Here is a 72,089-nt window from a genome sequence, read left to right on the forward strand (position 1 = left end):
TTAGTAGGCACTTCCTCCCTTTGTGCCGCTTGGGCCTCCTTCACATTGATATATTCAATGGCGCGCCTGAGTAGGTGATCGAAGTTTTTTAGCAGCTTCCGGATGAGTGAATGAAAGAATTCACCTTCGATATGCCCCTGCGAGAAGTTGCTCACCAGTATTTCCAAGGTGGCCGATAGAATATTCATGGCCACTTAGTTGAACCTCTTGATGTAGGCTCTCAATGCCTCCTTGGGCCCTTGCTTCACAACAAACAAGTTAACATTCGTCTTTTGGTAATGAAGGTTGCTGGCAAAATGATGCAGAAATGCCGCTCAGAAGTCCTAAAAGTTGTGGATTGATCTAATCGGCAGGTGTCTAAACTACGTTTGCATTGATCCGAAAAGAGTGGTGAGGAAGACTTGACACTTCACTCCATCAGTGTACGGATGGAGCGTGGTCGTGTTGTCAAACCTAATCAGGTGGTCCTCTAGGTCGGTGGTCCTATTGTATTTTTCGATCGTCAATGGCATGTGGTGTCGGGGTAGTGGGTCATCCAGGATCCCTTGAGAAAACTGCCGGTTGATCTATTTGGGAGAATCATCGATCCTTGGTGCCTTTCCCTTACGCCCATCCCGGATGGGCAGGTCGTCCGAGGAGGATTCTTGCTCCTTATCCGCTCGGCCTTGTTCCTCTGAAGGAGTGTGGAACAACGCCCGATGAAAGAGAATCGACACATTTGGTGCATCTCTGTATGTGCCAGTTGGCTTCTTATTCTACCACCGAACGGATATATTTTCCGCTCGGTCTAGGTTGCCAACCTGCTGTCCCACTACTGACGCCGCTGGGTTCATTTGCTTGGCGCTCAACCATCGCCTGTTGTTGCTGCTCCACCATTTTGGCAACTTGGGCTTGTATCAGCATATCCAACTCCTCCTTCGACAGTGGCACAGTCGTGAGTCATCCAGTATCCTCCATCTCCATGTCTCAGATGCAGGTTAAGTTCCCACAGACGATGCCCATATGATCCTGTCTGAAAACGACAAAGATGGCTGGCTGGGGATGTGGCTCCTCGATTAACCATGTGAAAACTCTGCTCCGCTCCGCAACACAAAGAACGTCAGTGTCGAGCCAAGAAAGGGGTCCCCGACATTGGACCTCCGATGATCAAGTCAGTCACTGGAATAGTAGAAAGACAGCAGAGTGATGTAACAGCAACGAGAACACAATCACAAATAACATATATCACATACCTCTGTCGGTGCATAGACTCCCCTTTATGTAGTGCTCTAGTAGGCGACGTGCATGCTTCCCAAGGTACAAGCACATTTTCCCGATTGTCCTATGAAAACATATATCAAGAAAGTGTCTCTGACACTATACCTTAACAGAGCGTGGAAATCCCTGATACGACAGTAGAAGCTTCCATCATACGATTTGCCTATTGACCATGCCCTGTTGTTGTCGGTGGCACGACCTCCCAGAAGGATATGATGAGATGTGGGAGGGGCCCCACTGTTTAGCTGAGCGGGTGAGCCTCTCGGCCAGGATTCCTCGCCCCGTCGCTCAAGGATGTTCTCCATAGTCCCTTGGCTCAATTGGTTGTTTCTTGCCCGACTGGACAGGTGGTCCGGTCAGTCCGGTCGACCTAGCATTCACTTGGTCAATTATGAGCATTTAATGTTCTCTTTGTAGTGATCCCGGTCGAACGAGCGATCTACTCAAATGAGCCTCCTGGCTGATCGGACCCTTTAGGCCCGATCGAAAGTTTGCGTTCACTCGGGCAACTTTGGTGAGCCCGTTGATTCTCTGGCGTTGACCGCCTTAACTTTGACTTCCACATCAGTCTCATTTTCTACCTATGACTTGTCCTTGGTATGCCCCTTTTACCACCCCATCAAGCTCCATTATCATGGAACACTAATTGATGTTCAAACGGTATGGTGGTAGAGGCATGAAGTGGTCATGGGTAGAAACTCGGCACATCCGGTCCGAGCATATCTTCTCCTATGTCCTGGCCATTGTACTAATTGCTAGTAGTCATTTATGATTTATCTCTTTTTTATTAAGATAAGGATAAATTAATGAGATGAACGAATTACCTATTTTAGGGCACTAATTTGATGTTCAAACAATCATTCAAAATACTGCAACTTGAAATAACAGGGGAAAGAATATATAATCGAACACTAAAATCTACCTCGATTAGTGTTCCATGATAATGGAATACTAAAATATACCTCGACTGTCTCATTTTTGGTGGTCGCTGGGTTCTTCTTCTTCCTAAGCTCGGCGTCATAATGCTGGAGATACCATGCCTCATTTGCCCATGAGTAATTCCAGTATCCATTCTCAATGCCCTCCACTTCACATTGAGATCGAGAGCTTTGTGTTTGCAAGCTGCCTTCCCAGTCTTATTCCTAGGGCTGTTCACTTTTGGAGACCTTAGGTGAAAAGAGAAAAATGACCTCTATAAAAAAAAAATACTAACATGCAATTTGAATGTAATTTAATAGAAAATTTTTAAAATCAATATATTTCATTTAAAATATGATAAACTCCATACAAAATGTGTTTCTCAAGATTCTTCAAAAAGTGTAACAACATATAAAATAGATTTTCTAAGTTTCTTCAAAAAGTGTAATACTTACAAATACAAAAAAAATAAATATAAAATAATCATTGAAAAATATATATCTTCTAACATTTTGAGAAGTAAAATCATCAATAAGGTCTTCAAAATCAAGTTTTTCTAACACCTCATTTTCGATATATAAAATTGTCAAATTATTTATATTCAAATCATTATCATCATTTCTCTCAATTCTTCCTGCTCATTCGTTGCATGATTATATCATTTTCTCTCAATTTTCCCGCTCAATGATTGCATGATCATTTAATTCTTCTTGATTACTTGATTGATGCTCATTTATTGCATGATCATTTAGTTCTTCTTGGCTTTCTTCTTGTAATTCATCAACTGAATCTTCAATTGAAGAGCTAGCTTTAAAAAATTTACAAAGAACATCTTTGTGAGTTTTAATAATCTATTTCACTCTTTTTCTTTTCTAACTCCAAGATTGATATTTTTTTTGAAATATGTTTGTACTACAAATTTCAAGTGTAAAAATAAAACACAAAACCAGCAACAAAGCTAACAATGAAATAAATACAAGCAGTGAAAATAATAGTCAAAGAATAATAAAGTCTGATTTGTACTTGAAGTAATCGATATAATCTATTCTATGATGATTAAAATTGGATGATTTATTTAAACTCAATCATAAAATATTGACTCCAATACAATATTAAAAATCAATATTGAATATTAACAATAAGAAAAAAATAAATAAGAAGGTAACTTAGGTTTTAAGTTTTTATATTAATGAATGATGATGCTGATAAAACTAAAATTAATAAACTTTTATAATTTAATTAGAAGAGATTTAAAGAAGAAAAATGAAAAAAAATAGCATTCAGGATTCATGCTTTATTCTTTATAGTCTTATGACTTTTGTAAATAAATTAATGAAGAAAGAATTGTACAATTTAATGAAATCTTGGACAGAGAAAAAAGGATTGTTTATCTTCTTCTTTTTTTTTTTTTTTTTTTTTTTTTTTAGTTTTTTTCTTAAATTTTAATAGAAAATTTTTTTTTACCTTTATTAAATAATTCAATTTGGGTTTTTATTAAAATAATCCAATCAAATATATTTTTTAGGTTTTTATTAAAATAATGTAATATCTCAATTTCGTAATTCTACAGCCGGCGCTTCCGGCGGAGTACTTCGGCAACTGCATCGTCACCATTTTCTGCGAGGCAAGGGCCGGCGAGTTTGAGGGCGGTGAGGTGCGGTGAGAAGGAAGAAGCAAAAGGAAAAAACAAGAAAGAGGAAATGTTGTATTAAAAAAATAAAATAATATGACGTGACAGTTGATCCGTAATAATTCGTAGGATAGGATAGAGTTCGTAGCATAATAATTCTTTATATAATATATATTATATATACATGTCGAATTTTGGGGGCTCCTAAACAACAAGGGCACTTGACTATCGCCCACATACCTCAGGGCCGGCCCTGCTGGTTGCTCGAGAGCTACGTGTTTGCAAGCTGCCTTCCCAGCTCGTACCTTGCAAAAGTCAAAAACCAAAACCAAAATTGAGATCTAAAGTAAAAAAAAGCTTAGAGTAGCTAAAAGTAGATCTAACAGTAGGATTATGTTACGAGAAGTGATCTTGAAAGACGAACATTGAACATAGCCCATAATCATCGCGAGCAACTCTTCTGCGCTATACACGGTCACCCCTCATCGATTTGGATACTTAGCAGCCCCTCTTGAGTCCTCGATGAGGTCGTACCGGAGGTAGAGTGACTTGGTGAGACCTTTACGTACTCGTAAGGTTTACCGATCATGGCGCGCACCAAGTAGTAGACCTTGTCGAGGTATCGGGCGACGATCCCAGCGACCTCCTCGCCAATGAGGCGGTTGCCTCCACTAAAGGCAACGAGGGCCAGTGACTTTCACTTGGACATTTTGTTGTTGGCGATTGAGATTGGGCTTTGGCCCGACTTGAGGTTGACGACGATCACTTTCATCCATTCGGAGCCGAGATCGATGCTGGAAACGGCCGATTCAGGAGTCGAGAACATTGAAAGAATTCAAGGATAATTTTGGGATTGTTTTTTATTAACATCGAATTCGATCATGTAAAACTACACACTTCTAAGATTATCATATTCTCAATTATCGTATTCTGAATTATATCCCTCAATTACTAAGACATGTTTCATTATCTGATAATCACTTATTACTTGAACTAAACATGATTAAACAACATAACCTTAGATAGATAATTAAATTATCAATAATAACCTTTGTCCTCAGAGTTATAGGAATAGAAACGAATCAAGTAAAATTAGAAGGGTAAACTTGCAAAATGAATCTGTTTATTATAAAGAAATTAGTTGTTCCTCATCTTGCTTCACTGTAATAGTTATTTGAATAAAAAGATTACAATAAACTTTTGATAAAAGTTATAGTAATAATATTTTTCTTCTACATGTCTATTGAGTTTTGAAAAATTCAAACATCTCATAAATAAATATAGAAGTAGAAATTTATCAACAAACCACTTTTTCATATATATCAAGGGTTCATTGATGAAAAAGAGCTAGGGAAAGCTTGAACGTAATTTTCTACCAGGATGATATAAGCACAATTAAGAATTTAGTTGTTCAACTTTATTATTAAAAATGTTATCAATTTACTTATCAAACCCAACTTACTATAAATTAAAATAAATTTTTATCCAATACAAAATTTTAAATTATTCTTTATTTTAAATATATTTAAATTATTATTATTATTTAATATATTTGAATAAATAAATAAATTATTCACACAAAATATTTGTGAAAATCAATTTTTCACATATATCTATTTATATATATTTTTACTATTAGACAAAGATAAATGAATTATATCAAACTGAATGTTAAATTTGTTCACAAACATCTAATTTAACAACTACACACACTCATAGTCATTAACCCATTAAATGCAAATAAAATTTAAAATTCATATTCAAACATTTAACTATGTACTGATTAACAAATTAATTTTACAAAACATATAAATTTATAATGCACCATTTAAAAATGGCAAACTTTAACATTCTCAAGATATAACAAGGCTGGAAATACGATCAAAATATGTAGAGAGCTTTCTCAGCAGAATAAAGAACATCTTTACATAATGAACTAAACTAGCATCATCCATTGATAAGCAAATGGAAAAAAAATGATACATGAAAAGCTCACTTTCAAACAATAAAATTAATGTTTGGATGGAAGAATCATACAACCACAATGTTGTGTGCACTTCTTTACAAAATTGAAGATCAAGATGTAGTAATTCATGTTGCAATTTTAAACATTAGAAAAATGTATCTGAACATCAATATCAAAGGCAAAAGAGCACCCTAGTAAATAAAATTTGTTTGTAAATATGAACAACAGAATCAGAAACAAAATGGAAAAGGACAAAAACAATAGCTTACATAAAACCACCCCTTGATTGGTGAAGGATGACCAATAAATAAATCTGAGTCCAAAGTATAACACAATGACTGACACCTTTCCAAAGACAAGTAGAATTCCCTCAATAATAATCATACACTATACACTCTATACCTGGCTGATGCTATGCTTAGGAAACAATTCCTCAAACAATAGCTGCTACATGAAAGACAGATGACTCGTTTCTCACTGTATCATGAATCCAAGAATGGAAAATAGAGGACAACTCCACGCATCATGAAGTTGCCAATTCTACAACAAAAACTTCAACAAAACTTATCAAAGATAGCAGCACATGTCCTACCATGTATCTATCATCTTGTTTCTGGTATTGCAGGAGAATATAAAAAATTAGGAGCCAAGTACCATGATAATTATCCGAGTTGCACAGCCGATGGTGTTTTGAGCACTTCGCACCAAAAAGAACCAAGGATAACATAACCAGATTCAGTCTTCGTCTACTAAAGGAATGATCACGACCATAGCAACTGGAAAATTACCAATGTGGCAGATATACCAACATATCACTAATTTGAAGTCTTTTCCAGCTTCTCTTTTTCAATCTCCACCTTTCTCTGTTCAGCATGTTGAGCGATACCACTAGCCAGAGCCTGATAGTGGAAGTCCAATGACCTGGTTAGGTTCTGAAACCTAGCAGGATTGGCTGATTGCACAGCTGCAGACATTAATACCATTGATGTCAAATATTTCTGTTAAGAACGGAATGAAAAGCATACATCAAACAAAATGCCAGATGAGAAATAAAGCTTACCTTGGATAGTATCCATGAAGAAAATAAAAGGGTCCACTTCATCAATTGGTGATTGCAACTCCTCATCATCACTGTAATCATCATCAGAGTCATCATCATTGTTTGGCTGGAACCCTCTTGCCTGATTTTGCAGAGACCATTTTAAAAGAGAAGCAAGAAGGGGAAAAAAAGAAAAAATAACAGAGGAAACCTCAGAAAGCTAAAAGAAGAAACAGTACATTGCATAAATACTTAAATTCCATGTTTATGAATGTAGTAATGAAGACCATAAGAGACAGATGAGATTAAAATTAGCTATTGATGAGGTCAAGTTCAGGACAGATCAATACATATTGTATTATTATTATTATTATTATTTTTGCATCTCAGTCAGGCATAGACAGTGAGGCAGGTAGGGTAATACCTAACCGAACAGGTTGTGCATATTACCATTGGGATAACACGGAATTTTCATCCCTAATACGAGCATGCAGTCAAATGTTCAAATGAAAATGCTAACCTATTGGAGGTAAAACAGAAATGTTCAAATGAAAATGCTAACCTATTGGAGGTAAAACAGAAATGGAAACAGAACGAGAAATAGATAAGATCAAGATCAAGAAACCTCTGCTGCTAGTTTTTGGAGCTTTTGACTATTGGCTTCATCCCCGCCATCAGCATCATCTCCCATTTCTTTGTCAGACTCATCCTCATCTTCGTCATCGTCATCAAATCCATCCATGTCGTCATCATCATCATCATCATCGGCATCATCCTGCTTGTTAGCTTCTGCTCAAGCATATTAAGGAAAGTTAACCAAATAATCAACTCAAACAACCTCCCCGTTTATATCATGTCATACCAGATAAAGGTTTTAAGGTTTTAAAGGATGGCAAGTTATAAACGGGTGATTACTTTTTATTGGGCTCTGACCCGTTTAATCCAAATCTGATCACCACCCGTTTAATAAACAGGTCAAAATTTTCAATCTACACACAACATATTTATGGACAAGTTGACACATCAGTTACCCATTCAATTAAACGAGTTAGATAAGTGTGAATACGACCCATTTAATGAACGGGTCATATGGCACAACCCATTTAGAAAAACTTAAACAAATTTTAAATACAAACTATATAGCAATCATTTTTAATTGTAAAAAATATAAAATATAATCTACATGATCTTATGTTATATTATATTATATAATTATATATATATAAACCGGTTGACCCATTGATGACTCAGCATTGACCCATTTATTTGCAAGTCATAAACAGGTGAACCCGTTTATGTCCTGAACACATTTAGGTCAAACCCAAAACCCAGGAAACTGCAAGTTAGGTCAAGTCGTGTCAAAAAATCAAAGAAAATAACATGTGGCATCAATAAATTTTTATTATGCAGACTATCCTACTAATAAATACAAGTGATGGTTAGATAAAGAGAAAAGATAATAAACACATAAGAGCTAAGTTATAGCAGTAATATACGCTAATGGATACATCAAGATAAGAAAAAATGTATAAAAAAGGGCAATCCGGTGCACAAAGTCCCCGCTATACAGGGTCCCGGGTAAGGATCCATTGTACGCAGCCTTACCCTACTTTTTACAAGAGGTTGTTTCTAGGATTCGAACCCATGACCTTTTGGTCACAAAGCAACAACTTTACCGCTGCGCCAAGGCTCCCCTTCACAAAGCAACAACTTTAAGAAAAAATGTATGCTATTAGAAAACTTCTACAACCAAGAAACAATAAGAAAACCAATCATTGTTGAACAAACAAAAAACTGAAACCATATAAGTCTGTCCTGGTAGCTTATGTGCCTTACCAGCAACCTGATCTTTGTAAGAAACAAGAAGATCGAGTGTTGCTTTGAAGACTCGTTCAAATGCTTCTCCTGGCAACTGATCAGCTGGAAGACTCAGAACTGAAGTCAATCCCAAACAGGAAACTTTTTTATCATGTTCTCTGCAATTAGAAATGGCTAATTAGTAACCAGACTGATTGACCATAATAAAATGATTCCAACCTTTTAAAATTGGCACGCAAACCACTCTTCTTCACTTCCTGTAGCATCTGGAACCAGAGATTGAAAACCTCTGCAGCAACCCCAAGCTTATGTAGTAGCCCAAGTGTCAATATGGGATTGTAATAAAAAGCATCTGCAATCTGCAAAAACAACAAATCTCATTGCAACATAATGGAGATTTGACATCGGTATCAAAACTTGAGCAAATTTAGTGAATGAAATCCAAGACAATAAGCCATAAGCTCATTATACTATTGCAATATGAATTTCAAAGATAATATGGCACAATTTTTTGAACAAATATATAACTATAGCGAACATTAAGAAAGTCGCAGACAATATGATTTACAGGAAATACAAGATGAGGATATTAACAAAAAAATAATTCAAGTGTCTCTAAATAAAACACCTTGAATGTTGCAGACGATAGGATTCTCAATTAAGTATCAGAGGACATTTACAAGAAAACAATACAAATGTCTATCTATATAAGGTTAGCAAAAAAAGCTAAACGAAATAATTATTCTTTTGTTATCTGTTCAAATAGATGATGACTTTTCAAATTCAGTGTTGTCTCTCTATATAAGGGTGAGGATTGTAACTCTGGAAATTCTATGTTGTTGTCCGTCTAACAAGAGTTTGGTTCATTGAGAGCAGCGAATTGAGTAACTAAAAATGTAGACAATGAAAAATCAATATTCCAAAACATAATTATCTAGTTTGCATAGCCAGTCGGAGCATGCAACAAAAACAAGCCACATGTAGGATCATTGAATTGGCTATATAAAGTCAGCCTGGCCATTGATCTTTGCAGAACAAAGCATCTTCAGCAATAACCAAGTCCTTTACAGCCTTTTCTCTTTTAGTTCTGTTTTTAAAAAATCTGCAATCTCCATTGAGCACTGCTTCCATCGTTCACCACTGCAGCAAAGGCATCAAGCAATTGCTGCCATTCCTAGTATAAAAGACAATTATATGCTGAAGTTTTAATCCCCAGTCAAATGGTACAACTTCGGTAACATGTTTTACTACTTGGCATGCTTTGACACACATCAAAGCATAACAAGATGAATTTAGATGAGTTTTACTCGTTTAATACACTTTTAATTAATTAATTTACTTATAAAATAAGATTATAGGAATTAGATAATTTAAAAATAATAATCTTATATTATATAGCATACTTAATATGTGGTAAAGCATGCATAGATGAATTCAGATGGGTATGTCATTTTTTCACCTAGAGTTTTAAATTTTAATAACTATTAATTAAATAGTTGAATTAGAAATGATTTCATTCAGATTTACTTCAATGCATATCTAGATGAGTTCATATAATGAATTAAATTAAAAGTTTGGAGTAGAAAGATAAAAAAAGAGAATAAATATTACTTGAATTCATCTTGTGGTGTATCCTAGCATGTTGATGTGTGCCAAAGTATCAGGATGGAATGATAAAACATGGGTTGCACAAGAGAAATTGCTCTTACCAAATAACATTAGATTTCATTAATTTACCAAATTAGTACATTTTATCTGTGTACTACACGGAATTGGACAAAATTGTATCTAGAAAAATTGCCATGGCATGTTTTAATAGCCAACATTATTAATATTGAAAGCGACATTCTATTTAAAGTCTTTTGTATTTTATATAGCTGCATTGGCATTGTATTTCACATGGTATGGTCATATATGCAAAATCATGTATTGTTTTATGTTTAATTAGTGGGTCTAAAGAAAACTAATATATATAAGCTATAACCAAGTTAATACTAGGAATAGATGAGATGTGAACTTGTGAAGCATATAACCCATATCAACAAATTTAATAAAAAGGAAACCATTCCTCAAAAAGAAAAAGAGGTACACGTGTAAGGGAATTATCTTGGTTTATTAAAGATGAGACATTTGTATGGCGGTTGGCGTACCATTAAGCACAGAGCTTCACATTCACTTGCCCTAAATATACAATACTTATGGTCTTATTTGTAATATCTTTATTAATCAATAAAATATAAAAATAACGAGGGTTGCCTAGAATTTTAGAGGAGAAAAGCTAATTTTTCTCTCAACATGCTATTAGAGCCTCATCCTTTGCCTAACCTATCTCCAATGACCGGTTTGATCATCCATGTGCTCATAAGAGTCCCATCCATGAGACATTTTTCAGCTTTGTCCTTCTTGCAAGTGCCAAACAACAGCAAACATCACCACAACCTTCGCATAAATCCTAGATGACACTGAGACTCGCTTTGATTTTTGCACAAGTTCAAGGAGATGTGAAGTATATAGAAGCTATAACCAAGTTAACACTAGGAATAGATGAGATGTGAAGTATATAACCCATATCAACAAAATTAATAAAAAGGAAACCATTCCTCATAAGGAAAAAGAGGCACAAGTGTAAGGGAATTATCTTGGTTTATTAAAGATGAGACATTTGTATGGCGGTTGGCGTACCATTAAGCACGAAGCTTCACATTCACTTGCCCTAAATATACAATACATATGGGCTTATTTGTAATATCTTTATTAATCAATAAAATATATAAAAAAAGAGGGTTGCCTAAGATTTTAGAGAAAAGCTAATTTTTCTCCCGACATGCTATTAGAGCCTCATCCTTTGCATAACCTATGTCCAATCACCGGTCTGATCATCCATGTGCTCACAAGAGTCCCATCCATGAGATATTTTTCAGCATTGTCCTTCGTGCAAGTGCCAACCAACGCCAAACATCACCACAACCTTCACAAAAGTCCTAGATGACACTGAGACTCACTTTGATTTTTGCACAAGTTCAATGAGACAACGTCGAATGAGCCCTAAACGTCATTTCTTTCTTTGACGACTATGCATCTCCGAGGGACAATCTGGCTGCCTCTGCATTGGCAGCACAGAGGCTTCCTCTTGCACAACAGAAACTCAAAGAGCACAACCAATATCCTAATTAGATCTGTTCAGCAGCCGACCCAGAATAAAACCAAGTTTTCAGCCCAATCTGCTAGTTGGTCCAGCAGATTAATTAAAGCCCAATTTCAGAAGCTAATTTTCAGCTCATTTCGGTGTGACTCGTATTGCGCGAGTTCCTTTGGTATGTGTTCTCTTCATGTGCTTCATCATATACACCTCATGTGGGTTTTCTTTTCATCTCTCCACATGTCATTCCAAAGATTCCAAGCCAGCTTGCCTTAGTCTCTCTCTAAGTGCTTCATTCTGCCATCTAAAGCAAAATCTCACTCTGCATGCATACCACAAAGGCCTCAAGACAGATTCGTTCCCTTCTCTCCACATGCTTCATTCTATATATCTTAAACGGGATCAATCCTCCTCTCCCCATGTGCACCATTCCTTGAACATCATGTCAAATCAATCTTCTCTATGAGCGTCATTTTACAGACATCTCAACTAGATATATCCTTATTGTAACGACCCGGCCCTCTTGGCCCATTTGGCGACCCTCGGGTCGTCGACCCTTTGGCCGTGCCGTTACTCACTAGGACTTTCCACCCCTCGCCAGTGGATTTTTGCCTCCCCCAGGATTCGAACTCTAAACCTCCAGGCTTAAGTATTAGAGTTTATGAATCCTAGTAACCAAGTGATATCATCTCACTTGGTTACCAGGATTCATAAACTCTAATACTTAAGCCTGGAGGTTTAGAGTTCGAATCCTGGGGGAGGCAAAAATCAAAATGGGCCGACGACATAAGGGCCGACGGTCGACGACCCGAGGGTCGCCAAATGGGCCGCCAAATGGGCCAAGAGGGTCGGGTCGTTACAATAAAAAGGTGTGTCTCATTCTCTAGACATGAATATATTTGTAATAAACTGGTATCTACAATAGATTCGAACTAACTTGAAGGCAAGCACTAGGAATTTATATGTAAATATATAAGGGGCAAATGGGTATTAACAATATCCTCTGTTCGTCAATTATATATAAAGGTAGAGAGAAATTCGTAGGGTTCGAGAGGAGGAAACATAATTTTCCCCTCAATACATATAGCGGAAAGAGTGAGAAATGAATTAAGCACATTTCAATTATGGTTAAGCTTCCTACGGAAGCTTACCAATTGTACCCACTAATTTTTAAAGATGTTTACACGAAAACAATCTCTTGCAAAGCAAGCAGGGGAAGGATGCATACAATAAACACTTCTTCAGGATCCCACATTGGTGGAAGCTTTTTGCACCGGGCTGCCTTTTTTGCATAGAGATTTAACCTAATTTGAACTTTAATACCCATGTCAAGTTTAAACTATTTTATGGCTTTTTAAAATCCTTATGATAATTTAAATTGTGACAGAAAATTTCGAATCATGTCGTAGTTTCAGTTTATGATCGAAACAATACAATTTCAGTATCGTACTAGTGCCGATACACCTTCGGTACTTTTTAAATTTAAATATATTAATTTAAAAATATTTTTATTAATATTTAATTGTTATAGATGTTTACTATTGAATTATATTTCAGATGTTGAAAGTTGAATTTAAGTTTTTATATTATCTTGTTAAATGTTTGACGTTTATTGAGTAAAAGTCAATTTAGGATTAACTAAACACTACCAAGTAAACATGGCAGTATCTAGTAGGTTTAACTAGATTTAATTTGGATTTATTTTATCAATTTAATATTAAACCAATTTATATATACAATAATTTAGTTCATTAGCAATAAAAAATTTTATAAAGTTAGAAATTATATTATATTTATTTAATATTTTTTTTATCTTTCTTAATAATTTGTCTCCTAAATATATGGAATTTACTCTCCATGTTGACCTCGTGGACATATAACCTCGTGGACATATAAAGAAGGGGGGAAAATAATAACCATTCTTTCTCTAGTTTGTGAAGAGATGAACAAGAGATAAAAATTAACTATCCTTAAAAGTTTTTTCCCTCTCTGTTGACCTTCATGAACAGATAGAGGAGAAAAAATAAATGAATAAAGAAGGGGAAAACCTAACTAGGAAAAAAATTAATGAATGAGAGAGAACAAATTAAAGGCAAAATATTGTAGGGGAAAGGAATTACTTGTTTAGAAAATAATTGTTTTGTCTAAATAAAATTGGAAGAAAAAAATCGCCACCCACAACCTAACGGAGGCGACTGCGGGCCTCGTAAGGCTACCGTCACAGTACCGATACCAGTGTTGGTCAGAGAGGAAAACGATAAATTCTGCATGTGGTCGGCACTTATAACCATGGCTGGAGGTACAATAAATGTTAAATAAATTTTCATTCTCACTACATGTGTCCACATGTGCACAGAAACAACTTCACAACATATCAATGCAAACACATATAAAAAATTTGAAAAATAAACTTTAGGTAGAGATTAACTATCCATTGTTTGTTGTGCTCCAATGGTACCAGAATGTAGATTAGGATTCTCATGGTCACTAGAAAACAAACTCTCCTAGAAACTCAAGAAGTTTCTTAAATTGGAAACATGCATAGAAAACTAAATTGGAAACGTGCATAGAAAAATCTAAAGATCATAAGTACAGAGCTTTACTATGAATGAACCTATACAAATAAACAATAAACCAGAGGGATAAGAATATGCACCAATATTGAATTTCTTACCACTAGCATCAAAAGGCACTTTAAATAAGGCCTCTCTGCTCGACGCAATCGTTCGATGGTGATCCTTAAATAAGGCTCAACCCAGTGATCTACTTGTCCTTTACAATTTTGAAATACAACTTCAATTAGCTTAGGAGCAGGCTCAATATCAGCATCGTCAATGTTTTGGTCCGACATTATCTGCATTGAATCACCATGTGTTTCTTGTCATTAGCATATAAAAAAAATCACAGTCCCCAACCATTTGACAGAGTTGAGTCAGCTGAAAATAATGTAGAATATTAAAATGATATATGCCTTTTCTTTTAAGTTATTAACTTACAGATGAAAGAGTTTTCCACAAGCTTTGCTGGTAGTCAGGGTCTTTGCATGTCAGAAAATGTGATGTACTCCTGGATATGAAATTGTCCAACGGAACAAGAATATCTTCAAGAAAATAGAACCAGTAAAAACCAATACCAAGGAAACATCTTGATGTGCAAATAGGAATGAAACTATTTGCAATGAAAACATACGCAATCATAACAAGGAATAGAATATAATAATATTTTTTCTAAAAATTTAATGCAAAGGAACATAACTAAGATCATAATTAACAACTATATCAGTGTCCTATAATAAATCGTTATAGGAAAGGAAGAGAACCATTATGAAACAATGTAGACAAAAATTGGCATATTAGCATATGTTCCTTAACTAAAAGCATAAAAAAGCCAAACAAAATATCAAGATAATATCCAAGTGCTCAAAGACAGACAGAATAATAACCACAACAATAGAACCCTGATATCCACTCAATAGATGGATACTAAAAATAAGCGGATGTTGAAAGCATGTTAAGGTACTACAGGACACATTCATAATGGATATCTGGAAGACGAATGAAATTTTAGCGATGCATGAAGAATAACTGATAAAGATTACAAAAGATAATGTCATGCGTGACATGCTAGGTTAATCTTGATGCTAAAATGCAAAAGACGAGAGTGAAAGAACATGACACATGAGTGACTTGATATGAAAGCAAAGACTTACTATCAAAGAAATCTATAGCCCAATCTCCAAGTGCATCCACAATTAAAGACCAAAGGCTCCACATCTCCAATGAAATTGTTGGTGAGTAAAATGTCAGATAGGAGACTATTTCCAGAACTTCTTCGAAAACATCTGCAAGAAACAAAGTAGAAGTATTATCTCATTATAATCTGAAAACTAAAGAGAAAACTAAAGAAAGCTTTTTTTTATTTGGATTTCTCTCCTTCCCCTATACTATTTTTGGGCTGTAAAAAAAATTTTAGAAATACACCTATAGTTTAAGAAAATTCAAAATCCTCATTGGCATACAACATGGAGCGTGCAACTTACATTATCCCTTCACTCAAACCTGTCTTCAGAAACTATAGCTATACAAATCCCAAGCTTTTACAAAAATGATTACTCAATTCAAGACAATCTCAAATATATGAACAATGTTTTTAACTCCTACCAACTCAAATGTCAGAGCTAAAGATTATATGACAATACATAGAATATGGAACACAGCCCTTCATGAAAAGCAGAACGAATTAACTATGTGCCTTCGCAGCCCACGCTTTACACAAGCTAAATTATTCATAATCAAAATGGTGAATTTGAAAGAGGGAGTTAACCAGCCATCTTATGTGTCATTCAATTCAGACCTAAGCAACCAACATCCATGTCCTTGGATAAAATTATAGATTAAATAGGATTCTGTCTTGAATTAAAGCTACAATTACAGTGATAAGCTGTACATCACCATTTTATTACCATATATGGATTGATGATAGTTTTGGAGTTAAACTAAAGCAAGCAGAAATACACTTTTGAACAGAGCCCAATAATAACAATTAATATTTATTTGAGTAGCATAACAATTGGTTCTGTCATTCGATGATGAAAACTCAAAAGATAAATAAGTTGCAATTTATATAGTTGTGCCATGGAGTGTGTTTAGTTTGCAATCCACAAAACACAATATTTTTCAAATCTATCATTCTTTGGCTCTCTCACACTATATATATATATATATATATATATATATTTCCAGACCGGAAAGATACAGTTTTAGTATCGTATCGTGCCGATATGATTTTGCTATTTTTTTATTTATATATAGTAATTAGTAGATAAATATGTTTATTGTATATAATTTAAAAATACGTTATATATTGATTTTATATAAGTCCTCCATTATTTAACAACTTGTTATAAAAATCAATTAAATATATTTTTCTTTAAAGAAAATTGATCTATCAATAACTCGAATTAAAATTAATACATTATAATATGTTACCTTACTAATACCAAAAGGAGTGACGTGAATTAGAAGTATTGATTCTCATAACATTCTGCTTAAGTTAACTCTATAGTTCTCCATCATCTAGATTAAATAATCATAATTATATAAATTAATACAAAGATGTTATTTTATATATAATTATATATAAATTAACTATTTATTCATTTAATTAATTATTAATTTAAATAATATATATTTAAAATAGTAAAAAAAATATATCAAAATATCAATTAAACATTAAAACAATTAAAAAAATAATAAATAATAAAAAAATTATCAGAATATAAATTTGATTTATTAGAATCTTTTAGAATTTTTAAATAAAATTTAAAATAGTAAAAATAATTTCAGATTATCAATTAATAAAATTAATATTTTTATAAAAAAATTAAATATATTTTTTATATATTTTATTGAGATAGTTTAATTAGGGTTTATAAAAATCTCTTTGAAATAACACACTTAAGTTGGGAATTGTTTGAATTAAATAAATCACAATTTTAATCTTCCGGCGTCCCAAAAGTGTCCCGCGATGCTTCTGACGGCTCTGGAGGGGCATCCTACGACGTCTCCGAACCACTTCTGTCGTGCGATTCGTTAGCGACGCACGGATGATGCACACAAAATTTGAGAGCATACTATGCAGGTTTCGCTCCCCTACCGGAATGGTCAAAATGGTCTATGCCGCCCAGCACAGTATTTCAATCATTGGTCTTGATATGCTACTTACTTTATGGTGCTCACCTTGTGAACACCACGTGTATTTTTTTTTTGTTTTTTTTATTTCTTTAGCTTTAATACGATAACTCAAACCATAAACCCTAAATTCGAAACCCTAGGCTCTAAAAAAATAAATAAAATTTATATATACTTGATGCTCACAAGAGATAAGTAGGATAACATTCTTGTGTGTGCCTACATATAAAACCAAAAAAAAAAAATTACACGCTCACCTTGTGAGCACTATAAGGTAAATAGGGTATCAAGATTATAAATATAAATTCTAAACCCTAAGCTTTAAAACAATAAAAAATATATATATACTTGGTGCTCACCTTGTGAGCACCATAACCATAAGGTAAGTATGGTAACATTCTTTTATAAATATATATATAAAACCACAAAAAAAGAATTATACATGGTGCTCACCTTGTGAGCACCATAAGGTAAGTAGGGAATTAAGACTATATATATATATAAGGTAAGTAGGGTATTAAGACTATATATATATAAGGTAATTTTTTTAAAAAAAATATTTAACTTTAATACTATAACTCAAACCCGAAACACTAAATTCTAAACCCTAAACTCTACAAAAATAAAGAAAGAGAAATATACTTGGTGCTCACAATGGGAGCACCGTAAGTTAGGTGGGGTATAAGCACCATAAGGTAAGTAGGGTAACATTCTCGTGTGAACCAAAAAAAAATTACACATGGTGCTCACCTTGTGAGCACCGTAAGGTAAGTAGGGTATCAAGACTATATATATATATATATATATATATGAGAGAAAGAGAGAGAGAGAGAGCCAAAGAATGATAGATTTGAAAAATATTATTTTGTGGATTGCAAACATAACACACTCCATGACACAACTATATTTCTCTCTCTTTCTCACTCACACACTCAACAAACATTTACTGTCATCCATGATCACATGTTTAACTAACACTCACTAGCATTTGCAATAAGAAAAATAGTTACCTTGGCCATCTGTAGTTAACATCTTCTGCAGTATAGGCAATAAAGTAGGCTCAATTTGGACAAAGAGATGGGGAAGCCTGTTAACAGATTCAAGAATCGTGCTTATGGCACGTAAGCATCCAACAGCTGCTAATGCACCTGAGTCATCAGCATCATCATCTGATTCAGATGAGTCGAGACACCTCCAGAATGCAGAAGCCTACAAAGAAAATATCAAGAAGGATTTCATAAAGAAACTGAACAAAATAAATTGTTGTTGATATGCAATCAAATTACCAGATTCTGACATAACCCAATAGCATAAGGTGCCATCTCTTCACCAAATCTGTCAACGATGGTCTCAAGAGTTAAAACAAGGTCCTCATTCTCCACTTCGTTCATAAGTTTAAAGAATTCTGCAGAGGCAAAATTGCTTTAAGGGACCTAATTATGAGTATAAGAACTACAAAGCTTAGAGTGTAATATCGCATTGATAAACAATAGAGAGAGAGGTAGAGAAGGAACTACTTAGGTTGAAAGATCCAAAATAATATATATATATATATATATATATATATATATATATATATATATATATATATATACGCGCACACACAGGATTAATAGGGTGAATGATCCAAAATAATTTTCCCTACTTTCTTTTATAACTGCAAATCATATATCATATAGTGTATGTGATAAGATAATGTTGGGATAAAAATAGAAGGAACATACCATCAAGTAACTGAGGGAGAATTGGGCGTATCTCATTTAGATCTGTAAGAGAAACAATACAATCAGAAAATTAGTTGTCCTTAAAACAAACACTTAGGCCCTGTTTACTAGGGAAGACTGGAAACTAGGAAGACAGAAAATGGGGGAGAGACAGAAATGGAGAAGAAAACACCTAATCTTGTTCACTTTGGGAGAATGAAAAGATAGGACAAGTTCGATATATAATTTTTTCAAACCTATCCTTCCCCAACTTCTTTCAGCTTACTCCCTCTCTTCCTACTAATATTCCTTATCCTCCAAACATCACAGTCTCTAGTGGTCTGGCTCCTTGCCACATCCTTCACCCTCCTCAAATCTCTAGTGGTCTTCCAGATTGCACATTCTGGCTCATCGCCACATAACATTGATTGGCATATGCCACTCACAAGAGATCAACACACTAAAAAAGAGCTCACAGAACAACAATAACTGCCTTTGGCACACAGGTGTCCTCTCAATTCCACTCAAGGGAGCTTGCTGGCACAAACAAGCATTCCACAACAACAGCTTGCCCTTGCAAGAGACCCCTTATGACCTCCTCAGCTCAGGGAGGTCATTTCATACGACACTCAATCTCACAGAATGTTAGCAGGAAGAAGATGAACAACCAATGTAATAGACATGCACGAATAGGAAGAGCACGGTAGGATGGCTGGGTTCCCCTTTTCTTCATTTTTCAAAAAATGAATTAGAAAATAAGGAATACAAGTTGATCCCCCCACTTTTTTATCTTACATCAACCTTCTCTCCAAGTAAAAATAAATCTCAATATATCTCATTTGAACCTCTTCTGAACTTAACCTCTTCCAAGATTTTTCTACAAGTAAATAAGGCTTTCATGTCAAGTAAATAAATCATATTTAATAAACTAACCTACGCATGCCTCAACAAAAGCACGCAAAGCAAAGACTGAATCAACACGCACAGGAAGCTCTGGATCTTTAAAGCCAGCAATGACACAATGAAACACTCTGCGGAAATTGTTCTGATCTGAGAAGTTGATATTGGCATATTGCCCTGCAACCCATGCTGCCTGATAGACCAAAAAATAAAAGGATATCAAACTAACCAATTAGCTAAATGGAAGACTTTAATCACAAGAACAGAAGATTGGCAGCATTGACAACAAAAATGTAAACTAAATTAATCAAGGATTAGCAAGAAGTAACTTTGTGAAATCTATAATAACCTGTACTTAATTTACTCAGATAAAACATCAATATATCCAGGAAATAATATGTGAGATATTTGATTGACCAAAGGCAGCAGGAGCATAGTATTCGGTCACATGAACCAGCACATCATCAATCTAGAACAAACATTATGGAAGGGAAGAAAACTAGCAATGAAGTAGACCGAGTTGCAACATAAAGAAGCCCACGGTGTTTCTAGCATAAAATGAATACTGAGGGCAATGAATTGTGAATGCAACTATACAATGATGAAATGAAATAAACTCTACCGTTCCATTGGACTATCATAAAACAAAAGTCAAATGATTTAAAAGTTAACAAAGTTTTAGAAAAGCAACCTTTGCCCGTAGATGACCAACAGGACTCGTGAATTCTGGAAGAACATGTTGAATTAGCATACGCTCAAGTTCTGACTTGTAAGGCTCTGCTTTCTTCAGTTTATGACACAAAGCTCCAATTGCTAAAAGAGCACCATCTTTCTGACGATATGGCTTAAATTCCACAGGTGCTTCATCATATCTGGTTCCCATAAACATGATTAAATGAAATGTTTCCTTGTAATAAAATTTTCATTTAAGTAAAGGGTCCATAAAAAGTGTACCTCCTGAAAACATTCACAATGAATTGAATGAACTTCTCAAAGTTTGCCTTCCCACGCTTTCGCATTAATTCACTCACGAAATCCATGGCTGCAGTTCGCGGACTGTACAAGTCTTCTATTATATCTGTACAAAGGAAAATAGTATTTTGCAATCCCATCTCATGGTATGAAAATTTAGAGAAAGGTAGTTCCAGTACCCAGATTTAATAGGACAGTCTAAAACTCACCATATCCCTTCCTTACATATTCATGTGGATCTTCAGTCCATAAATTCTGATCATTGTCATTGAAACACATGAGTGGAAAAACTATCTCAAAGAGAACAATGTCTAGCTGGGGTTGCAGCAACTGGTACATACTATTCTTCGGAATACTGCATAAAGCATTGGGAAAAATGAAATCAACGCTAAATGTCATCATGAATTAGTGAACTTCTATCAGAAGATGACCATGAGAAGATTTATAAAAACGATTTAAATGCAGAAAATGAATGAATAATTGCTAAAACATAATTAGTAGAAGCAACAAGAGAACAATAACTTACAGCTTAACAAAAGTGGAAATAGCATTCAAGTCATAACTTGAATATATAGAGGGGGAATGATGTTAACAAAACAAATTAGAGTGTTTTAAATGAATAAAACAGGACATAGTCAACAAGAGAACAATAATTTACAGCTTAACAAAAATGGAAATGCATGCATGACATAACTTAAATATTGAGAAAGGAAGTGGTAGTATATAACTGAAAAAAAATTAGATTGTTCCAAATGAATAAAACAGCACATAATACAAGAAATATAAGTAACAAATTCTAGAGATAATACTTGTCAGCCTTTAAATTTTTTTTATCACACACAAAAAAAAATATTAGAACTTTCTATATATTCTTTCCCTAATAGTTTACTTCACATTCACTGTTTAATTGAACTTATTAACATTCTTTGGTGAGGATACATCTCAAACATCAGTTTCACATTCCCATCAAGGAAATGCTTATTGAATTGGAAAGAAGAATAGGCTACATGGCTATATCCTACTTTTTCTTCACGGCCAATTTGTACAAGTTAATGGAAAAACAAATAAAAGATTAAGCATCCAACTAGCAAAAGCTGCAAAATAAAGAAGGAATAGAGGGAAGAGACTAAAATGGATATAGCACAAGAAAACATATAAAGAGTATGCAGTGGCCAAGACTTCCGTTTGCTATTTCATTGTGGTAAGGATCAGGAGATTCTTCCTTGAATTTATTTAGAGGCTTGCAAAACACAACACACTCTGCAACTAAAGATTCATAGAATAAGTGATAAAAGATGAAATAAAAGATAGTGGAAAAGGAGCATAAAAGCTCAACAATACATCTGAAAATGAATATTAAACATACAACTGTTCCAAGATGCTATTGCAGCTCCAAAAATGAATTGCAGTAAAATAATGACACTTATCTCACTGTAACAGCCAAAAATTTAGATATACGACTAAAAGTATATAGCAAACTATTTCAAGGAATTACCTGTTGCCAAGATATTGAAGTAAAAGATTGGTAACTCTATCTGGTAAATATTCTCCTATCCGAACAGCATTAAGCATCTGTAGATAACATCCCAAAATTCTTCCAGCATAGTTCTTTTGAAACATTTGAGCAAATGTTTTGCTTTCCGGTCTCTGAAGTTTCACATCCCCAAACCTGTAAGTCTTAATCACAAGTTAATTGAGAACAAGAAATGGCAAGAAACCTCATTCCCAAATCTGAAATCACTAACCGAGTGTATAAGCGATTTAAGATGTGAATTGTCCACTTTTTGACTTTCCACCATCCCCATGATTTTCTGACTTCTGGATCACTAGGTTGGCAGTCCAAAGGAACAGGCCTTTCCAAAATATTTAAGAATAGAACCATCCACGATCCAAACACATTGGGATCAAACAGTGGCCTTGGGATTTCTAGCTGAGAAACAAAACATCCCAATAGAGAAAATGAAATTGTTTTTAAGCATCAGATAGAAAATAAAATATAAATATTTGTGCTTAAGCATCAGATAGAAAATAAAATATAAATATTTGTGCTTACATATATGGATGACCAGAATATCTTGCATATGAGCTTAATTAGATCAGCCACTTCAATTGTAGGGTTAACAACATGAACAAGTTTATTAAATACATTAAGTAAGAGGGGAAATGTCTCTTCTATTATAAGATAAAGTGGTGTCCTCTCTTCATCTGATTTGAACCTAAAAAAGAAACAAAAAATGATAAAAGTTAATAGGCAAGTGATGGAAGAAGCATATGCACCAACAATTTGTCATAATAGAAGCCGATAACCAGCAAAATTTTTGAAATATAACAATTTGTTTCAGATAAAACAAAAGCAATTTTGGAATGTCAATATGTATTAGATAACTACACAAATAAGTGTTTGAAAATTAATTTTTCTAAATATTAAAACTAGATTTAAGTTATTGACATATATGTTAATTCAAAAGAAAATATAAAAAATAGCATGAAATTAAATGATTATTTATCGCAATACATTGGTTAAATTTTAAGTAAATACCAAAAGATATTGAGAGGCAATATTTTATGTTTAATTATGGGAAATAGTAGATATTCAAGTAAATTTATCAAAAAAAAATTGTAAAGATGAAAGAAATATCAAGCAACATGATAAGAAAAAAGTGTAATAAAATATGATTAATATTTATTGTTGAATACTTCCAAAAATTCTCTTAATTGTAGGAATTATGATTTATTTAGATTAGCTTAATTATAGAGATTGTGATTGATTGTAATTAATAGACATACCATAATTATAGGATCCTCTTTCCCTCTTTATGTATATAAATACCTACATGTAAGTGGATTATTACATTGAGAAATATATGGTCTCTTTCTCTTTGACAAGGTATCAGAGTCAAGTTCTCTTTGACCTAATTTTTCTACCATCCCCTGTTGCTACTTCCACATCATACTGCTGCGATTGATTTCGGCACCAATGCCATGTGTTGCCGAATTCTACGTCGATGTCCTTTTCTGCCTCGGGTTCTTTATGTGACCACGGGTCGTCCTAACACCAATTTTCCTCATCTTCCGATACTTTAGCTATGACTGCTCGCAGTCGACATCATGTGACCACAGGCCATCCTAACACCAGTTTTTCCTCATCGTCCAACACTTTGGCTATGGCTGCTCGCAGTTGTGGGTTCTTTCAGGGTCATCGCAGTGGTCGTGAAATTGATACCACCAAGAATAGTCGTTCGTGTGTTCATTGTGATCGTCCGAACCATGCCTCCGAGAAGTGTTGGACGAAGTTTGGTAAGCCTAACTAGGCTAATAATGCATCTACCAAACTATCGACTCCATCACCAGACACCAGTAGTCATGATGATATGGCCTAAGTTTCTCATACTGATTATGAGAAATTGCTTCGCTCTTCTGCCAACATTCCCTCTGTCACTACTATCTAAGTGTCTCATGATAAGTCATGGATGTTGGATTGGGGTGTGCTACTCATATTACTATTTTCTCTTCCTCTTTTGTTTCCTCATCTTTATCCCATGTCCGTCTAACCAATGGTACCAATTCTCCGATTACGGGAAGAGGTATTGTCAAACCCACTGCAAATATCACTCTTGACAATGTTCTCTTTGCACCTAATTTTCCTATTAGTTTACTGTCCATAAGCCAACTAACAAAAGCTCACAACTATTCAGTATCTTTTTATCCATCCTATTGTATTCTTCAAAATTTACACATGAAGAGGATAATTGGTGGAGGACAGGAGAGTGATGGTCTATACTATCTAGATTCGGTCAACTGTGTCTCCTTATCAGTGGCATTGTCGTCTAGGTCACCCATTTTCTTCCACTCTCAAAAGTTTAATTCCCATTCCGTTTATTGATTCTATGAGTTCGGCAATCACCATCGTACTTCTTTTCCTTCTAGAATTGATAAGCATAACTCTTTTGCTTTTAAACTTGTTCATTGTGATGTTTGGGGACCTAGTAGAGTTGAGTCGAGAGGAGATTTTCAATATTTTATAATTTTTGTTGATGATTATTCTCGCATAACTTGCTTATATTTACTAAAAAATAGGAGTGAAGTTCCTGAGGTGCTAACATCATTTTATAACGAAATCAAAACTCAATATTATGTTGCCTTGTGCATTTTTCGTATCGATAATGCACTTGAGTTCACTCAGAAGACAGAGTCTATATTCTGTAATTCTCATGGCATACTTCATCAAACCTCTTGTTTATACACTTCCCAATAAAATGGATTTGCTAAGCGTAAACACCGTCATATGTTAGACGTAACTCATACTCTTCTTTGTCACATGCATGTTCCTAAGTTTTTTGGGATAATGCTATACTCACAACTGGTTTTCTCATAAATAGGATGTCTTCTACTATGTTACATAGGGATATCCCCTTCTCTTGTCTTCATCCTAATAAATCTCTTTTCTCTGTGCCTCCTCGCATATTTGATTATGTTTGTTTTGTTCATAATTTTACTCCTATATTGAATAAATTATCTCCTCACTCTATTAAATGCATCCTGCTTGGATATTCTCGCACCCAAAAAAGAATATTGATGTCTTTATCCACTCACAAAACGCAGTTACACCTATGTTGATGTTACATTTTTTAGTCCCAACCATACTTTTCCTCAGTGTAGCTCAGTCACATGATACATTAGCATCTCCTCCGTTACCTATCCCACCATCCATGTCTCCTTCAGATACTCCGTCTCCAAAACCATTGCAGGTGTACATGAGGCATGCTCAGCCAGAACCAGATTCATGTCTCTCACCTCCACTTACTGCAGATCCTGATGCTCCTCGCCCCTCCGATATTGATCTGTCTGTTACTCTTCATAAAGGTATTCAGTCTTGCACTACTCATCCTTTGTCTAATCATATTTCATTTGATTACCTTGGTCCTGCATTCCGCGCTTTTGTTGTTTCTCTATCATCTAGAGAAGTTCCAACTTCCTACTCTGAGGCTTATCAACACTCGGCTTGTTGAACTGCAATGGATGAGAAAATGTTTGCCCTTATCTCTAGTGATACTTGGGAGTTGGTGTCTGCCCTTATCTGTCGTGGTACTTGGGAGCAGGTGGTTGCACCACCTTCTATTGATATTATTGTCTATCGTTGGGTATTTACTCTGAAATTTAAAGCAGACGATACTATTGATCAATACAAAACTCGTCTAGTGGCCAAAAGATTTACATAGACTTATGGTGTTGATTACTTTGAGATATTCTCTCCTACTGAATTCTATTAGAGTTCTGTTCTCTTTGGCTGTCAATCAATCGTATCTGCTAGATGTGAAGAATACCTTTCTTTATGGCGATTTGCACTGTTTATGGAGCAACCTCCAGGGTATATTGTTCAAGGGGAGAATGCTACAGTGATTTGCAGACTTAAAAAGACTATTTATGGTCTTAAACAAAGCCCCAGAGCCTGGCTTGATAAATTCAGTAATATAATCAGTGTTGTTGGCTTTAAACAATACAAATCGGATCATTCTGTGTTTGTATGACAGAGCATAAATGGGATTATCATTCTTATTATTTATGTTGATGACATCCTAATATCTGACAATGATATATGTGGGATAGACGAAACTAAAAAGTATTTGCAACAACATTTTGTGAGGGATATGGGATGTCCTAAGTATTTCTTAGAAATTGAAATTGCTCGCAACAAATCTGGAGTTTCATTATGCCAACGGAAGTATGCTACAGATTTACTCAAAGAAACTGGATTGCTTGGAATTTTGTGACGAGCTAGATATGATTGGCATATATGCTCCTGCTTAAAAGGGAGTGTTGAATACTTCTAAAGATTCCCTTAATTGCAGAGATTATGATTGATTTAGATTAGCTTGATTATAGAGATTGTGATTGATTGTAATTAATAGACATACCATAATTATAGGATTCTCTTTCCCTCCTTATGTATATAATACCTACATATAAGCGAATTATTCCGATGAAAAATATATGGTGTGTTTCTTTTTTACATTTATAATCAGGAATGTATTTATTTTTAGGGAACCCAATCTTTCAAAAATCATTCCCATATATAAATAATATATATCTTTTATCTATATTTTATCAATTAATTTCATTCACCATATTCAAATTAGGCATAATTATTGAAGTTTAGTTAGCCGGTTAATAATAAAATCAAATGGATATTTATCAAAAAAATATATTTATATAAAATAAATTCCATTCTATATTTTGGTATAAACAATAAGTAGCTCTTTATAACAAATGGATAGGTGGCAACAACGGAAGTGGCCATCAAAATGTGCTTTGATATATTAATAATAGTTTTTAATATTTACATACAATTAGATACGACTTTTATAACCAACTAATATATATTAATTATAACAAAGCCATGAATCTTATTAGTTGCTTTTATATTTAAATAATATTTTTAAAATGGTTGGCAGCAAAAAGGGCGGTGGTTTTTTGAACTGTGTTATAGTTGACTAATAGATAGTTTATTATAACTGAATAGGTGTCAATAATCTCAGAAAATCAATCATGTTCTAATGTGGGGTCTCAGAGTCTTACTTTGCTTTGCAAAAGATTGTTTCTAAGACTTGAACTCATGACCTCTAGGTCACACAGTAGCAATTTTACTGTTGCACCAAGATCCCTTTCATTTATATACATATAGATAGATAGATAAATTCCAATATAGACAGCTGTGCATAATTACACAAATTTTGACTTCTCAAATGGTTCAGGATACAACCTCAGCATAAGCATTAGACAGAATAAAAGAAGTATTTTTCTTAAAGGCAAAGAAATTTGTATTTGTTTTAAATATCTATGAAATCGCCAAAAGAAGGATAATGTGATTATTTAGCATACTCACTCATATTTTCTAGCAAGAAATCGTAGGATATATAATGCTCCAAGTATTTGTTGATCTTGTGACATCAAATTGCATTTTACCCAGTGGAGAAGATTTGGCCACTTTTCTGGATAATCAGCTAGGATAATTGTTTTGATGCATTCACCAAGTTGAGCTCTGTTAATTTCAAGAAAATATTAGAGGAACAAACAATATACTACAAATGACTTATAAGTTTTCAGTACTAGGCATTTGATGCCTAAAACTAAAGAGGCATGTCTTGAAGGCTTCACTTGCTAAAGATTTGACCATTCGAGGGTGTTGAGAAAATGAAGTTAAAATTAAATCTGCACAAGCTATTGACCTCGGAGGTGGCTTAGGATTTATTAAGTTTCAATACTTTGAAAGACAAACTATAAGAAATAGATGAAGACAAGTTTCTAAGGAGAGAAAACAAATGAGGAGTTAATACCTAAGCTCATTGCATTATAGACTAACATGACATCTATATACTATGGATTTGCATAAATCAACATCTTCTATTAAATCAACTAAGAAGATAATATTTCATTAATCAAACTATATGAAAATATGAAAAATCCACCACGTTTGCTCTTATTTAGTATCAAACGGATAGTTTATCACAAAAGTAAATGTAGCAGATTATTGATGATGTTCCCAATAGAACAGGATTCAGTAGATCAAAGGTGCAAATAAGAAAACAACAACTAGTCTGACAAAACTCAGCTAAAACCTAACCTCAAGGTAACTCACATGCAGACATATGTGAAAGTTGTCTGCAATCAAAACCTAATTTAATCAAAGATCATTGAATTAAATTTTAATTTGCGCCAACACATATTGTGTCAATGAGTCAGCAATGGGGGCAAGTCAAAACATGAAGTCATAAAAGGTGGAAATTTATATTACATAATTAATTGATGTACCTGAGCAGTGGCGGAACCTGGGCAATAAAACCAAGAATATTCTCACGAACCATGTTCTTGTCACTCTCCAATACTTCATGAGATTCACCTAAAGCAAGCATACAGCTGTCATTTTATAGTTTTAAAGCAAAGAACCAAGTCAAAAGACATAGGTCATGTTACTCCAACCAGGATCGTGAGGTGACCAGTACTTTGCCACAAAGTTTTTAAAATGAATGCTGGCAACTTGCCGTACACCAATATCACAGCTACCATCTACTATAATCTGCAACATCCTTACTAGATGTTGTGGTGTATGCTGGAACTGCACAAGAAAAGGGCTCACATAGTCAAAAAGATGTAAGATTTCACTATTAAAGTAGTTCTTCATACATTTTGGCAGATACAAATATGATTCAAATCCAGTATAATGAAAATGGTTGAGAAGAAAATAAATTGTGACCATGTCAAGATACAATATACTTTGGAGAAGCAAATACAATGTATGGATATATCTTGGAGGTTAAATATAGAATTGCTGGATTTTACTAAAAGAGACTAACAAGTAGATAAAACTCTCAAATATGATTTAGTGCTTATTAACTAAAATATAGAATTACATTTTTTATACGTAATTGTAGTAATTTGGTTTCCTTAGTCTACAAGACTCATCCAAGCAAAGAAATCAAATAAAATTAGTTCCACTACAAATAAATATCTCTAATACCTTGACCTACAGTGGGTTGGCTCTATATTAAAAATAATTACAATCGTATAACTATATAATAATTCTATGCAATTATCTATTCTTTTTTACTACAAACGAGGCTTCACTGATGTGGCAAATAAGCATGTAGCATTTACTAGTCAATTCTTACCCTATGTGGATAAACAAATATAAAGGTGAAGAGAGGATCAATTCCGTATGTGAGTTAACGTTCATGCCAGGGAATGTAAAAGATAATGAACCACTTCCCAAATCTGATTTACATCCATATCACTCCACCCCCATAAAACAAGCTGTATCAAGGAATTTGGCTTTCAGGGTATTTTGACCTTGCATGGGTGTGAAAATAATAATATCAACATACTTTTGATAGGCCAAAAAAAAAAAAAAAATCAAAACTCTATTATTTTTATTTATAAAAAATATCTTCATTTTTAAGGTTAATCCTACTTTGTGAACATTGACATTTTAGCATGAACCGGCTGTTGAACTATAATACTTCAGCATACTAGGCATACAGAGAACTACCAAATATAGATTATGCAAAAAAGAAAAGTCCTTCTGAGGAGAGGATTCCCCCGCCACATGTAACTAATTCCTGGCAAATGGCAACCGTTTGATTGCTGAAATGAATTTATCTCACACGATAGCACTAGCAGAATCCAAATATACAAGATCAAATTTTGAAATAACTTGAACACAAGTATACAGAGATAAGATCGTAGAGTCCACGATTCAACAGTAGCGAGGACAATCAACACCAGCAAAGGATAACAATCGACAACACCGAGCCGAACGAAAACCGATTGAACAGCAGAAGGAAAACAGCACTTCACCTGATTAAGACTCTGCTCGGCAGCCTTGCGCTCCTCCGGGATGGGGCTGAGCGCGGCGCGGAGTACAACGGTGAGGCTGGCGAGATCCATCGCGACACAGAGGGAACCCGAACGACCACGGATTTCTCGGCCACAAGAGGTCCGATCGGCGGCGGAGCTAGGGTTTTGGATTCTGGAGGTCGGTTAGACGGCGAGACAAGCGCGAGAGCGAACGACGGCGAGAGGATCTCGCCCGGAGAGGGAGGAGCAGCAGCTCGAATCGAACGAGTTAGATTTTAACTCTAGGGTTAGAAGGAAGTATTTAAGCTCGCCTCCGAAGCTCCAAGCTGTTCCAAGGTGGTTTGAACCGGCGGGGTAGGATCCGCTACAATGCACATGCAAACAAGATCGCCGTAACTGCGATCCTCCAGAAAGTAACGGTAGATCCGCAGCTTTATGGCCGGCGATTTGCTGCTCGCATTGAATAGCATCCTGACCGTGCGCGAGCGTCTAACGTCGAGCTCCCGCATCATTACACACACCGAAAGCTACTCTGCCGTCGACTACCCACTGGTCACCCACATTCGGCCCCACGGACGAGCTTCCTTACGACACTCTATCCGGTCACTCAAGAGTAAACTTGTGGGAGTCGGGACCAGGAAGGCCTTGAGTTTGACTCGTGATTTGGTGTTAATTGGGGCGCCGTAAAATCTGCAAATATAAAGGTTTAACTTTTCCAGAGATATATAAAATCTGCTGCGCAGGGAAGTTAAAAAAGAGCAGAAAAAAAAACTGCGGTAAAAATCAAAAGGTAAAAATATCAGAAATTAATTCAGAAAGTTTTTTTTTTTTACTTTTTTACTGAAGAATTATCGGAGTGAGTGTTTTCTGACAGTGGATCAAAAAAAACTGAGGATAAAGAACAGGACGTGCAGTGGGATGCGAAGGTTAATGGACCAGCTCATAATTGCCTGTTGGGGCTTTATGACAAGAATGTCTCACGTTTCATCATTTGGTAAGAAATCCAAGAAAGGTTACTATGATTTATATATGACATGTTTGCTTTTGTTTTGAAAAAATAAATAGTTTGATTAGTAAGATTCTAATTGATGATGATTAATTCATGCCTGAGGGTTGGTGCAACAATAAATTTGTTTGTATTGTTTATTTAAGGGTTAGAGTAAGTATTAAAAGGGATATGTTTCTTAATGTAACTACTAACAAACACAAAATTAGAGTAGTATATCTTTCCAAGTAAGGAGAGGCAAAAACATGAATGGCGATGTCAATGTTCATTGTTATGTGTTTTTAATTCAAGAACTTTAATATATTTTAATTTTTAGTTATTTTATTTTAAAAGTTTGTGTGCCTGGGCCCGTGACTAAAGTCACGCGGCTAATGAATTTGGTTCTGCAACCTCCACCACCATCTCCTCGTTCATACCGCCGCATCGGCCCAAGCACCGAGTCGTGAGAAGATCACACGAGGGGGAATCATCTTTACTCCGGCTGCCATCTCACTGCCTCCCACAAATGGAACCACCGTCTCAAGTTCCCACCCTCGCCGAGATGACCGCAGCGGAGCCCTTGCTAAAAGATTGCGATAGCCGGTGCCGCCGAAGTGGGCCAGGAGCACAAAGATATCGAAGCTGAAGCGATAACGAAACAGAGATGAGGCAAACAAGCAGGAAGAAGCATAACAGCAAGCTGTAGCAGTCCCCCATCAAACTTTTAGCATGCTTATGCTTTTTTACTTGTATTTCCATCTTTCTCAATGAACTATAAAACAAGAAGAAAAAAAAAAGATCATTGTTCTTAAGCTGATCATATTGTCGATTGTGAGCTCTACAGGAAATGCCCACAAGAACAGATCCTTTCAAGCACGAGGATCCATGTTTTCATTCCCTTCTTGGCATGATCAATAAAAAGACATGATGATCACTCTTATAGTGTTTCTTGCATTTGTAGTGTAATTCAACGCGCTTGTATGTTAGTAGAACCATCATCCACCATGTTCTTATTTCCTGAGAAAAGAAGGCACGTAGCATATGAACATGTACATAAACAAGTTTGATGATGCATGAGAAACCTAAAAAGAAGGAAAATTGTACCAAATAAACACAAGAAATAATACTGGTTAGTGTTGATGCATATTTACTAGCAAGAATGACCTTGAAACACAGTATACATCTGACAATTTCTTGTGATCTCATAAGTATCCCTTGGTGATATGCTCTTCCAGTTCTTCGAAGTTCCATGCATCGTCAACTGAATATTCTCCTGGAAATAAGCATAATGAACATCAAACTCAAGAAGAGTAATAATTCCATGCAGGAGTAATAATTTACTTTGGCTTGCTCAAATTCCATGTAGGAGTAATAATTTATTCCAGGACATCACAGTTAGTAATCTACATTTCAATTGTTTGATAAGAACTCCAGGCATAATTTTAAACAATTTCTAGCAAGAAAAAAAAAATGGGTGAAAGCAAATTGATAAGCACTCTGTTTAGGAATCATGTGGATCTCGTTACATGTATCTAGCAGACCACTATTTTTAAATAGAACAAAATAAGAAAAGAGGGAGATAGTTATCACAATGAATACCTGTGATATAGTCTAATACAGTAGAAAAAAAATCTCATCTTGAGATGTGAATGGCAATGGCAATTGGAACCATGAAACAATCAGAAAATAGTTTCCATATAGATTTGAGAATAGCATAAATACATTGTTCACAAAATTTTGGATTTTTATTTTGTGATGAGATTTAGAACGAAGAAAGCAATGATGCTGGTTTAAATAACGGGCTAATTGAACCATATGAAGGTTGCATTTCTTTAATTGACAGTTTGTTCTTTCTCTAGTAAATACATACCATAAACCATAAAGGCAGCAGCAATCGACTAGAAAATATCTCAATTCTCACAGAAGCAAAATGAAACCATTTGTCATGAGAAGCAATACAAGCTACATGAAAAGAGCAAAAGAATTGCTAGTATTTTCTCTGATTTTAAATACCAACACCTATACAAACAGGTTCACTTATCATATATTTCTTGCAAAAATGATAGCCAAGAAATGGAAGCTTATAACCGTGTAAACATCTTCTGCCTAAACAGAATACAAGAATGGCTTTTGAAATTCAGGACAAAAAGGCTAGATGTCTTACCAATTGAATCCCTTCGTAGGGCAGCCAAATGAGCACAGCTATAAACATAATAAGAAATTAGCATAATAAATTGAACACAAAAAACAGCAAACCATCAGTGATTTTCATACATTATGCATGCGGTCAGATTGCTGGTCCAAGTGGATGATAGACAAACTTTTTTGTTCTAATTTACAAGAAAGGAAGGTAGAAAGCCTAAAATGTCCAATTAAGTAATCTTGTTTAAAATGCAATAACCAGAAGAGCAGGTTCTATGTACCATGGAGACGAGACAACAAGAATAAGCATACACCAGACAATCTTGCTAATTTCATACATTGTGCATGCTTCAGATTGCTGGTCCATATGGATAATAGACATGAACTTATTTTGTTCTCAGTTTACAGTAAAGCCTACCATGTCCAATTAAGTAATCTTGTTTGAAATGTAATAGCCAGAACACCAGGGACTATGTACCATGGAGGAGGTAGAAAGAATAAGAACATACAGAGAAAACACATTCATGATAGGTTCCACAAAGCACAATTAGAAGTTTAACTAACTATCTATAGTCTATGAGAACAATTAGATAAGATGGAGCTTTCTCATCTATGACATCTTCAGGGGAAAATGATATACCGTATTAAAGGGAGATTTTGCATTGAAATGCATCTGACACCAAATCCTTGTAGTTCTAAGGGAGACAACTATTTGATAAAAGAAAGAGATCATACTTGACCCAGAAATTCAATATTGTGTGAGAGAGTAGACTTGAAGCAATGCAATTTCCGTCAAATAACAAAACACTGTAAACTGAAAATCCTTCAAGACCTCTGACACTGACAATTAACTCCAACAATAATAATAAGCAAAGCAACTAATTAGAAGCAAAGCATGTGAAGCTGACATGGATCTTAAACATGCAAATCAGCAATTAATGTGAAGCAAGATTTGATTTATACAGCGACAAGAATTACATCTTTGAAGGAATCATGAATCCATGATAGACAAACTAGAGAATGTGGAAAAGCATTGAAATTTGAAGTACTAAGTTGTACAGAACAGAAGATGAATACTAACAGTGTAACACATCAACAATTGAAATAGCTTAAGTTAGAGAAGGGAAAATGGAAAGGATTTAAACATAACTTCCATAAGAAAAGACCAATAGATGCAAGGTTGCTTAATTGGTGGCCCTTGCAGAAGATAAACTAAGTTTATGGAAAAGCCCTGGCCACTTACCGCACGTTATATAAATTCACATATTTACATTGCCCTGGACTACCATTAACATGCACCATAATTTATCGTCAGCATGAGTCACATGAACTGTGAGTAAAGTTCTAGTGTTATTTATCTGGACAAAAAGAATACCTGCCAAGAGCTTTTCCAAGATCAGCACAAAGAGATCGGATATATGTTCCCTTAGAACAAGTTACTCTGAATACCAGATTCTGCCTGCAGGGAAGAATTGAGTGTAGGATAATCATAATGGCCCTGACAACTTATCTAACACAGATAAAAGGGAAAGTAGAAAGGATGTTTCCACACTATACTCTCTAACAGCCAGTTACTACTGAAGTATTCTACAGTATGCTATCAAAAAAATTCCTGTAATGATCCGTCCTCATTGCAATTTGTTGCATGCTGTCTGTAATCATAACAACTTAAGCTTTCAGGAAAAGTAGTCACCCAATTCGAAAATATAGATGGTAGTAAGAAATGAGCATGGTCATCAAAGGATGCAGTTTAAAATGAGAGTTAAGATGGATTCAAATTAGAAAGTAAAAGTTTTAGACTAGGAAATTTTAAATTTTATAAGTTTAATTATCTTAACCCTATTTTAAACCACATCACTCGGTGCGAAAAAAATTTTGCCCAACCAATGTGGCAGAGCTAGAAAACTTTTTCTCTTCAAAAAAATTAACTATTTTCTTGGACCTGCTGGATTAAACCTAGACCATCTAAAAAGATCAGCCTTCAACCACAATACAACCTATCATTTTAAGTTTGTAAACAAATAAGTAGCCTATGATAAATCCTAAAAGTAATTACTTATCATGTAGTATCAGAATGGCAAATTTTTGTGTACCAGATACCCTAAACCCTAATACAGCAATTACACAAATGAAATCATTCAACAAGAATCGTTCTTCAGTGGATTTTCTTAAAATATGCACTAAACTAGGTCAACCAAATTGAAAAAGTTCCCAAACATTGTTTAAAATACACAATCATTGGATGCACCTGTCACCCAAGCTGCGCTCAATATCAAACTGATATATTGATATTCGTCTTGGTGATAACTCAACTGTTTCTCCTTTCCTTGCTTTCTCGTACATTCTTTCACCGCCAACCTAATTAATTACAATACTTGTCAGGAGAAAAAGAAAGAATTCCATATCGAATTAAAAACATCACCAAATTCATATTTAGTTGAATAGTTTCTGACATAAATAAGTCTTACGAGTTTACATTTAATCCAACACCATGGGCTTGACACATGTTAATGGTAAAGCTAAGAAGATGACGTAGAAATCCCAACATAAAGGTTCAGTTTGTATTCACATTAATATATACACTTTAGTCTACCAAATAAAGGCAAAATTAACCACAAGCAATTGTAATTCAAGTTAGTAACATATATCTTTTCACCATGAAACAAACCTTCAGCCAAAAACTTCTTGTCTATGTCATATAAGCTCTTCTATGCTATAGTTTCAACTTCATGCAAGTCATATATTCCAAGGTTGGTCAAATGGCAAATAATACATTCTGTTGAAATGTCAAGACAGACACATTTAGGAAAAGTTTGGATTTTCCACTATTTCCTGTGCAACATAACATGCTGTACCACAGAGAGTAAAGGGAAGAGAGTAATAATAATCATTCCTAATTCATATATTTGTGCTCGTCCATATTTCTTTTTTATGAAACTCTTAGATATGTAAAACTAAAGAATCAAGAGTTACAAAGCTCTTAAGGATAATAAGAAAAATAATTATCTAAAATTCTAAATTCAACCCAGGTGTTCATCACATTTTTTTCTGCCATCAGTCATTTCCAGCTCCCGTGGAGCGTCACTCATATACATGAAAGATGAGCCTTCAAGAAAATGACCTCTACCAACTGTAAGTTTCCTCACTAAATTGTCAATTGAATGTGTGAATCAATCAGATAAATTTTCCAAAATAACAAAGATCTCTAACCTTAATGGCTGAAAACATAGGAGGAACTTGCCATATCTCTCCTAAGAAAGATTTAACCGCCTTTTTTATATCATCATCCTTGATGTGTTCCCATGGTTCTCTTTGAATAACCTTGTCACAGAATTAAAATAAATTTAATCAAAATGGAAAGAAAGATAACTTCTGCAATTATGTCAGAGCCTACACAAATGTATTGTAAAAAAAAGGAATAAAGCAAGTTAATTCCTCATATCTGGATTGCTAATGCGTAAAACCAAGACAAAAATACAATGGCATACTGTAACTGTTGGCAGATAAACAACTTCTAAAACAAGGCATCATGTTTCTTGTGATACTTAATAGTTTCATGATTTTCATGTTACATCACATTCATTTGCAACAACTGTGATTAATATATTTAGCTTCCAGGATTTGCTATCATATATAAAACAAACTATGATAATGTTATAGAAGTTTCCCCTTCAAGAATCTAGGAATGTCACAAAAGCCTATTAAAATGAACAGTAGATTAAGGACTGCCCTATTAATAATTAGAGTAGACCCAAAGATGAGTATAGTTACATATATATCTAATGTTAACTTAAGATAGCAACTAATTACTTGGCCTTGTTCAAAACTAACAAAATTAATCATACCAAAAAGACATTGTTCCAAACCAAAATGAGGCCTTAGTTTGGCAAAAAAAAAAAAAAGGAGCATTACTTTGCAGCTAAACATTAGAAACACCACACAGAATAAAAGATCCATCAGATAAGACACAAAGATAGAATAATCACAAACGGCTAGAACAAAAACAAAAAGGATGGGGAAGGTGACCCCATTTGATGGGCAAACAAATGAGAAATAATAAGTGAAGTAAAAGGAAAGTACACAAAGAAGGCCAGAAAAAATCCTGAAACCAATTTAACTTATTTTATTACATAATATTTCATTGTTGCATGTCAAGATGAAGTAACTATAGTATAATAAAAAGGGTATACTGGTGAATCTGCATCCCAGGTTGATGTAGCTTCTCCTAGACGGAAAACACCACTATATCCTTTAACCATACCTTGGTACCTGCAGGATCCAATAAATTTATGAGGAACTTAGTAATATGGATACAAACTTATTCACAAAAAAGCAACATGGAACAAAAGAAGGCTCTTGAAACAAAACAGTGAATCATTGAACAGAATCCAGGCATTAGGTAGCATGATTTAACAATGAACAATCATTTAGGGTAACAAGTCATGCCATCGAACCTTACCCCAATGATGTGACAAGGGAAGCCTAGAGTTCAATCTCTATTTTTCTCCAGGTCGACATCAACCATCATTAAATCACTAATTTTTGACATGAAACTTGATCTTGAATGCTTATTATGACAGGACAGGAAGTGGAATTGGCATTAGAAGACTTGGGACTTGGAAATTGAAATATATTTCTCTTACACATTTGCCCTACAATGATTATCTTTTTGGAAGACAAATTGAATAACCAGTTTAGTATATCAAAAACAAAATTTAGTATCAAACCAAATTAGAATAGATAGGTACACAAGAGCACAAATGTTGGTTTTGTCAAAAGAATCTTAGGCAGTGAATGAACTGATTACAATGAAGGGGGCAGGTACCTGTCAACAATTTTTGTGGCTTTACCAATACAAACAATTAATAACCCTGTGGCCATCGGGTCAAGAGTACCAGCATGCCCAACCTGCGAACATAAAATTTCAAGATAGGCGTCCACTCAAACTACCAATAAAAGACATGTTTGTGAAAGAACAATTAAGTACCTTCTGAACTTTGACTAAGCGTCGCAACTTCCCACAAACAGTAAATGAAGTCCATCCTACCAAAATTATAGTTTAAATTTCAGCCAACTAGTAATTGGATCAAAACAAGTAAAAGTTTTCTGGATTCAGAAGAGTCATCAATTGTATCGACCACGATGGATGAGCATATATGCGACTATATGGTATCATCAAGACATATTAACCATCCGGTTGTAGCCTTTATTTTACCACTTGAATTAGTACTAGGAGTATATATTCATTTGAAAATCCTGAATGATGTATGAAAATCCTGAATGATGTAGCCTTGATATCAAAATAATGCAAAAGAGTGTAATCAATTCAAAGAGAATCTGGGTTCAGATGACATGATAATGGCTAGTTACCTAAGAAAGTAAAAGCGTAAATGAATCGATATATTGTGCAATAAGCCAATAACTAAACAATTAAAGGGATGAATGACATGGGCACACAAAGCAAAGGAACTTGAGAAAAAGGCAATGTGTGCAAGTAGAAGCAGGAAGAACACGCAGGGTTCTGGCAGCCAAAAAGAATAATTTTAGTTTAGAATATCTGAGGATACTGGTTTGATAATTAATTATATGTCTATATTCAGTTCATGGGTGATTTTCTAGTTTGATAGCCTGATTGGGATGGTATCTCATTTCACTTTGCTAGGCTTGCAGCAAAGTTCAGGATGTGATACCTCCAGAAATTTAAAATGAATAATTGATAAAAATAAATAAATGAATAAAAGTTAACAGCACATGACCTGCACACAATTGCATTGAAAAGGCTAAGAGAAGAGTAATCAGCTATCAACCTAAAATCTGTGTAATCCTGAAACTACCCATAGAAAATATTTATCTAAGTTTAGTGCAAGACTCTATATTTTCTGATGTCAGTTGGGTATTTAACTCTTTCATTCAATTAGTGTCTCTATGTCATTGATATGATCACTTCTTCAATGGCTATGTTTTAGCTGTTATTCCATCAGGATACAACAACAACAAGCATAAGTCCCAACTGTTCGGGATGGCCTGATCCATGCCTGATGCAGTTTTTGACATTTTTCAATAGTCGACCTGATGCAATCCAATTAGAATAAGGTTGCATATGTTAATAACGACTTGAACATATTCATTACATCATTTCTGGTTTATACATTCTAATATTTTACCATCACATTCTAATGGTGAGTGAGAACATTATATATAAGGCCATTGAACATTTGAACTATTGAAATAACAACATTAGTCGAAAGAAATAAAAAGCAGCAACCAGACCTTTAGGTTTGTCCACAAGAACTACAGTCCCGGATGGGCCATCCCACCTTGGAGGAAGCTCAGTCTTCCTGTTCACGAGATACGGCTCAGCCTGTTCCACCGTTATTGGGGCAGCTACAGCTCCCTGCCTGTTACCAGCCTTTGGGACTTTCCTCAAACACTTGAAGAACTCCTCGACCTTCTTCTCCGTCACACTCTTGATGGCAAGATTGTCCTTTTTCTCCACGCTTTCTTCAAAAAAGATCAAAGCCCTCTCATCCTTCTCCTCGCTACCATCCTTCCCTTTCTTCGGCTTCCGTCCTTTCTTTTTCACCACACCTTCCTCTGCCGATGCCGGCGGTACAGGCTCCATGGGGTCGACGAAAGCCTTATCCAAGGAATACTGAGGAAAGTACTTCTTTTCAAGCTGGTACACCATGCGATAGTGCTTATCCTTCTCCCAGGGATACGCAAAAGCGTCGTAGAAGTAAAGTTCCTCCTCGCGTGGGTGAAGGCGAGGGAAGTCTATTACCTCCGGCTCGAGCTCTACGTATTCGTCTCCGGCGCCGCGCCGGCGGTCCTCGTCGTCGGAGCCTCCGTACATGCGGCGTTGCCGCTTGCGGTAGTACCGCCGCTTGGAACGGTCCATGGCGGCCTCGGAGGAGGAGCCGGCGGTGTCGGAGAGTACTTCAGCTGCGTCTGACGATGCGGGGGGCGGCTGGTCGGAGCCGTCATGCGCATTTGGGAGCCGACGGCGGGAGGTAGAGCCGCGGGCAGGACGGTAGCGGATGAGCTCGTAGTATAGCGGATAAGGAGTGGCAGTGGTGGAAAGGAGGCGCCGAGCGGGAGAGAAGGGGTTCCTGGCGAAGAGACGAGGGTTGAGTTTGGCGGCCGAGTAGGAGAGGAAGAGGGTAGACCACAATTTGGAGGTCGCCATTTTTGGGGAGAGGAACGCGATCACTCAAAACCAGCCACACCCTAAACTAAAGAAATCAAATACAATCACAGAGCCAAATTCTAAAACCGCAAGCTCGAACTGAATGTAAGGGCATCCACGTCAATTTCCTTATTACTATATTTAAAATTTAATATAATCATTTTTCACTATATATCATATCAATTATTCTAAAATTTTTATCATCTTTAATTTTTTTTTATTTTCTTCTCTTTCTTCTATTTTTTTATTATTATATTTATAAAATGAGGGGAAGAAGAGACGGAGTGGAAGGAGAGAGATTAAAAAAATTATTATTTTATTTTTATGATAGTAATTTTATTTCTTAAATTTAGAGAATTACTATTCATCAAATCTAAATTTAGGGAATAGATAGGATAGTTGATGCAAAAATTTGTTAACTACCCAATCTAAAATTTAAGATAAAATTTTTGGATAGGATAGTTGATGTAGGTGCTCTAAGGGTGCAACCCAATCGAGCATGTCGTCTCTAAAAAAAATTTAATTTATATTTAAAATTTTAATATTTTTTAATTGAATTTAAATTTGTAATATTTTATTTGATTATTCAAAAATATTTTTTTAATTCAAATAACTCTATTTATATACTCAAATAAATTGCGATTGAAATAACGAATTGGAATTTAAACCATTTCAAATTATAATTCCAATTCTACTTGAGTTTGATTTCATTTGGATATTGATCTAAAACTATTAGGTAAAAATTAAAAGAGTAGTCCGAATTAAGTAAATCGACATCTCTTTTTAAAAAAAAATAAAATAAAAGAATATCTCATCGGATATTTGTCCCAAGAATATCATTACTTTCAATGTTATTATAACAACTGTGAAAATACTATTAAATGAAAGTACTATTTATCAATATAGTCAAAATTATTTAAATTTCTTTAAATTAATCAAAATCATTTTAAAATAGTGGTAATAGTTGCTTAATAGCTTCTATATATTATAGCAGTTTATCGTAGCTACTATAATAAAACATGGAAGTAAGGAATAATATGTTGGATCGGAAAGATACTAGAGGGGGGTGAATAGCGTTAGGGGTGGCAATTCGGTTCGGGTTCGGGTTGGCAGGATGGCGGGTTGGCAAATGACAACCTGAACCCGACTTGATTATTAATTCGGATCAAACTATTCAACCTGAACCTGATCTGTTTATTTGCACTTGACCCGAACCCGACCCGTTAACTCGTTTGACCCAAACATGACATGAATTCATTAAAGAAATTTTGTATATTAAATTAAAAATTTAAAATAACATTTATCTACACAAATTGAAAATCCATATCGTAAATGATAAGTCATGGCAACATTGCAATCAATAACATATCTCTATGTTTATAGTTTTAACTTTTTTAAAATTGTAATTTTAGTTTAAATTTATAATTATTTATAAATGGGTTCACGGGTTGTAATTGGGTCATTTCAGGTTGACCCGAACCCGACCTGTTTATTAATTGGGTTAATTGGGTCGACCCGATTTTGACCCGAACCCGAAACTACCCAAACCTAACCTGATTTTTTCGTGTTCGGTTCGAGTTGTGTTTTCGTGTCGGGTCAAAAATTGTCACCCCTAAATAGCGTTCATTGTTTTTTTTTTAAATCGAGAATACGCAACGGAAAATAAACACGGAAGTTCAAAATGCTAACACAAGTAATTTTTACTTTGTTCGGAATCTTCGACGACTCCTACTCCAAGGTTCGCATTCGGTGAATACTTTTGTTGGCCAATCACTATCAGTTCGAAAATAAGTTACAAAGATTTCTGAGTACAAGAACTGAAATAAAAATGTTATCAATAAATAGAAAAGAAATTGAAGAAGTCTTCGTTCTTCGAACTTCAAAGCAGTCTTTCGGTGTCGTCGGAGCCTTTTCGGAGCAACACGCGAATATGAAAGTCGTAGCAGATGATTTTTTTGAAACCACTCGTCGAAGGCCTTTATATAGGTCCATTCCGGGTGCCTGAAACCCCTCTGGGTGTCTGGACCATTGTTGACGTGGTGATCTCTTATCGAAACTTGATCCGTTAAGTTATCCACCTTCGGGCGCCTGGACCGTTAACATGGGTTCACCCAGTCGTCGCGCTCTAACTCAACTTTTGGATGACTTTTCTGGTCCGAGTACTTGGACCAGCTCCGAGTGCCCAAACTGCTCGGGTGTCTGGCCAGGCTGCTAGGGCGAAGTTGGTCCAGGCGCCCGGACACCCTTTTTCAACAACTTTTCCCCTGTAAAAAAGAGTTAGTCCGGGCAAAAAAAAATTATCCCGCAAAAACAAAGTTAACACAAAATACAGTAAGATAGTAGTAGTAATTAAATCATATATCCTCGATATCAGGATCTAGTCAAGGTCTCAGCTTATGTTTCCCAAATGGACCTAAGATGGATCGACGCCTACTGTTCCCTCGACCGGGAATGCTTCCTCACTGGATTTCTCCTTTAGTTGCTTACCTTTTACTTACCAACTGTAGTCACTTGACTCACCTTTGACCCACCAAGTCTTCTCGCCAGTTGTCAGGTGACTTCGGTCGGTTGTCAGATCCCACGGATCTAACCTGACTTCCCATCAAATATCAAGTCTCGTAGACCTATCTAGACTTCGCACCAGCTATCAGGTCCCGCGGACCTAGCTGGATTTCAACCTAGTGTCAGGTCCTCTAGACTCATCAACTCCTGCACATTTAGTGAAGCAATTATGCCACAAACACTCTAACTTTAATCCACTTATTATTTATCAAAAACTGAGTTAGATCATTAGTACAAACTGCACCAACACAATATTGTAGCGGTTATCAAATAATTGCTAAAATAATGTTGGATAAGAGGTATTTTAGGGATAAAATATATGATGACTTGCTCTTTTAACATTTTTTTTTAGAAAATGGATGTTTTTTAATTTTTATTCGAATTGATTAATCCTGAATGTGTCCGATCTAGCTCCATGAAAGTTTTCCACTAACCACCAACGTAAATTGGGAAGCACTCACGAAGGCTCATCCAAGTGGACAACATTATTAGATTTGTCCGCTTAAATGAGCATCCATGAGCACTTCCCAATTTACCTTGCTGACCGGTATAAAACTTTCATGGAGTCATATTGGTCACCTCTAGGATTAATTAATTCAAAGAGTTAGATATCTAGATTACCAAAAAAAAAGTTGTGATATGAGAAATTTGAGGGAACAATAAAATAAGAATTGATTGGTGCTGGTGTTAGAATAGCTAGGGAAGTAAACATGTCAAACTTTGTGATATTAAAGTTTATTTAATAAGGTAATCGAACTAAATCAAGCCAAATCTAAAATGAATCAATTCATTGAAATAATTGTTCAAGTTTAACTTAATTTTTTTTATAAGTTTGATCTTGATTTAAACTTGGCTTGAGTTTGATTTTTTTTATATACTATTAAGCTCTCAATTTAAACTTGTTTGATTGTTTAAAATTTTTATATTTTAATTTATTTGATTGGTTATTGAGCTTAATAATACAAATTATTTGTTTATTTTGAAAGTTTCTTTGCTATTTAGCATGTTTCATGAATAATGTTTTAAAAATATTCATAAATATTGTTCACGAACACTTCACAATCTCTATTCATGAGTATTAATGAGATGAACATGTATATGTTTAAACATGTTCGTTTAGTTAACAGGTTGTTCAAACTTATTCATTTAATTGATTTTACGTGTATTGAACTAATATAAACAAACTCTTACCAAGTCGAATATCAAACTTGCTCACAAACATTTTGTTCATCTACAACCGTAGGAGTAGGTCTAAAATGATGACCTATCATAATTAGGTTGACAACTTGATGGTTTAAGGTCCATAGGTTGACAACTTGATATTTTGGCGGTCTAAGTCGAGCTTCAAAAAAAAAAAAGTACCACCTTACAACGTCTTACTATTATTTTAGCCATAAAAATCATCCACACTTCAAAATATAGTCCTTCTTTCGACGTGTGACCAAAACTTGTTAGCAAGCCTACAAAATATATAATAAAATAAAAAGTTGAATAACATGAATATTTTAAAATGTAATAAAAAATAAATTTTACGAGTAATTATTTAATACAATACATCTTGCTTCCATTTTAATTATAAAAGTACAATGCATATTGCTGTCATTTTTTAGAGAACCTACAATATGTAAAGTAAAATATGAAGGTAAATAACATTTAATATTGTAAAATATAATCAAATAAAAAGGATAAATATTACTACTAATCATTTAAATATAACACATCTTGTTGTTTAGCAAAAATATCAATTAAACTTGTATAATCAAGATGTTCAACTATTTTTTTTCAATAGGCAACATTATCAATCCATTTAATATTTCTTATGATGTGGTTGATCAAAGATATATTTTAATCAACTTCAACTTGGAAAAACTCCATTCAGCAGATGTCACTATAACTAGTATAATCAACAAAATTCTATAGGCAACATAAGTATTTAAATAATAGACATCCATAATTTTTACATAATTTAAAACATTTAATGCTTTATTTGCTTCCATCAGTAAAGATTGCTTCAAGATTAATAACTTCATATACAGATCATCTCGATCAATGTCTGACTTGCCATTATATCTCAAAGTTTCTTTAAGATTTTTATAAGATTTCATTAGGCTATCATCAAAAGCAAACTTCAATCTATCTGAATTGAATAAAAACTCGAATGTTTATTCATACTTTTAAAATTATTCAAATCAAGTTTGTAGTGAAGAAATAGTTTGATCCATTAAGAAGAGAAAATAATTAACTTTAAAAGATTTTTCAGCTTATATCGTCACATCTTCACTACTATTTTCATCAAATTGTTTCTTTCTTCTGATAATGTGTTTTTCTTTGAACGTAGTTTCAATATCCAATTCTTCCGTCATTTGCTTCGCTTCCATCATGTCCTTATCAAATCCAAACTCTCTATACTCATCAAAAGTAAGAATAAGTCTGTTTAATTGTTTAATTGCAACATCAATGTCCATATTTTCACCTTGAAGAAATTTACTCGCGGTATTAATTGCATGCAACAACTTTATCAAATTACCATGTCAATCAAGAATTCAAAATTTTCAAGTTCATATGTTGTCAATGATTCAACTTCACTCTTTGTTTTTGGATCTTTATTCGTTTGTACTAAATTAAGTAAAGCATCTCTAATTTTTTATGTTTGTTCTAGCTTTCACGTTTTCAACATGATTTTCCCAACGAGTTTATGATAATGGCTTAATTATCAGACCTTCTACATGATCTTTAAAAACTTTTCAAAGCTTGGTAGAAGAGGAAAATAATGTATAAATACATTGTATCATGCAAACATAGACATAGCTTTAGAACAACAATTAGCCATATCACATAATGTCAAATTTAGACTATGACATCCACAAGGTATATACAAAAAGCTTTATGATTTATTTCAAGTAATCTTTTTTGCACGCCATTATACTTTTCTTTCATATTAGATCCACTGTCATACCCCTACCCTCTTATATCGTCAATATTAAGCTCATGATCATTCAACACATATTTTTGTTCAGTAAAAAGTCCAAATCAAGAAATATCATCCACTTTTTTAAAAGCTACCTAATATTCTTCAACCACAACATAGTCTGTTGAATTATCCACACAACTTATTACAAGAGACATGTGTTCCTCGTGACTTATGTTTGGAGTGCAATCTAGTATAATTGAATAATATTTTATTTCTTTGATTTTTCTAAAAATTACAGTTTTTACTTCGTCTGTCAACATCTAAATCAATTCATTTTGAATTTTTGGATATGTGTAATGTATCTCATGTGCTTGAATACGTCATATGTGCTCTTGCATTATTAGATCAAAATCAACAATCATTTGAATCATTTGCAAAAAATCACCATTATTCTCAATATAAATCTTTTTCATAATTTCCTTGATATGCTAGATTATTGTTTGCAAGTCTATAGGCAACAACAATTAACCTCATTAACACTAATCTCTAATATTTTTTCTTTATTAATTTCTATCTAAATGCTTTCATCAATTGTCTTGTTTTTTTAGTATTTTTTCCAATTCATTCCATGTTGTCATAAAACTAATATGTTCCTTACTTCCTTCATGCTTTTTAAGGAATCTATCAAATTATGTCAATTATTGTATCCTTCAGTAGCTAATTGATTAATTATATTCATGTTATTGTGATTTATGAATAACTTATTATTGGTTTAAGGAGAACTAGAATCAAATTTATGTTTTGATATTATCAAAGATTCAAAGTTAAGTTCTGTTATTATCTGATGAATTAATCAAGTGTGCAAGATGCTCAATTTAGAAAGTCCTAGTAGTCAGTTGGACTTGATACTAGGTAAGAATAGTCTTAGCAGATCATGAAAACTAGGTAGGAAGTCCAGATAGGTCAAGTGGACTTCACATCTGTAGATGGATTTGATAGGTCTAGAGGACATGAAATTGAATCAAGAGGAAGCCCTAAAAAGGCAATCTGATGCTAAGCGGTTAAAGTCCAAACAGGTCTGGAGGACCTGATTTTGACAAATGAGTTAAGGTAAGTTCCTAGAGGGAGTGCAGTGAGGTCATGCCTCAGTAGGAATAAACCTTAGACAGTGATCCAACTGAATATACCAATGGAGGTTTCTAAATTAAGAGCAAGACAATCCTAATTGTCATACTCACACATAATTAATATCTATTTAACTCTATTTTGCATGATTATTATATATTATCTATGTTAATTTTGTTTTTCGATAAATAAAGTTTTAGAATTGATAGAAGGTTCGGTCGACCGGTAGTTGGGATTAGTCTACCGATCTAGCCAGCCTAACATAAATCAGATTGAAGTCTAGCAAATATGGTACACAGTATTTTCAATCCACTGATCAGTGGGATTAGTTGATTGATCAGGCCAGCATGGAAAATATCAAGTTGAAGCTCAGCGAATATAGTATATACATTATCCCATCGACTGATAAGTTAGATTAGTTGACTGATTAAAATAAGGAAAGAGTAGGTGATTAGATCGAATTAGGCATAGAAGGAAAGTCTTTAGGTTTCATCGACAGATAAGTTTTATCGGTCGATAGAAAAGCATAATGTTAGGGTTATGAGTCCAACGTGGATGTGCGCTTTAGACATTTTCACAAAACGTGCGCAGTGGAAAAATAAAAAGAAAATAATAAATTCTTAATTTATTACAATACGCACACCCACGCATGAAAGATACAATACGTGCAGACATAAGTGAAGAAATATAACTTTACGAAATAAAAGAATAACAATTATTCTAAGCGTACCTTACAGATGATGTGAAGGGATAAGGGCATCAACTTCAGTGATATTCATGAACCTCGCCTCTATTTGTATTCATGCCGAGATCTTCAAGACAACTTCGGTGAGCAATAAGGTTCGCCTCTGATTGGTACTAGCCAAGTATGGAGGCGATGTGATCCAAGAGGAGAAGAAGAAGTGGAGAAGCTTTGGAAGAAAAATCTCCCTTGACTTCTTGGTGGCTGACGACAAAGAGAGGGAGAGGGTGGCTAGGGTTTTCTAAAAACCTAAACCAATAAACTTACATTAATATGTTTCTCCTCATAGAGAAGTATTTATAAAACTCTACATGACTTGGGGAGCAAGTCATCTTCTCAACTCAATAAGCAAAACCAAACCGATCAATTACCATTAAGAATAAGTTTGGTTCAAAATCAAATCATCTTGGTTCATAATTAAACCAAACCTATTCAGTTTATTATTAAGCTAAGTTGTTTCATAACTAAACCAAACTCATTTTGGCTTATTATCAAACCATTATGAAACTATATATTCTTTAATAGTCATGGCTCATTCGCACTTCTATTTCAACAAATATCTTTCTATATTTGTCTTTTGTTTGGTCAAACCAAACCTCTTATCTCTTGATATGAGAATTGAATTATCAAATTTATTTTATATCTTTCAGATACTCATAGTGTCATGCCCCGAGGGTATACTTGTCCACTAAATCGGACGGCGCCCCCTAGTGATAATATGAGAAATACGATATCGAACTCAGATTAAGTAACATAAACATCGATGCAATATAAAACTACAACTCATAACAACTGATGTGTATATGTATGCATGTACATGTGAACATATTAAACAAAACTCAAGGATTCGACTAGAAAATACAATCATGAACAAAGGTAGCAGAAGAATAAATCACATGAACAAAAATTTAAACTCGAATGGGACCGATAGCCAGGACCTCTTAGCGACACATGCTCTACCTATTAACCTGGGAATAGAGAAAAAAAAAGGATAGGGAGTATAATAACTCAGTGGTTATAAGAAGATAGTGCATGATACTATATATAAGGAGATCAAAGGATGCAGTCTCAAGAAATAATACTTATTATAAAGTAAGAATACCTACATAAAATCATCTACTAAACAAATCATAACCAACAATGTAATCCTTCGTTGACCCCCTTCACCAGGTATAACAGATAAACTGGTAGTACATACAGTACATCAAGAAACCAATTGCATAAACTCAACACATAACAAACATATAACAAGTACTGACTGCAGGAGAAACACTCTACCACGGATGGTCCCATGAGCAGTCGGGGTAAATAACTAGTCATTATTCACGGGAGATCGCTCTACCACTGATGGTCTTGTGGGCGGACAAGATAAGGTAGCTATTTAGCTCCCTTATCACTGACTACAAGAGAACACTCTACCATAGATGGTCCCATGGGTAGTCAGGGTATGTAACTAATCACTATCTGTGAGAGAACACTTTACCATAGATGGTCTCATACGCAGAGAGGGTATATACCAACGGTCACTAACGACTCTCTCAACTACGAATAAGAGACAATGATCGTTAGGATATAACCATGTAACGACAAGCAGAAAATGCATAATCACATCCGATATAACACTCTATAGCTACACCTTGGTCTAACCTCACTAGCATATAAACATGTGTCTAAATAACAACAAGGGTCTAATAGGATACTCGATATCCTACATGTTAGGATCCTTCGTACGGCTAGAGAGGGGGGGGGGTGTGAATAGCCGACCCCAAATCTCTCGCGTTTCTTCCTACAATTCGTTAGCGCAGCGGAAAATACAAAGAAACGAAAGAGAAGAAAACCAAACCTTAACACGAGGATGTAACGAGGTTCGGAGATTAGGGCTCCTACTCCTCGGCGTGTCCGTAAGGTGGACGAGTCCAGTCAATCCGTCGGTGGATGAGTCCCCGGAGAACCGGCTAATACAATATACTCCTTGTGGGTGGAGAAACCTCGCCACAAACGTTTGCAACAGCAAACAAAGAGTACAAGAACAAAGAGTAAGCAAGAAATACAATAAGAATACACAAGCACTCTACCAATCTTGCTTTCTCGTCGACTGGAGTCCGGATGAAGCAGCTTCAAAAACTCTAACAGCAGCGGCTGTTCCAGTCGGTGAAGCTCACGCGAAGCTTTGACGAGCTCAACAAAACTCAAGCACAGCAGACGTAGCAGGAAGGAGGAAGAAGAGTTGTCGCACGAAGATGCCTCGATCCTTTTATACTGCGAAGAAGGCGGTGAGAAAACTGGCGTTGCGTCGCAGCTAGAACTCGATCGGTCTGCACCGATCGGGGAGGAAATGGATCGTCACCGATCGGTGCGTGGACCGATCGAGTGTGCCTGATCGGTCCACCGATCGATCAGCGCTCGGTCTCGTGCTGATCCGATCGGTCGTGGGGACCGATCGGGCCTATGCCGATCGGTCCCCAGACGGATCAGAAGGCTTCTGCCCAACTCTCTGAATCTGATCGGTCCTGGACCGATCCCACCTCAGCGTCCGATCGGTCCGGGACCGATCCTCATCTTGATCGGTCCCGACCGATCGGTAAGCCGTAACCATGATCGCCTTACGTTGGTTATCGATCGGTCACCGCACCGATCGATACCAATCAGACACCGATGCGGACCGATCGAGCTAATTTCGCCCAAACCAAGTCCCAAGTCTCCCAAGCCAACATCCGGTCAACCTTGACTGTTGGTATATCATGCTAGCATCCGGTCACTCCCTTGACTGCTAAGACTCTCCACCAGTGTCCGGTCAATCCCTTTGACCTACTTGGACTTTTCCACACCGGACGTCCGATCATCCCGATCCATCCGGATTTTCCTCTTCGTGCCAAGTATCCGTCACTCTCTTGACCTACTTGGACTTTCCAACACCGGAAGTCCGATCATCCCCGATCCATCTGGATTTTCCCTTGCACAGCTTCACTCACGGGACTTTCACCGGCCTCACAGGATTTCCACACGCCTAACATCCAGTTAGGACTTTCTCACCGCCTAACATCCCGTTAGGACTTTTCCGGCTTCACTCACGGGACTTTCCAACCGCCTAACATCCAGTTAGGACTTTCCAACCGCCTAACATCCAGATTAGGACTTTCCACTGGCTTCACTCACGGGACTTTCCAACCGCCTAACATCCCGCTTAGGACTTTCTACTTGGCTTCACTCACCAGGACTTTTCCCGTGCCAAGTCTCCATACTTGGACCTTTCGCGTGCCAAGCTTCCTGCTTGGACTTTTCCAGTGCCAAGTCTCCATACTTGGACTTTTCCAATGCCAAGCTCCCTGCTTGGACTTTTCGCGTGCCAAGCCCCCTGCTTGGACTTTTCCAGTGACAAGTCTCCATACTTGGACTTTTCCCGAATCAGGTCAACCAGGTCAACCTTGACCTAAGGTTGCACCTACAATCTCCCGAACACCTATTCTTGTCAAACATCAAGAATACAACTCTCTTCTCGTCAAACATCGTCAAACATCAAAACACAACTCGAGTCAGGTCAACTCGAGTCAGGTCAACCAAGTCAACCTTGACCTAAGGTTGCACCAACAATCTCCCCCTTTTTGATGTTTGACAAAATCCAAAATCAAGTTAGGTTAACCCGATAACCTAACTTAGGTTTTCCAACCATCTTCCAATGTCCAATGTTCTTTTCTTGAACATTCTCCGGACATTCTCCCCTTAGGTTAACCCGATAACCTAACTTGGGTTCTCCAATAATTCTCCCCCTTTTTGACACACATCAAAAAGTATTCCAATGTTCTTCCTTGAACATTCCTAGACATTCTTCCCCTAGCTTAGGTTAACCCGATAACCTAGCTTGGGTTCTTCAATAATTCTCCAATGAACACTCTCCCCTTTTTGACACACATCAAAAAGAAAAGGAGGATATCAAGGTCAAGAGTTTCTTCCTAATGAAAGTCCCATACCTTTCATTGAAACTCTTAATTTCCCCCTTGATACTAAACTCAACAACCAACTTAGTGATAATTTCATATCACTCAAGTCTTTAAGAGTAAAAACTCCCCCTAAAAGTCAACTCCTCTTGACAATTAGGTAAAACTCCCCTAAAGGTCAACTCCCCTTGACCATTGCACCAACAATGTCTTGGAGAGTTTCAAACCTTTAGAAATCCACAAAACCTAACTTCCGCTGAAATTTCAGACCAACAGTGAAAATCGGAAACTGGCACGCACTGATCGATCAGAATCCCCCTGGATCGGTCCCCGGACCGATCCACGCTTCACCGATCGCACTGGATCGGTCACCAGACCGATCAGAACTTCACTGAATCGGCCCGGACACCGATCCACACTCTGAAATCAGAGATTTCTGATTTCCCTTCCCGGAAATTCAGAAACTCCTAATAAATTCCAGAAAATTCCAAAAATCGTAAAATTTTGAGGATACACTCCTCATACCATAGACTATCACGGAAAAATAATTTTCTATGAAAATAGTTTCCATTTTTCAATCTTGATACAAAGTTCAAAAACTTTGAAATAGTTCAAGTTTAACTCAACTTTGTATCACAATGTTCAATGATGAATGCTATCACTAGGAAAGCTTCATCAAGGTTTTCAAATCAATTTTAAAATGCTTTTAAAACCATTTGAATTTAGGACCATAATCTTAGGGCTAAATGTACATGACTTGTACACAAGCTTTCCCTATGATCCTCCATTTCTTGAATTAGGCTCATCTAGGTACAAGAACTATGCACCTTGATCCTAACTCATGATCCTAATATCTCACACACATATAAGGTGTATCAAACCACATCCATGTCAATTTTGATGTGAGATATGGGTTTAGGTATCTTAGACTAAGGTCTCATGCATTTTCTAAACACAACTTTGATCTCAATATCAAAATGTGTTTTCATCCTTAAATCAATTCAATTGATTATTAATGCAAGAGATGATGACATGGCATAAAATGGTATCATAAATGAAAACATGTGCCAATGTCATGATGTCATGGCATAAAGTTTGAAACTTAAATAAACATGACATAAAAACTAGCCTAAGCATTATCATGACATTTCAAATGATAATAAAACTAAACATGATGTCATGACATGTGAGGGCAACCAGTCATGGCAAGTTAGCTCAAATAAAATACTTAAATTCCCTATCTAAGTATCCTTAGCCTTAGCTAACTTAAAATCTAACCCTAGATTGCCCATATATCCCTAAGAGAAACCAAAATCCCAATTATGGTATTTCTCTAGGTTTTCTTAAATTGTGCCAAATAAGATTAAAATCGATATTTTTCAAATATGACACAATTTACTCTTCAAGGAGTAAATAATAATTCTTTTTCATTTTCAAAGGTTATCAAAACCTTGAAAATGCTCCTTGAGTGTCAATTTCCTCAAAGTTGGGTTAACTACCCTTCTAATTGGAGTTGACACTCTCTAACCCATCTATGGGGTAGAGAAGATGCTCCTAGGAACCCAATACCTATTAGAGCTCATTGGGTTCACTAAATATTCACTAGGGATAACTTCCCTAGCAACCCTCCTAATGACCCTCTTAGGCTTTGAAGCCTTGGTCATTTGGGTCTCATCAAGGTCAACTATAGGGGTGACTCCCCTTGTAACCTTGGTAATGGTCTTCCTAGCCCTAGGTTTTGTTCCATAATCAAATGGAACATTGTGGTAAGTGGGCTCGACCATTTGAGACTTAGGTTTGTGACCCAAACCTTTCTTGTCCTTGGACTTGAGTTTTTGACTCTTAAACCCTAGAGATGACTTCTCCATGTTTTTAAGAGCCTTTTCTAAATTATCAAGTCTTGACCTCAAGACTTGATTTTCCCTCTCCAATACCTCAAGTTTTAATTTGTCATTTTCTCTTGAGATATTCCTAGGCATGTGTCTAGTCTTCTTGGGATTTCTACCTAGGTTTTCCTTAACTTTAGAAGCGTTAATCCTAGGGTTGGTATTTCTAGTGTTATCCTTACCTAGGCTAACATGTTTAGCTCCTAAGCACATGAATTGGTTCCTAAAGTTAACATGCTTATCATTATTAACAATTGCAACAAAACTACTAGCATGAGTTTTATTAGAATTGCAATAATGAACCTTAGAGGTTACCTTAGGGTTTGCCTTAGCTCCCCCTATCGATGTGCCCGGTCTCTTGCCCTTGTGAGGTTGCCTCCCCCTCGGACAATGACTCCGATAATGTCCCCTTCGCTTGCATTGGAAGCACACCACGTGCTCCTTGCCCTTGCGTGTCGGGACTCCGGCTACCTTGACCTTTGGCGCCGGTGGAGTCTTCCTTACCCTCTTTGGACACTTACTCTTGTAGTGCCCAAATTCCCTACACTCAAAACACATTATATGCAATTTACTTGAACTTAAAGTGTTTGAGTTACCTAGGGTTGAGGATGAATGGATGCTCTCTTCTTCATCCCTCCTGGAGGTAGAAGCTTCTTCTTCGTGCTCCGATCTTGAAGTAGAACTCACTTCCTCTTCTTCTTTAGATGTTGAGTAACCCTCAACTTCCAATTTGCTCTCTTCATGATGTGAGCTACTTGGCTCACTAGGCTCCTCTTCATGGCTTGAAGTGGAGCTCTCTTCATGGTACTTGGCCAAGTTATCCCATAATTCCTTGGCATTGTTGTAACCTATCTTACACAAGATGTTAGTAGGCAATGAAAATTCAATTATTTTCGTTACCTCTTTGTTGATTTCGGATTTGTGAATTTGTTCTCTTGTCCACTCCTTCTTCTCAAGTGGTTTTCCTTCCTTATCCACCGGAGGAGTAAATCCTTCTTGTACACAAAACCAATTCATTATGTTAGTCATAAGAAAATACTTCATCCTTACCTTCCAATACGCGAAGTCGCCGCATTCGTAGAAGGGTGGAATGGTGACATCTTCTCCATAGAGATCCATTCTCTAGCTTTGCTCCCACGGGTGTTGATCCGATGAAGAGCGAACCTTCGCTCTGATACCACTTGTTAGGATCCTTCGTACGGCTAGAGAGGGGGTGTGAATAGCCGACCCCAAATCTCTCGCGTTTCTTCCTACAATTCGTTAGCGCAGCGGAAAATACAAAGAAACGAAAGAGAAGAAAACCAAACCTTAACACGAGGATGTAACGAGGTTCGGAGATTAGGGCTCCTACTCCTCGGCGTGTCCGTAAGGTGGACGAGTCCAGTCAATCCGTCGGTGGATGAGTCCCCGGAGAACCGGCTAATACAATATACTCCTTGTGGGTGGAGAAACCTCGCCACAAACGTTTGCAACAGCAAACAAAGAGTACAAGAACAAAGAGTAAGCAAGAAATACAATAAGAATACACAAGCACTCTACCAATCTTGCTTTCTCGTCGACTGGAGTCCGGATGAAGCAGCAGCTTCAAAAACTCTAACAGCAGCAGCTGTTCCAGTCGGGGAAGCTCACGCGAAGCTTTGGACGAGCTCAACAAAACTCAAGCACAACAGCACTTAGCAACAGGAAGGAGGAAGAAGAGTTGTCGCACGGAAGATGCCTCGATCCTTTTATACCTGCGAAGAAGACAAGAAAACTAGCCGTTGCGTCGCAACGGCTAGAACTCTGATCGGTCCCAGACCGATCGGGGAAAATGGATCGTCACCGATCGCTGGGGACCGATCAGAGGTGCCTGATCGGTCCACGGACCGATCAGCGCTTCATCGCGACCCCTGATCGGCGGTCGTGGGGACCGATCAGGCCTGTGCTGATCGGTCCCCAGAGATCGATCCAGGAGGGATCTGATCGGTCCTGGACCGATCCCACCTCAGCGTCCCGATCGGTCCGGGGACCGATCTCCATCTTGATCGGTCCCGACCGATCGGTAAGCCCCGAACCATGATCGCCTTGTTGGTTATCGATCGGTCACCGACCGATCGATATAATCAGATCGGTCTGCAGACCGATCCAGAGCTTGGTTTTCGCCCAAACCAAGTCCCAAGTCTCCCAAGCCAACATCCGGTCAACCTTGACCTGTTGGTATATCATGCTTAGCATCCGGTCACTCCCTTGACCTGCTAAGACTCTCCACCAAGTGTCCGGTCAATCTCTTTGACCTACTTGGACTTTTCCACACCAGACGTCCGATCATCCCTGATCCATCTGGATTTTCCTCTTCGTGCCAAGTATCCGATCACTCTCTTGACCTACTTGGACTTTCCAACACCAGAAGTCCGATCATCCCTGATCCATCTGGATTTTCCCTTGCCTGGCTTCACTCACCAGGACTTTCACCTGGCTTCACTCACCAGGATTTCCACACTGCCTAACATCCCAGTTAGGACTTTCTCACTGCCTAACATCCCAGTTAGGACTTTTCCACTGCCTGGCTTCACTCACCAGGACTTTCCAACTGCCTAACATCCCAGTTAGGACTTTCCAACTGCCTAACATCCCAGTTAGGACTTTCCCACTGCCTGGCTTCACTCACCAGGACTTTCCAACTGCCTAACATCCCAGTTAGGACTTTCTCACTGCCCGGCTTCACTCACCAGGACTTTTCCCGTGCCAAGTCTCCATACTTGGACCTTTCGCGTGCCAAGCTTCCTGCTTGGACTTTTCCAGTGCCAAGTCTCCATACTTGGACTTTTCCAATGCCAAGCTCCCTGCTTGGACTTTTCGCGTGCCAAGCTCCCTGCTTGGACTTTTCCAGTGCCAAGTCTCCATACTTGGACTTTTCCCGAATCAGGTCAACCAGGTCAACCTTGACCTAAGGTTGCACCTACAATCTCCCGAACACCTATTCTTGTCAAACATCAAGAATACAACTCTCTTCTCGTCAAACATCGTCAAACATCAAAACACAACTCGAGTCAGGTCAACTCGAGTCAGGTCAACCAAGTCAACCTTGACCTAAGGTTGCACCAACACTACACTCCAGTATGAAATAAGAAATAAAGGTCTAACAAGATACTTGATATCCTATACTACCATATGATTGTCCTAACGATAAGCACAACTCAAATCATCTACCAGGGGTCTAGCAAAATATCCAACATTATATACTATGGTATGGTAATATCATACATATATAATAAAATTAAGCATGAAGAACAATGAGATTGCATAGATATAAATTGAATCATCTCTAAGGTCAAGCAATATAAGTATTAAGATCAAGAAATGATATGAATAAAGTTAAGGTAAATAGTAACTATTGTCTAATCAATAAATTACAATAAATAATCATGCACTAAGATCAAAGAAACTAACAAGGTTAAAGCAGTAACTACACACCTCTAATGTAGAGTATCCAAATTGTCTTCAATCCAAAGTCTGCCTCGAGATCAAGTCCTCTCCTCCTTCCTCTTCGGTGGTGTTTCCCGGCAGTGGCACGATTAGCCAGCTTCGGGTGGCGGCTGTGAAGGTGGTTGGTTGTGGATGCAACAACGGGGGAAATAATATTGACAGAGGTGTCATCTTCGACGGTGCAGGAGACGACTGTGACAGTGAAGGTCGTGAGAAGCTGACGCGGCGACAGCGAGGCACACTTACTTGTTGACGAGGAAGAGAGGAAAGAGAGATGGCTGGGGCTACACCGGCAGTCGGGTGTGATTGGTGGTTGCAACAACGATGATGACGTCAGCTAGAGGCGTGTTACTCTCGACAGTCGCAAGAAAACATGGATGTTAACCTGAGGGGAGGCACAGTGCCGGCTTTGGCTTGATCGAATTGTCGGAGGAGTAGCACTGGTGGTTAGGCAGCGCTAGTCCATCTCACAGCAGAATAGTGTCATGTGGGTGGGAGAGGCGCATGGCGGAGATGAGCAGGAGAAACCAAACCTAGGTTTTGATTAATAAACTTAAGAAAATTGATTTAATAACTCCCATTTTAAATAGGGTATTTTCATACCGACTTTTCATTATCCTATTTATCCTCATAAAGTATAAAAAGACTTCTATAAAATCCAGAAAAATTTCTTAAAATTCCATAAATTTAGTTACTTATTAATTATTGTTTATTTATTTTCTTATATAAATTTAATTATGTCTTATCTTAATCATTTTAAATCATTATCCTATATATATATATATATATATATATATATATATAGAGAGAGAGAGAGAGAGAGAGAGAGAGAGAGAGAGGATACTGATTTAAAATGATTAATCCTTGGATATTTTACATTCTACCCCACTAATAAAAATATGGTCCCTAAATTTACTACTCAATCCATAATAGTATGATATCCAATAGGCAATACATACCTATACTAGTCCATTCTAGTATCCTGAAAAGTACATAACGATATGGAATCCCTTATACCCTACACGATCTACTTTTAAAGTAGGTAATCATTTTTTTGGTAGGTTACGAACCCATCATGCTTCTGCTTCCCACATCGCTATGTAGCTAACCATAGTAGGCAAAATCCGCTAGGTGTACATTATCTTCTAATTGCCTCCGAAATCCTTTTCACATGTCCATAGTGGATACTCCAATTAGTGAATGGTGTGCTCCATCTATCTATCTGTTTGAAATTTTGTACAAAATGAAGTTCTGCATGAAATGAAGTTCTGTATACATGACTCGTTGGAAACTTTGTCAAGTAATCCAAAGAGTCCATTAAGCGAGTCAGTAGTAAATGAGCGAACTTGGTTAATAGATCAACGATCACCCAATTCGAATCGTGCACCCTCTAAAATCCATTGTACTATGTTTCCTTTCCACTTAGGTACAAAAATCTTCCGAAATAAACCTGCTAGTCTCTGATGCTCTTTGTGGATTATGACCCACAATGCTTCTTGTTGCATCACTCTGATATTCTGTCTTCACTTGTTGATGAGCTGTAAAGTCTACAAGGTCCTTCTTCATATCGTTCCACTAGTAGGAGCATTTTAAGTCTTGATACATACGAGTACCTCTCAGATGAACCGCGAATCCTAATTAATTTGCCAAATAGGTCTTCTTTAACTAGGTTCACCTCGAACATACATAGTCTTGAACTATTAAGTGGGGATGACATTTGGTGAGTTGACTAAACTCCACCTTGTCATCCATTATACTATGGTGGCTCTACTTAAAGTTGAGGACCTCCTAATAATGAGCTATACAAAAGGAGGTAAAAAGTTCTATTTCTCAAAAGCCTCTTGAAATAATCACCAATTGATCCTTTGTTCCATAGATGTCATACCTCGCATCTCCACTAAGTGGTGCCCTAGTCTTGTAAGTGATAAGCAACAAACTCCATCTTTCCTACATCAATATAGGTCATATATCCTAATGTACCTCTAAGGTTATCTAACTAGGTATGAGCGGTCCATGGGTCAGAAGCTCCCATGGAATAGAGAACATCGATCCTCTACTAATTAGGTTAGTATTAGTATACACACCTTGTCCAATACCCAATTAGTAGTGGAAGGGGTGGGTATCAATGTTGGTGTTTCTTGAGACTGTGCTTCTTGATCTTCAATAGGTTGTTGACAGGCTTGATCCCTACTTTCCAACTCTATCTCAATTGGTGCCACAGAAGAATCTACATCCTCTATATCAGGTTCGGGTCTTAAGTGTCAACTAATCACATCCATGGTTGATCCTTACCATGACTACAATATGACTTACTCATAAGTGTCATCATGCTAGAAATGAATAACTGAGTAACTAATAGATAGGTATAGAAACAACTACACCATTCAATAAAATTGGAGGGAGTCTAACCAACTATACATTAATTCCTATAATATTCAACTTGTCTAATAATAAACTACACCAAGTAATGAACACAAAGGTAAGATAAACACTAAAAGTATACCTTACTTTCCTATAGCTTAGAGATGTCCTTCGGCTTAGCTTGCCCCAAACTCGAAAAATGTAAATCTAAATGAGATAGAAATCTCCAAAACACAAAAGCCAGCATTCCACTCGAACCTGGCTCTGATACCAATAAAATTATCACACCTCGAGGGTATACTTGTTCGCTGATGCGGTGATGAAGAGGGGCCCCACAAAAGGTAAGTCAAAGTAAGGAAAATTAGCTGACGTGGAAGCCAGGGTCAAAAATAGTTAAAGGCCCAGCCGGCTGGCTGAGCCGGATAACTGGACGAGCGAGAAGCCTGATTGGCCAGGTAAGGATGCCGAACGGCTCGCCCAATGACGGTAGATGGAGTAGAGACATAAACGATGACCGCAATGAGCTAGTCTCGCCGATTGGGTGACACATCTAGTCAGACAAAGGTAACCAATGATAGTCGGGAAGCAGGGAAAGAGATGAGCCAGCAGATCCAAGGGGTATGATTGAGAGGGGGTGTCTCGGCCGAGCAACTTCCGTTCGACCTACAGCGGGACCCAGCTACGTATCTCATCATATCCTTTTGGAGGTTTGCGCCACTAACTAAGGAGCATGTTCCGCAAGTAAATGATACTTTGGAAGTTTCTAGTCTGTCACATCGGAGATAGGCATTCTCGCTTAAAGAAAGTGTTAAAGACACTTTTTAGCTTGTCTTTTCATAAGACGCTTGGGAAAATGTGTGTACGCTTTGAGATACGTGCATAGATACTATAGTGGTGCTATAAAAGGGGGGTTCCTATCTATAGACAGAGGTATGCGCAACTTCAACATCCTACATACTCTTTAATACAACATTCTTGCTACTTTATAGATCTCCAAAAACTGACTTGAGCGTCGGAGGGTCAACGCTGGGAACCCCTTCCTGGCCCGGTACTGACGCTTTTATGTTGCAGGACTACGCGGAGTCTTCGCTTCACCAACCTTCAAGCCATATCCCCAGCTTGCCATCTTCTTTGCTTTCAGACAGGATCATATTTGGCTCAATCCATGAGAAAGTTCACCTACATCCGAAATGAAAAGATGGAAGATGTTAGACAACTTACTACGGTGACGCTAACGTAAGAGGATTTGGAGGTGTTGATACAAGCACGAGTTGCGAAGATGATGGAGTAGCAATAAATAGCAGCTGACAACCGAGTGAACGACCCTGCGACGTCAGCGACCAACCATAAAGTTGATCTCAGAGCCCGAGCGAAAAGCGCAAGCCAAGCAACAGGCCAACCGACACCTTTGGAGAAGCTCCAAATGCACCAATCCCATACCACTGCACATTATTTCGTATGCCATTAGAAGAGTAGGGACAAGCGGAAAGACCACACAATTCCTCTTCAGAGTACATGACTATTCAGGATGAGCGGAAAGGTAAAGCACCCCGGCTCGACCACTCGCCCGAGCGAATAAATAGGCAGTTCTTGTAGGAGATTTGGATGATCAACTCACGACACTTATACCATTGACGATTGGAGAATATACAGGGGCAATTGACCTCGAGGATCATTTGATTAATTATGACAACATGACCACGCTCTATCAATTCATCGATGGAGTTAAGTGCCGAGTATTCCTCACCACGCTCTCTGGATCAGCGTAGAGGTGGTTCAGGCAATTGCCAATCGGATCAATATGCAACTTCATAAACTTCTGAACGACATTCCTCCAGCACTTCGGAAGTAGCCATTGCTATCAGAAGATTAACATCAACCTGTTCATGGTCAAACAAGGGGTCAAGAAAGTATTGCGAGCCTACATTAAGAGGTTTAACCAAGTAATCATGGAAATTCCATCAGCCACTCCGGATATCTTAATAAGTTCTTTCTCCCAAGGACTTATAGAGGGCGAGTTCTTTCGATCACTTATTCGGAAGGCTCTGAGAGACTTTGATCATCTGCTCGGGCGGGTTACCGTTCATTAATGTCAAAGAGGCCAAGGGGGCTCGGAAGAAGGAAGTGATCCTCGAGCTGACCATTGTTCCGGAGTGCCAAATGACCCATACACACCAACCACCAAAGGGGCCCCGAGCGGGAACAACACAACAACACTAAGAACCCCGAACCCATGCAGTCCAACACGTGGAGGCTGAGCGAGCAAAGCCCACCGAGTACCGATTGTAGACCTCGTTATTTTGTAATTGTCATCATTCACTGACCTACAACACCAGGGATTGCTACAGTCTAAAACTAAAGCCCCGCCGAGCAAGTTCACCAAGATTTCACCGCCGATCTCCCTCTCCTGATGGACATCATCATTGTCGATCGGAAGGGCAGCACGAAGAGAGATGGTCGACAACCAAAGAGCACCGACACTAGCCTCAGCGCAGAGATCATCAAAGGTCTGTTAGGGCATCTGCCGAGCGAGAACACCTGTTAGCTCAAAAGGAAGAGATCACAACAACACCGCTCAAGGAGGCATACGAATGATCACAAGAGGCTCGACGGATGACGACTCTAACCAAGTTATGAAATCGCACGCCCAACGGTTAGAAATTCACACCGTCAGATGCAGCAAGGAAAAAATAGAAGGACCAAAGATCAGTTTCAGTCTTTAAGACTTAGAGGGAGTGGAAGTCCCTCATAATGACGCGTTAATCATTTGAGTAGTAATTACTAATTATAATATTCACCAAACTTTTGTGGATACTGACAGCTCTATGAATATTATATTCAAGAAGGTATTTGATCAACTACAAATCGACCGGACTGAGTTGCATCCCATGACGACTCCCTTATATGGGTTCACTGGCAATGAAGTATTGCTGATCGGCCAGGTTCGACTAGCCATATCCCTTGGAAAGGAGCCGCTCAAGAGGATAAGGATGACAAAATTCATTACGATGAATGCCCCGTCCGCTTACAATTTCATACTGGGCTGATCGACGCTGAATGAGTACAGCTGTCGTATCAACATTCTATCAGAAGATCAAATTTTTCGTTGATAACTTGGTCGGTGAAGTCAAGTGTGACCAACTAGCAACTTGATGGTGCTACGTCTGATGGTCAAGACTAAGTCATGCACCTTACGGAAGGCCCAACGGCTAGAGGTAAATGCAATTTTGGAAGAACCTTCTGTGCTGGTCTATGATGAAAAGGAAGGAGTCCCAGTGCATCTCAGTCGGCTAGAAGCCACAACCTTCATCGCGGCTGACGTAAGTGCAAAAAAGAAGGCAGAGCTTGTTTCCTGTCTGAGGCAAAACTAAGATGTATTTGCATGGGCAACTCATGAGCTCCCAGGCATCTCACCGACCATCGCACAACATGAGTTGCACGTTCAACCGAATGCCAGACCAGTAAAATAAAAGAAAAGAGACTTCATCTCAAACCAAAATTAGATCATCCGAGAGGAAATAGAAAAGCTGCTGGAGGCTGGCCACATACGTGAAGTGCACTTCTCGAGTTGGCTTGCTAACGTGGTAATAGTCTCCAAGATGGGTAATAAATGGTGGGTCTGCATTGACTTTCGAGACTTGAACAAGGCTGCCTGAAGGACTACTACCCGTTGCCATGCATTGATCAGATGGTGGATTCAATGGCAGATTGCGAGTTGATCTGCATACTGGATATGTACCAGGGCTACCACCAAGTGCTGCTCACCAAGGAAGATCAAGAGAAGGTCAGCTTTATCACGACTGACGAAACCTTCTGCTACAATATGATGCTGTTCGAATTGAATAACGCTTGGGTTACCTACCAAAGGCTGATGAACAAGGTATTCCGAAAGTAAATCGGCCTAAGCATGGAGGTATATGTTGACGATACTTTGATAAAATCCCTCCAAAACACTGATCTCTGTGCAAATATAGAGGAGACTTGTCAAACGCTGAGGAGGTATGGAATCAAGCTCAATCTAAATAAATGCATATTCGGAGTGAGCAGAGGACACTTCCTTGGTTACATCATGAACAAGTGGGGCATTAAAGTAAATCCAAGCAAAGTAAAGGTGCTCTAGGACATGGCCCCTCCATGCAACTTGAAGGAGACTCAGTGACTGACCAGATGGATTACCGCCCTATCAAGATTCATATCCAAGTCATCTGATCAGAACCATCCTTTCTTCAAGGTTTTATGTCGAGCGATGAAATTTCAATGGGACATCGAATGCGATAAGGTGCTGGAGGAGCTCAAGAGTTATCTAACTTCTTTATCTGTATTGGTAAAACCCATCGTTGGCAAGCCACTCTAGATGTACTTATCATCCATAGAGTGGGTGGTTGACTCAGTGTTGGTGTGGTAGAACAACGCTGAATAATAGCCGGCGTATTTTTTGAGCCATATATTGAAAGATGATGAATGCCGCTACACCTATCCCGAAAAACTTGTGTACGGGTTGGTCCTCGTAGCTCGGAGGTTACGCCCATATTTTTTGTCGCATCCAATAATTGTATTGACTAACAATACTCCAGGGCAGATTCTCCTCAATCAAGTGGACCACAAAGCTAAGTGAGTTTGACATACAGTACTAGCCCAGATCGGCAATTAAGGCGCAAGTCTTAGCCGATTTTGTGACGGAGGTACAGAACGCTGAGCCAGAAGCAACTTGGAAGATCTGTGTGGACAGATCATCCACCCGACAAGGCATCGATATGGACATACTTCTGATATCGCCACACAAGGATCTAATGCAGCTATTCGTTCGGCAGGACTATAGAGCCATGATTAATGAGGCAGAGTATAAAGCATTAATCACTGGTCTGCAAGTAACTCGACACGTGGGGGCCAACCGAGTCCTTGTCCACTCAGACTCTCATCTAGCAGTGCAATAGTTGTTAGGGACTTTTGAAATAAACAATGTCCAGCTAAGGTTGTATGCTGAGGCGTTTAAAAAATTGAAGGTCTGATTTTAAGAAGTAATTATCTAAAAAAAGACCTCGAGTGGAAAATTAATATGCAGATAGCATCTGTCCAGGTTTGTGCTAGAGGGCGTTAGATTTTAATTTGGTGCTCAGGGGAGCGCAGCTTGCCATCATTCGATGACACTATTCATCAGTCGGCAAGCGAATTATGGCCCTGATGCTTTTGCAGCTAGGCCTTTAGACTTGGACATGGGAGAGGAACAGATAATGGAAGTAGTGCCTTTAGCACTGGTCGGCGGGGGCGGTAGATAAGTGATTAGTGATGCACACATCATCCCGGCAGGTAGCGCTGACAAGGATGGAGTTCGATCAGAGGAAAGGGGGGGCCGGTAAGATAGCCTCCCCCTCTGGAAGCACAAAGGAAGAGGTCTCACCGTGCTCGAATGGAGGTCAAAGAGTTGTTGCAGGAGCAAGGGCCTGTAGGGTCGAAGTTACCGAGCAGGAGGACGATTCCGCTCGGTGCCACTTACGGTGTTGGATCAATGGCTCACCTGAGGTAGCAGACTCAGACGAGTTTGTGACCATAACTATAGAGGTGTGCTCGGGTGCTAGTTCACCAGTGTGAGCAGCTGCTTCGCTAGCCTCCACCCGGCTTCCTCCTGCCTCACTAGTTGGCTCATTAGACTGCTCGACCGACAATAACCCACAACTCTCTAGTTCGAAAGCTCCCTTGGCATTAATATCCATATTGGAGAGCCTGTACTTGTTGCTCAGCAGCGCTCGGTTCATGAATTAATTTACAAATAAGAGAGAGAAATCAGTTAGATTCAAAGAAGATCGGAAAAGAGATGACTTACCTAAAGGGGCAGGAAGTTGAGTTTGAATGGGGCTCAACTCGAAAACATACAGAATGCCCTCCAGCAGCAGCCGATGTATGTGATACTTCTGATCTGCAAGCTGCGCGGTTGCTTGAAGGTAGGCTTCCTTATCATGGTACCTCTCGAGTGAGGGTGGTTTCAACATATCTATCTGCCAGTCGGTTAGAAAGGCTAGCCGATCGGGAAGACCAACGAAGAAATAATGCTCTTTACAGTGCTTATTGGAGGAAGACATTTTGTCAAAATAAGCCGCGCTCACTTGGGCTTGAAAAAGGATGACACTTGACTCAAAAAGCTTGGGGTAGTAGAAATAGTGGAAGAGCCGAGGAGAAAGGAGGATTCCGTACAGACGAAGTAATATAACAAGTCCTTAGTGATCTAAAGGAATTGGGTATTAACTGATGCAATGAAATATGGAAGTATCTACAGATTTCAGAGAAAAAGAGGTGAATGGAAAAGTGAAGGCCATCAAAAAAACTAGTCTTTGAAGAATGGAAGGAAGCCATCCGACAGCATATGGGGACGCACATTGGCAAAGGAGATCGTGATTTGGTAGTCATCAGGAATATTACAGGTCATTTTCATATGTTCGATCTCATCCCCATTAAAATTAGATTTAGTTGAGGTGTACCACAGCTCGGTAACAACTATGTGTGCGTTGGGGGGGGGGGGGGGAGACTGCCATCGAACAAAGGATGGAAGTTGAAGAAGCAGAAGGGAAAACAGAGATGGAATTTACTAGAGAGAAAAAGATCGCCGTCAATGAACAGAGAAAGCGAGGAGTCAATGGAGACAAGGACGAAGAATGTGATAGGTGTTGGTTGCTACTCGGAAATCCTAGAGGTTCCACTGTACAAAAATTTTGTACAAAGGTCTGAACCTTTTCCTAGCTACCATGTGTTCTTTTAAATTAAATTTTGGATCGCCTGCGGAACTTAACACGTTTGATCCAAAACTTAATCTATTTGTTCTTTTAGGTTTTGACTTGGATCTCCTGCGGAACTTAACACGTTCGACCCAAATCACCTTAAGTTATTAATTCCATTAAATATTAATTTCCATAATTGGTTCCCAGTACTGACGTGGCGAGGCACATGGCCTTCTTAGATATGGGAGCAACCACCACCGACTAGACAAAACCTTTTATAGAAATCTAATATTTAATTTCCTAAAATAACTTTAGGTTAATCGAAAAGAACAATCAAATCACAAGGAAAAATAAAACAAAAGAACACAACTTCGAAAAACATATTCGAGATACTAGAATCGTAAGCCTCTTGTATTTGGTATTATTTCCATAAATAACTAGCATGATGCGGAAAGAAAAAGTACTAGTTATACCTTTTAGAAAGACCTCTTGATCTTCTACTGTATTCCTCTTCTAACCTCGGACGTTGTGTGGGCAACGATCTTCCGAGATGAGAACCACCAAGCACCTTCTTCTTCCTTGCAAGTTTCGGCCACCACAATTCTCCAAGAGAAGTAGAGGTCCGGCCACCACCACCAAGCTCCAAGGGATGCAAGAAACAAAACCACCTTTCTCTCCTTCTTCTCCTAGCTAGAACCGACCACCATCAATAGCTCCAAGAGAGGTTGCCACCGGCCATAAGAAGAAGAGAAGAGGAAGAAACTAGGGCCGGCCACCAAGGAGAAAAAGAGAGGAGAAGAATAATAGAGTTAATCACCCGTGAAGGCACCTCTACCCCCTCTTTTATAATCCTTGGTCTTGACAAATAAGGAAATTTTAATAAAAAATACCTTAATTCTTTTGTCATAAAAAAGAAAAATTATTTTAATTAAAAAACAATTTTCTTCTTTTAATAATAATGGCCGGCCACTTCTAATTCCCCAAAACAAGGAAAATTTAATTCACACAAGAATTAAAACTTCCTAATTTGTTCCTAGAAATTTATAAAAATTTCTCCAATAATTTTTATCCCTTCATGATTGGTTAATAAAAAGGAAATTTTATAAATTAAAATTCTTCTTCTAAACATGTGGATAATTTCCAAAAGGAAAGTTATCTCTAAAAATTAAAATCTCTTTTCAATCTACAAATAAGGAAAGATATCAAATCTTTTCTTAATCTTTTTAGAAACTAATAAAAGAGAATATTTAATTTTAAACTTCTCTTTTAAATTATTATCATGGTCAAAAGGAAAGTTTTTCTTAAAAATAAAATCTCCTTTCAATCTACAAATAAGGAAAGATTTCAAATCTTTTCTTAATCTTTTGTAGAAAGCTTTAAAAGGAAAGATTTAATTTTTAAACTCTCTTTAAAACTATGATATCCACATAAGAAATAATTTTAATAAAAATCCTTTTTAATATGATGTGGCCCCACCTAAACTTGGGCTCCAAGCTATTGGCCAACCTTAAGCTAGCCTTGGCCGGCCCTAAGCTTGAGCTTCAAGCTTAGCTTGGTGGCCCCTATTGGTTGGGTAAGAAGGTGGGTATGTGGTGGGTATAAATCTCTATATACAAGAGGCTACGATAGGGACCGAGAGGAGGAATTGGTTTTGGTCTCCGATGAAATTAAGCTTCCCTTGCCGAACACACAACTTAATTCCATCAATTATAATTCATTGCACTAAAGAATGAGTATTGAACTACGGCACCAATCCCTAATTACATTTTGGGCTCCTTCTTATTATGAGTGTGTTAGTCTCCCTGTGTTTAAGATGTCAAATGTCCACTAATTAAGCGAGTTACTGACAACTCATTTAATTAATATCTTAGTCCAAGAGTAGTACCACTCAACCTTATCGTCATGTCGGACTAAGTCCACCTGCAGGGTTTAACATGACAATCCTTATGAGCTCCTCTTGAGGACATTCTCAACCTAGATCACTAGGACACAGTTTCCTTCTATAATCAACAATACACACTATAAGTGATATCATTTCCCAACTTATCGGGCTTATTGGTTCATCGAACTAAATCTCACCCATTGATAAATTAAAGAAATAAATATCAAATATATGTGCTTTTTATTATATTAGGATTAAGAGCACACACTTCCATAATAATTGAGGTATTTGTTTCTTTATAAAGTCAGTATAAAAGAAACGACCTCTAATGGTCCTACTCAATACACTCTAAGTGTACTAGTGTAATTATATAGTTAAGATAAACTAATACCTAATTACACTACGACCTTCCAATGGTTTGTTCCTTTCCATTATGGTCGTGAGTTACTGTTTATAATTTATAAACCGATAACATGATCCTCTGTGTGTGACACCACACACCATGTTATCTACAATATAAATTAATTGAACAACTACATTTATCATAAATGTAGACATTTGACCAATGTGATTCTTATTTCTAGATAAATGTTTATACCAAAAGCTAGGCTTTTAGTATACACTCTAACAATCTCCCACTTATACTAAAAGACTAAGCTGCCATATCTGCTGTCATACATCTGATTCCCAACCCTTCAACATGTCCATCAAAAGCTCTCGCCTTAAGGACCTTAGTGAAAAGATCTATAGGTCATCATCTGATGCATTCTAGGTGGCAACAACTTCTCCTCGTTTATACGATTTCTCGTATTGGGTAGTACTTGCGCTCTATTGTGTTTACTTGCCTTATAGACTCATGGTTTCTTCGAGTTTGTTACTGCACCATTATTATTACAATAAATTGTAATAATCTTTGGACAAACTAGAAATCATATCTAAGTCTATCTTGAGGTAATTAAGTTATTCAGCTTTTATGGCTACCTCAGAGGCTTGCCATATACTCAGCTTCTATGGTGGAGTCCAGAAAAACTCCTATGCTTATCACTCTTCCATAGTTATGACTTTTCCTCCTAAAGTAAACACAAAACCCCGAGGTCGACTTATTATTGTCCCTATCCGATTGGAAGTCAAAATCCGTGTAACCCACATGGACCAAATTAACTGCCTTGTAAGCTAGCATATAATCTCTAGCGCCTCTAAGGTACTTTAATATATGCTTTACTGCAGTCCAATGTCCTTGTCTAGGGTTACTTTGATATCTGCTAACTATGCCCTTGGCAAAACAGATTTCTGATCTCGTGTATAGCATACATTAGGTTGTCTAACTGCCGAAGCATAAAGAACTGCCTACATGTCCTTAATCTCCTTTGATGTCATCGGAGACATCTCTTTAGATAAAGACACTCCATGCTTAAAAGGTAAGAAACCTTTCGAGGAGTTTTGCATGCTTAAAACGAGCAAGGATTTTCCGATGTATCAAGCTTGGGATAAGTAAAATATATATTTTGTTCTTTCGATCCCTTATTACTTTGATCTCAAAAATATATACATTCTCCCAAGTCCTTTATATCGAATTATTTGGACGACCATACCCTTACTTCTGACAATATTTTGATATTGTTTCCAACTACCAAAAATGTTATCTACATATAGTACAAGAAATACCACCACGTTTCCATCACACCTTTTGTATACACAAGACTTATCCGTTTACTCAATAAATCCATAGGTCTGGATTACTTTGATAAACCGGATGTTCCAAGACCTTGAAGCTTTGCCTCAGTCCATAGAATGATTGAGCTTGCACACAAGATGCTCTTAGCCCTTTGCAATGAACCCTTCTGGTTGCTTTATATGGATGCTTTCATCAAGACTTCCATTAAGGAATGCTGTCTTGACATCCACTTGCCAAATAGATAAAAGAATCCGGATAGACTTAAGCATGACTACCAGTGAAAAAGTTTCCTTTTTCATCAAGTCTTGCTTTGAAAGTTACTACCTTCCTGTCTATCCCTCTTTTCCTATTATAGACCTTTTTACACCCAACGGCTTTTACACCATTTGGTGATTCTACAAGCTTCCAGATTTTATTAGAATACATATATTCTAATTCTATTATTCATTACTCTTTGCCAAGATGCTGCATCTTTATCTTGGAGTGCTTCATCATATGACCGGAGATCAGGTTCATGCCCTCCAGGGATCGAGTCCAAAAACTCTCCCAAAACATGAATCTTTTTAGGTTGCCTAACAACCCTCCCACTACGACAAGGCACTTACTGCAATTGTGTATCATTTGTGATACGTGTTGCAGTTTTCTTGTGGTATCTCATCTTGTACAATTGGTACTAGGTTAGACATGTCCTTTATTATTTCCTTAAGAACAAATTTAGTTATGAGCACGTGGTTCATTATATAGTCCTTTTCTAAAAAATCAGTCATTGATGCTAACAATGACCTTCTGATTTTTAAGACTATAAACCTACTTTTGTTTATCTAAGATAACTTACAAACAAGTGAACTCCTATCCAACTTATCATTGTCTCTCTTTAACATATGTGCTGGATTACCCGAATCCGAATATGCTTCAAAATAGGTTTTCACCTATTCAGCAATTCTATATGAGTAGAGAGTTCTAACTTGGAAGGTACTATGTTCACTTTCGTTTTCAGAGTTTATCCTTAAAACTAATTTGGTAATTTTCTGAATAACTCATTATCTATCTAATTATTCCATAAGAGTCCTTTACCTTCTTTCTACTACACCATTCTGTTGGGGTGTACCAGATGCAGTTAGTTGGGATTGAAATCCAACTTCTGATAAGTGACTCCTAAAATCTCTCAAGAGGTATTTGCCACTACGATCTTCCATAGTGACTTTTTACTTTAACATTTCTCCGCATCAACCTTGTACTCTTTGAACTAATCAAAGTACTTAGTCTTGCGGTACATTAAGTAAATTTATTTGTATCTTGAATAGTTGTCTATAAAATAGACAAAATATTCAATACTACCTCTTGTCTGGATAGTCATAGGATCACACAAATCAGAATGAACCGTTTTCAACATATCTTTGACTCCATACCCATTGGACTTAAAAGCTTCTTGGTTATTTTCCTTCCAAGTAAGACTCGTAGGTTGGAAAGATTCCCACTACCAATGAACCCAAAAGTTTATCAGCTACCAATGAATCCTACTCAAGTATAACCTAGCTTTAGAGGCTAAAGATATAATTGGTTCATTTCCGAAGGTTGCTTTCTCTTAAAATTAGAAGATGTGTTACTAATTTCCATTTGTTGCATCGTGGGAGTTATTGGATTATAAATTGTCAACCATCATACCAGAATAGATAACTTCCCTATTTTTCTTGATAACAACTTTGTTATCAAAATAGACACAATATCTATAATAGTTTAGAAACTGAAATCAGGTTCTTTCTAAACTTGGTACGTAAAGACAATTATTTAAAATCCATATTTTATTCTTATCAAAGGATAAAGATCTCCCACTGCAACAGCTACCACTTTTACAGTAGTGCCCATGTGGACGGTGATTTACCTTTCATTTAGTTGTCGGGTTTCCTGGAACCCTGCAATGTATTGCAGACATGATTAATGACATCTTGTATCTACACTCCAGGTTCTGGTAGATAACACCACTAGACATGTTTCAACTAATGAATTAAATACACCTAAATTATTCTTAGTTCTTAGAAGACAGTCTACCTTAATGTCCAAGTCCTATTTCCAATCATTACAATTGGGACTACTAAGTCTTTTCTATAGTATGACTACTAGGGAATTGACAAATATTTA

The 72,089-nt window shown here is 36.9% G+C and overlaps 2 protein-coding genes across 3 annotated transcripts; both read right to left on the bottom strand.

Moving 5' to 3' along the window:
- Positions 1–6,053: 6,053 nt before the first annotated feature.
- LOC121975288 (importin beta-like SAD2) lies at positions 6,054–30,665 on the bottom strand. The gene is made up of 22 exons (XM_042526859.1): positions 30,384–30,665; positions 29,010–29,145; positions 28,842–28,929; positions 27,916–28,071; positions 23,086–23,248; positions 22,778–22,962; positions 22,528–22,701; positions 21,242–21,387; positions 21,015–21,138; positions 20,752–20,932; positions 20,094–20,253; positions 19,182–19,223; positions 18,744–18,862; positions 18,468–18,666; positions 15,477–15,608; positions 14,764–14,867; positions 14,442–14,621; positions 8,848–8,987; positions 8,647–8,786; positions 7,436–7,599; positions 6,832–6,952; positions 6,054–6,735 (listed from the first exon to the last, which is right to left on the bottom strand). Exons 1-22 carry the CDS (start codon positions 30,471–30,473, stop codon positions 6,587–6,589), a joined length of 3,093 nt encoding a protein of 1,030 aa, XP_042382793.1. The 5' UTR covers positions 30,474–30,665; the 3' UTR covers positions 6,054–6,586.
- A 1,866-nt stretch (positions 30,666–32,531) lies between these two features.
- On the bottom strand, positions 32,532–40,780 carry LOC121975289. 2 transcript variants are annotated; one of them, XM_042526860.1, is made up of 9 exons: positions 39,781–40,780; positions 38,498–38,553; positions 38,336–38,418; positions 37,701–37,779; positions 36,721–36,831; positions 35,759–35,868; positions 34,886–34,969; positions 33,533–33,570; positions 32,532–32,641 (listed from the first exon to the last, which is right to left on the bottom strand). In XM_042526860.1, exons 1-9 carry the CDS (start codon positions 40,694–40,696, stop codon positions 32,571–32,573), a joined length of 1,548 nt encoding a protein of 515 aa, XP_042382794.1. In that variant the 5' UTR covers positions 40,697–40,780; the 3' UTR covers positions 32,532–32,570. The 2 variants fall into 2 exon arrangements, with proteins under 2 accessions (XP_042382794.1, XP_042382795.1); XM_042526861.1 differs by lacking the exon at positions 33,533–33,570 and having other exon boundaries at positions 32,533–32,641.
- Positions 40,781–72,089: the final 31,309 nt, after the last annotated feature.

The sequence above is a fragment of the Zingiber officinale genome, chromosome 4B (assembly GCF_018446385.1).
Source record: "Zingiber officinale cultivar Zhangliang chromosome 4B, Zo_v1.1, whole genome shotgun sequence".
NCBI classification, from domain to species: domain Eukaryota; kingdom Viridiplantae; phylum Streptophyta; class Magnoliopsida; order Zingiberales; family Zingiberaceae; genus Zingiber; species Zingiber officinale.

Bases quoted from the DNA above. Each gene is read 5' to 3' on its own strand.
- LOC121975288 (XM_042526859.1), bottom strand. From the start codon at position 30,473: ATGGATCTCGCCAGCCTCACCGTTGTACTCCGCGCCGCGCTCAGCCCC. The intron at 20,933-21,014 runs GTACACTTTTTA...TATGGGAACCAG, and splicing joins ATTGTGAATGTTTTCAGGAG to ATATGATGAAGCACCTGTGG. The intron at 14,868-15,476 runs GTAAGTCTTTGC...ATTTTCTTGAAG, and splicing joins GGCTATAGATTTCTTTGATA to ATATTCTTGTTCCGTTGGAC.
- LOC121975289 (XM_042526860.1), bottom strand. From the start codon at position 40,696: ATGGCGACCTCCAAATTGTGGTCTACCCTCTTCCTCTCCTACTCGGCC. The intron at 36,832-37,700 runs GTATACCCTTTT...TTCTGTGACAAG, and splicing joins CCTGGGATGCAGATTCACCA to GTTATTCAAAGAGAACCATG. The intron at 33,571-34,885 runs GTATTCTTTTTG...TTATGTTTATAG, and splicing joins CTTGGAAAAGCTCTTGGCAG to CTGTGCTCATTTGGCTGCCC.